This window comes from Toxorhynchites rutilus, chromosome 3 (genome assembly GCF_029784135.1).
Source record: "Toxorhynchites rutilus septentrionalis strain SRP chromosome 3, ASM2978413v1, whole genome shotgun sequence".
In the NCBI taxonomy this organism is placed as follows: Eukaryota; Metazoa; Arthropoda; class Insecta; order Diptera; family Culicidae; genus Toxorhynchites; species Toxorhynchites rutilus.
In genome coordinates this window covers 43,435,569-43,496,279 of record NC_073746.1, presented here as the reverse complement: position 1 = coordinate 43,496,279, position 60,711 = coordinate 43,435,569, and the positions used below count along the sequence as shown (strand labels likewise).

At 39.7% G+C, this 60,711-nt stretch overlaps 3 protein-coding genes across 4 annotated transcripts; 2 read left to right on the top strand and 1 right to left on the bottom strand.

The window, feature by feature from the left end:
* The first annotated feature begins 17,107 nt into the window (after positions 1-17,107).
* LOC129775608 (embryonic polarity protein dorsal-like) lies at positions 17,108-55,384 on the top strand. 2 transcript variants are annotated; one of them, XM_055780561.1, is made up of 8 exons: positions 17,108-17,936; positions 53,152-53,217; positions 53,273-53,692; positions 53,756-54,156; positions 54,217-54,295; positions 54,350-54,424; positions 54,535-54,597; positions 54,654-55,381. In XM_055780561.1, exons 1-8 carry the CDS (start codon positions 17,789-17,791, stop codon positions 55,193-55,195), a joined length of 1,794 nt encoding a protein of 597 aa, XP_055636536.1. In that variant the 5' UTR covers positions 17,108-17,788; the 3' UTR covers positions 55,196-55,381. The 2 variants fall into 2 exon arrangements, with proteins under 2 accessions (XP_055636536.1, XP_055636537.1); XM_055780562.1 differs by lacking the exon at positions 53,152-53,217 and having other exon boundaries at positions 54,654-55,384.
* LOC129775611 (uncharacterized) lies at positions 39,296-40,936 on the top strand. Its single transcript, XM_055780567.1, has 2 exons — positions 39,296-40,547; positions 40,610-40,936. The coding sequence occupies exons 1-2, from the start codon at positions 39,372-39,374 to the stop codon at positions 40,802-40,804; spliced, it is 1,371 nt and encodes a 456-aa protein (XP_055636542.1). The 5' UTR covers positions 39,296-39,371; the 3' UTR covers positions 40,805-40,936.
* On the bottom strand, positions 40,795-42,433 carry LOC129775610 (uncharacterized). Its single transcript, XM_055780566.1, has 2 exons — positions 41,086-42,433; positions 40,795-41,021 (listed from the first exon to the last, which is right to left on the bottom strand). Exons 1-2 carry the CDS (start codon positions 42,370-42,372, stop codon positions 40,860-40,862), a joined length of 1,449 nt encoding a protein of 482 aa, XP_055636541.1. The 5' UTR covers positions 42,373-42,433; the 3' UTR covers positions 40,795-40,859.
* Positions 55,385-60,711: the final 5,327 nt, after the last annotated feature.

Below are 60,711 nucleotides of genomic sequence, written 5' to 3'. Positions count from 1 at the left end.
CGGATGCTCGTGTCGATTCTGGTTCCATTCACGTTGACAGGTTCTAACTGTATCAATGAGTACTCGTTCGGTTCAATGATTGGGAGTTTGACTATAATGATTATGTGATTATTTTGTAGCGATACAACTGATCTTACGAATTTATAAATTTCATCTTCAAATTTAATGACAATATCTTGGCTTTCTAAAAATTTCAAAATATAATCTTTTTCAGCCATACTGAGAATGTTTTTGTTCAAGCTATTAGATTTTAAAAAGGCAATCTGTTCTTCGAGGTCTTCTAAGGTTTTTATCAGGATATCAGTATTCAAAATAAGATTTATGAGTTCCAAGTCTTTTCTAATTATCGTATCTTGAGATTGTACATGTTCCTTAATTGATCTTATGGTTTTTGAGACTTTATTAATAGTAGCTTGAAGTACATTGTTGATTTTTACTTGTTTTATTTGATTATCTATGATTTTGTTGCTATTAGTTTCAAGCATCTCTAAATTTTGATTGATTAAGTCGAGGTCTTCCTGGTCGGGGTTGCATGCTATAAATTTTATCACGTTTCCTAAAGCATTAATAAGTCCTCTTTTTGCACGTTTTGGGTAAAATCCTGTCCATTTTTCATAAGCCTTTTTAATTTTAAACTGGATTGTTTGTTGTAAGTGATCCGTTACATTAAGGTTATTTGCTAATTTTTCGATATAGTTTATATTTTGTCCTATTTCATCTAGGTTAATTTTGTGTATCATACGGTCGTATCCTAATTTTATCTTAACCGAGTCTAATTTTAAGGTCAAAAGTCCGTTATTTGTCGATACGTCGTGGTAAAATGTCGCTGAAGTCAGTGGAATGATCCTGAAACAGACCGAAAAGAAAAAGAAAAAAAAATCATTTTTTGATCCTATTTTTATGAATTTTTACTCCGTAAGTATCTTTAAATGTCAATTCGTTATCGTCCACGACTTTTGAAACCTTGAATGGGTCTTTGTCCTTTGTTATTCTCTGAATAACTTTTACGTATACATTTTCTCCTGGTTCTAAAGTTTTTGGCAAGGTTTTTACCTTGTTTTCATTTTCTATCTGCTTTCTGCGTTTTTCCATTAGGACCTTAATGGCAGACTGAATTTTACTGTAATTTTGAAAAATTTCTTCCGCGCTTGTTTCATTATGGTGGTTAAAGACTACTTGCTTTGGCTTAAAGCCGGTCGCTGAGTGAATTGTGTTATTATAAATATCCACAAGAATGTTAATTTTGTCGAAGAATTCCATGTCTTTGTATTTCGAATTTAAAGTTCTATATAGTTCAATGAGTGTAGAGTGGAATCGTTCCACTATTCCGTTTGAGTTACTTGAACTCGCAAAATGAATTTCAATATCCAAATCCTGCATGAATCCAATGAAGGCGAGCGATGTCAAGCTTGGTTCTTGATCGCAAGTTATCGATTTTGGTTTGCCGAAAATTCTGATGTGCTCTGTGATTGCCCTTTTAAGGTCTACGATAGTCCTTGTTTCAAGAGCGATCACGTTTGCAAATTTGGAAAAAGCGTCTACTATAGTTAGCATTTTTCTTCCACTCATAAAAAATATATCCATATGAATCCTTTCAAATGTATTTTCTGCGGGGTTAGTTTTTTGAACCAATTTCGGAGGTCTTCTGTCGTACTTACATTTTTTTGCAAGTAGGACAGTTATTTATATAAACTTTCAATTTTTTATCAATTTCGGGGAAGAAAAATTCTAACAGGATTTGAGCTTTATTCTCTTTGATCCCTCTATGGGCATAGTCGTGAGTTTTGCGCACGATTTAGTCCTGTTCCTCTGGTAGCCTTATGTCCTGGAGTAATACCTGTGAAATAAGGAGCTTGAAGATTTTGTTATGAGAAAAATGTTTGCGATATGTTTCCTGAATTAATTGTGTTAGCATTAAAGGGCAATAGATGCAATTTATACCGTTTGAATTAAGTTTTTCTTTAAAAATAGTTACTATGTCTTGCTCTGTGTAGTTTGGTTTTGAGATTATAAATCTGTGGTATTTTGTGAAGATTTGTTCGTGAGCTTCTATGTCTGTAGGAGAAATTTTAAATATGATCTGGTTTTTGAATGAATTTGTTGGTCTTTCTATTGTCCAAATATAATGATCGTCGCTGGTGTCTGCTGAATGTACTGTCATGCCGTCGGTGTCGGGTTCGTCTTGATTTTCCTGTATGTCATTGGAGTTTATTTCTGCTGGTTTTATTCTAGACAGGGCGTCGGCTACGACGTTTTCTCTGCCAGGTTTATAAATTATTTCAAAGTCAAATTCAGTTAAAACTAGTTTCCATCTAATAATTTTTTGGTTTGCACTTGTCATCGAATATATTAATGGTTGATGATCTGTGACAAGCTTAAATCTTCTTCCATACAAGTATGGTCTGAAGTGTTTAACAGCCCATATAATAGCTAATAATTCTTTTTCCGTTGTGCAATAATTTTCTTCCGATTTGTTTAAAGTTCTTGAAGCGTAGGCAATCGGGTGATCTTTCCCTATTTGTCCCTGTGATAATACAGCTCCCACTGCAAAGTCACTAGCATCTGTGGTAAGGATGAATTCTTTTGTAAAATCTGGGTACGCAAGTATTGGATCCATGGTCAGAAGTGCTTTGCATTTTTCAAAACATTGAATTTTATCTGGAGTAAATTCAAAGCAAGTATCATTTCGCAAGAGTTGCGTTAAAGGTTTGACCATTTTGGCAAAGTCTTTTATGAAACGGCGATAGTAACCTATTGTTCCGAGAAATTGTTTAAGTTCCTTCTCGTTTTTTGGTTTAGGCCAATTTTGAATAACCTCTATTTTGTCGCTGTTTGGCTTTACGCCATCTTTGGTCACGGTATGTCCAAGGAATTGAACTTCCCGTCTGAAAAAATAGCATTTATCTAGTTGTATCTTCAAACAAGCTTCCTTCAGCTTGCGAAGAATTTTACATATGTCTTTGACGTGCTCTTCAAACGAACTCGAAAAAATGATGATGTCGTCCATATAAACAAGACAACAAACACCAATGTGATCTCTAAGAACGGCATCCATAACCCTCTGAAAGGTCGCAGGGGCGTTCTTGAGTCCAAAAGGCATCCTTGTGAATTCGTATTTACCCGAGCTCACGGAGAACGCTGTTTTTTCGACGTCTTTTGCGTCTAGCTGAATCTGGTGAAATCCAGAAACTAGATCTAGTGTCGAGAAGTATGTCGCTCTTCCTAATTTATCCAAAATTTCTGTTATATCCGGTATAGGATATTTATCAGAGATGGTTTTCTCGTTAAGTTTTCTGTAATCTATAACGAGTCGAAACTTTTTCACACCTGATGGATCTGCTTTCTTAGGCACTATCCATACAGGTGATGTGTAGGGCGATATGGATTCTTGAATAATCCCGTTCTTCAACATTTTTCTTATTTGAGTTTGTACCTCTGTTTCAAATATTTGTGGATAACGGTATGACTTGGAATGAATCGGTATATTGTCCACAGTTCTAATTCGGTGTTTGATTTGTTGTGTAAAGGTTAATTTCTGGTCATCGGAATATAGAATTTCAGAATATTCGCCGATAATGTCATCCAAAGCTTTTCTTTCTTGTTGATTCAACGAATCATCTAAGATGCTGAATTTATTTCTAGGGCTTTCTATGGGTTTCTCGGCTGTGACAAATTCATTGTTATCAGATTCAAACTCATTCATGTTTATTTCGATTTGCGATTCCTCATGATTTTTTACTGCAACAAAAGCGGTATTATTACTACTGTGGTAGATCCCTGGTAGAATTGAAAAATTTCCCATATTTCTTTCGCTGCTTATGATGAAATCTCCGTCATTGGTGGTTCTGATTTTGATAAATTGTTCTTTTTTTTTCAGTTAAATTTATTATTTGTTTTTCGGGAAATCTTTTTTTCATTTGAAAAGTTTTCTTTCCTATTCTCAAGATATTTTTGCTTACATCGATTTTGGCATTTAGATCTCTCAACGACTCGTAACCGATGAGACCGTCAAAATAGCTATGAAATTTAAAAATGAAAAATTTTAATTTTTTGTTAATTCGAAACGGATCGAAGGATGCTGATTTGTCGATTGTGTGTGTTCCTTTTATGTTGGTTACCTTAGATAAGGGCTCTGATTTACAGTTTTCAACGTTTACGTGGGCTGGCGAAATGTAATTTTTGTTCGCTCCTGTGTCGATCAAAAATTTCATCTCTCCCTTTGAAGTTTGGATTGTAATATATGGCACGAAGTTGTTGTCGTTTTTCATATTTTTCTTTGTGCTTGTTCTACCACGTGAAAATTTAGCTCCTCGTCGACAAAATAATCGTCGTCCTCCGAGTTGAAGATTGACTCTTCGAGCTGTTGGGAGGTGTCGTGTTCATCCCCACAATTTTTGCCGTCGTCCCTTTTTTGTCTTTGCCCAGTTTCGTGGTTGTTAACCTCCGTCCGAGATTTTGCTGTTCTCATGGAAACATCGTCGTCTGGTAGCGGCTCTCTATTCTTAAATCTACCGGACCCATTTGACTTTGCAATTGGATAGGATGGTTTCGTATTCGAAGATCCACCGTTGTTGAAATTGTTTGGTTTTTGATTGAACGGGTTGAGGTTCAAGTTGGAATTTTTGTTGGTGCTATCGGATGGTTTAAAGTTGTTTGCTTTGGTCGTCTTTTGATCTATTGTTTGTTTGTTGAGTCTTTGTCTATATGCTGCATTAGAATATTGCATAGTTATGGAGTAAGCGTCCTCAAGGGATTGCGGTCTATAACTCCTAACGTGCATTGATAGCTCGTCATTTAGCCCGTCGATGAATCTTGTTAAAGCCATAAGACTTATTAAACTATTTATAGCTTTAGTGGATGATTTGTAGTCGTCCATCAAAGCTGCTGTCGCCTTAATTGACGTATCAATTTTCTTAACTTGGTTGTAAAACTCAGTTAGAGTCTTCTTTCCCTGGTTAACATAGAAAAGGGATTGAATATGAGATGTAAGATCTCTTCTGTCCCCATAAGAATTTAGGATTATTTCTTTGATTTGTTCCCACTGATTTGGGTTGCCAGCCGCTATTAATATTTCTTTGGCATCGCCAATAATTTTATTTTTAACAGCTCTCACTAATTGGCTGTAAATGGGTTCATTTTTGTATGACTGGAAGAGTGCGAGTGTATTCTCCGCATCTTCTAACCAAGCATGTGTTTCTTTTTTGTTACCCGCAAAAGTGGCCAGATTTTTAATCGGGTCTGGTGTTCGGAACTGTAAGAAGGGATCTTCTGATTTCGATCGCAATCTATGGAGTTCGTCAATCAAAGCGTTTTGATTGCTCGTTAATGTTTTTATATGACCCAACAAACTTTCAACTGTGACTTGTTGTGGGTTCTCCTGAGGTTCTTGTTCAATAATTATTCTCCCGTCCAGCTCTGGTGCTGGCATAAGGTCGGGTGAAATCATAAATTCGCGTTGATCCATTTTACCAATGATAATCTTGCTTATAATTTGCACATACAAGAATGCACTGCTATGATATTCGCTCACACTGCACTGCACCTCGCGGTTTGTGGCTGTTAGTTTCGCTCGCTTTTAAAATTGCTGAACGTTGTATTTTGTGCCGCTTGCCTCCGTGCTTTACTTTTGCTTGCGGGGCAGCTGATTTTTGTTGCGAGAGTTATGTTACTTTTTACACTTTAACACTCACTTAGGAAGAAATAGAAAAAAATACTTACAAGAGGATGATGGTGATCATCTCCTGGAGTTTCTAAGTTGATGATAAGGTTCGATGGTAGTTCCTCGCTTCTGGGCTACGCTAATCGGTGATATTCCCTCACCGGTGGTTTCCCGGTAGTCCAGATGTTTCCAATAAACGTTGCTCGGTCGTGCACTTTACTGCACTTTACTTCCACTTCACTATGACTGCGCCAGTTATGTAGCTTCCATACGGGAAAGCATAAAAAATAAATTTATTCACGATTTCACTTATCGCTATAACATCATACTTAGAACTAATTTATATTTTAGCATCGAACCCATTATAAAGACTACAGACTGCTGAGTCTGCGTTCATCCCGGTGGCTTGGTATTTATGCAAGGTGATACCTTGTTTTCCTTTCTGGCGAATTCTCGCGCGCATCTGGCACGCCAGGCTCGGTTGCATGTTACTATGGGCTCAAATGAATGTGTGGGAGGGACTTTTCATAACGTGCATATGTATGGAGAAAGGCCAGGACTCCGACCGTGAATAGATCTCCATCACTGGTGATTGTTGCGTGGACGTAGTTATTCTATAACAACACAAACATGGTCAATCGAGAGCCCTGAGTTCTGAACTCATGATCGATCGCTTAGTAAGCGTACGCGCAACTAATGTGGCTACGAAGACCCCCACACACTAACATATGCTTCGTTAGTGGTGGTCTAAAACTACAAAAAAATCAGCTAAAAAAGCCTGATAAACTGCAGCGTCTGGTATGCTAATGAATAATTGAAACAATGCCCAGTGCACCCTCCAAAGCCCTTATTGCTTTTTACTCCTTCTACCCCTACACCAATATGTACAACGGAAAAAGCGCTCTTAGGCAAAAACGTACAAACCATTTTCAAGAAGGAGATCTCAAGAAAAATCTTACAAATTTTGAAAGATTCTCAACTGAACACCATAGTAAGCATGAAATGGATGCAAACTAAGGCTAACTGCATTGTTCCCTACATAGTGATTAAATTCAATCGCAGCGTATGGCAAGAAGGTGCTCCTAAATCTCGTCCAAGATTACTCGAGTTTTATACCGATGGGTCCAAAGTTGATAAATCCGCAGGAGCAGGGACTACTGGACTAGGGACATGTCAATTCCAATGGGACAGTGACCTACAGTTTTTCAAGCAGAAATACATGTTATTCTAACATGTACAAATATTTATTTGGCTAGAAAATACAGTTATGCCAATATCTACATCATCACAGATAGCCAAGAAGCTCTCAATGAATTAAAAGCATACACAAGTTTGGGAATGTATACTATCCTTACAATAACTAGCTGTAACAAACGTTGTTTATATTTACTAGGTACTTGGTTACTACGGTGTACTACATGGACTGACAAGTCCCGGGATTCGTAATGAAAACAATCGTTTTTTGGGCAAAGTTTTATTCATTCCTCAACATAGATTCCTTAGAGGGCAATACACTTGGTATAACGACTTTCCAATATTTCGATTCCTCGTATGTAGTAAGAAACTACTGAGTCGTCAAAATATGCCTTAGTGTCACTCTGCAGACTGCCTATTGAACTCAGGAGTGCGGTAATGAATTCACGTTTCATCCATTGTCATATAAGTCCATTCGATTACGCTTCAACAACGTCAAACCGATTGTTAAATCATCAATGCGCCGCTGTATTCGATCGACGGCCAGCAAACGCGGCACCCATCGCGCGGATAGCTTTTTCATGTCCAAAATGTCGTGCAAAATGTATCTCACTCGTTCTTTCGAAATCGCTAGAGCCTCAGCTAACTCGTGTAACTTCACTTTATGACCGTTCAAAACGAGTCGATGCAGTTGTTTTACGATTTCTGGATAGCCTATTTTGGCCTTTCAGAGCCAGGCGCACAGGCGGTGTTTGTACGGCCCATTTTAAATTCACAAAACCACCGATAAAATGTTGTGCTCGAAGGAGCAGAAGTGGGATAACATTTCGTCAACAACTGTATTGATTGTTCAGAAGTTTTTCCCATCAAAAAACAATGTTTGATCAAAATACGACATTTCTCTTTTTCCATTTTTTATACGAATGCTCAGGTAGTGACACTTAAACAACTGTAGTTTGTGAACAAACAAACGAAATGTCATCAAAATTTTACCCATAAGCTACTCACAGATGAACCTCTCGAAATGAATCTAGTTCATTTTTAGTGGCACCATCTGTTGAAAAATCCCGGGACTTGCCATTCAGTCCATGTAGTACAAGATAATAAAAATGCCGATCTCTCCACAAGATTTGTTTTTTTTTTCACTAATTGCGTCCGGCCTGAACCATTTTGTGGATAATCTACATCCAGTCTAAAATGGGAGCTCAAAACCTGGAGGATATCAATGATGGAAGTCAACTGGAGGGCTCAATCAACACCAAGACAATCTCAAATAAGTTATTCATTACACCTTGTATCAGAATAAAACGCAGCGTACTCAGCTTGAATAAGGTAGATCGAACACTGTCGAGAAGGTGTCAGCTAAAAAAAATGATAAAACTGACAGACGATATCTGTCGTTTTAATAATGTGAAGCTGAACATTTACTGTGTGAATGTAGTGTATTGATTCAGTGAAGGCTGTGGATTCTTGGAAAAAGTGTGCTTACGCCTAACGTGATATTGAGCAAAAAAAAACTTCATGAAGGTTCATCCAAAGTCAGAGTGCGACTGTCACTTATTCCCGGAGTGATGGAACGAACTGACAGCACTGGAGTGCACCACAATAGATCGAACTAATAGTTGCAGTGGCTCAATGCTCCTACAGATGAGGAAGATCAGCGGGAAAATCTACCGGGGCGAGTTCCTCCAGAAGCGTCTGCTACTCTTCCTGTGGTCTCACGGAATCAAGACGCTGTTTTGGTCGGGTTTGTCATCCCACCACTACGCGGCTTTAGACTAACCATGTTGTTTTTGTACCGAAATAAGTCTACCCACCGTCCTCTGAGAACATTTTGTACCACCAACAAGCGTTGCTTCAGTTTATGTTTCAAGGCATTATATGTCACAGTCAACATTCTGGATGCGTCCGCTCCATAGTTTTGTTTTTCACACAAAATTTAATGCAGATTCTTTGATCCGTTTTTGGAATAGGCAAAATTTGAATACAAGACAGACATGCAAGCAAATTTGCAGCTAAAAACTAACTGAGCACTCAAGATGGCCTAACTTATCAGCATAAGTGTGAGGAACCAGAAATCAACGTAACGCCATTCAATAATTGTAAATCGAATATACGTAACCCACGGAAATCCAAAAGTCACGATACTTTTTGAACAGATCTCGATGCGTCTCGACTCCAATCACGAGTTGAGCAGGATTCTGCTTCAACCAGTGCTGAAAATATTCACGTTCACGACATTCAAATTCGGCGAATTTCTGCCTTCCTTGTATTGATAAACTACTGCTCAAGCGAGAGTCGATAAATATGAAACAACACTATAAATGAACCCCAGTGGAATGAACATCAACATCAGCTTACCATGAAGTTCATTTTTCATTTGCATCTTCCTTTTCGTCATGGTATTCGTAAGGTCGAAAATGAAGATCATTGCGTGTTAGTGAAAATCAAAGCATGAAATTCCATTCACAATTCCAGATAGACGCACCACGCTAGATATGGGGTACAGACTAGGGGGTCGTTGCTGATTAACGGTCAGCTGCATCCCAATAGGAAGTATCCCGTGTCGGGCACACGTACAGAACATCGAAGACTGCGACATACCAATTATGAGAACACTTGTAATACTAACCTCGAGTCAACCGCGAGTAATCGGTTACATATTACTAACATAGTCTAAGCAAACATTGTCAAAATATTGAACTCCCGGCCCCGTTAGGCTGACGCCATATGAGCCTTAATAAAATATATATTTTGGATAAAAAAAAAGCATGAAATTCAGCGTCACCAATTGAGAGTGAAATCGATTAATGGTAAAGGATGGCAATTCATCACACAAAATTCTTTTTTTTTTTGGCGACTTCAGCAATGGAATGTATAGAATAACTCTTGCTACGTTTTATGAATCTATTCACGAGGGCCCGGAAATGGCATACACCACAATTTATATATGCAATGGGTGACACGTTTTCAATAAAAATTCACTGCAAGCGATGAAGATCAACTTAACGTTCGTGATAATCACCTGAAATTATTGACAGTAATGAAAGTGCCTGAATGCAAGCTTTCCGAAATTAGTTCATGATGTTTTCGAATATACCAGACAAAGTTCGCGCGTCTCGACTCTTATGTTATGCTCATTATGACAGATATGGTGTTGAGTTTCAACAGAAGAGAATTCATCCGATACTGGGAAAAATCTAATTCCTTCATTCGTGAATAAATTTTGATAATTTGTGGCACTGGCTCCAACATACGACCATAATTGAAATGTTTCACTATGTATTATCTTAAAGACTAGAAAGACTTTTTATGGATATGAACAGCGATGTCAATTGTGATGACATGTTTCCTATTTTAGGAGAAAGAAACGAACTTAGACAAAACGAAAATTAATCATTTTAGAAACCTTCACAGTGCCGAAATCCTAAAGGGTTGAACGATCAAAAATTGGTCGACTAAAATTTTATGTATTTCTTTGAAGTGTACACCTATCATTTTGTTGTTCTTTGGAATTGTTTCCCTATTTAGTTCCTAAAATGGCGTCCAATCAAGAAGAGCAACGTTTGAAAATTTTGCTAATGCAACGCAATAATCCAAGCTTCTCGTACGCGAAGTTGGAAAAAATGGTCTTCAAGCAGCTTCCGGGACAAGAACGTTACACGACGTGGCGGATATCTTTAAGACCTTGGCAACATCTGAATTCCCCAAAAATATCTGTTTTGGCAGCGGCTGAAGAAATGTCAAGCGGAACATGAATAAAACGCAAACACGGTGGAAAACGAAAGAAAGTTAGAAACAAACCGGCCTTCTGTAGCGAGCAAAGTCGACGATGCTGCGGTAAAAACTTAACGGCGAGTATTATTGTAGGGTTGTTTGGATTTTGGAAACGTAAGGCTCTATGTTTTTTTCGGTACTATTAAAAGAAACATGGGATAATTTTTTTTCAACAAAAAATTGATCCATCTCATTTTTCGACCAAATTTTTTATTGTTTTATCTTTTATCAAGAATTTCTTGTAACCACGATGGCCAGACTCAACAACAATTCGGAGAACGATAAAATAATGACTATTCAAGCGTTTTTTGCTCCAATGCTCCTTCACACCGACCAAGATCGACCAGGGAAATAGTTGAGCTACTCAATTGGGATCAATTATCGCATATGGCTTACACATCAGACTTGACTCCCTCCGATTACCGTTTGTTTTCATCAATGGAACACGCACTCGCCGAGGAGCATTAAAATTCTCACGAAAATGTGCGCAAATGGAACGATATGGTTTGGCAAAGAACTTATAACATACACTCACCTGGTAATATTTTTTTTTATTTTTTATTTTATTTACACTTAAGCAACATAAGACTTGCTGTCTGTTTTGGTCACATACGAAAAAAAATAGGTACACATGAAGTGCGCCACGAATTATTGAGTCAAAAAAAAATCTAAACTAGTACAAAAACTACAAACTAGGAAATTTCGCGACACCTTTTGATGAATGCTGCCTTATTAAATATATTGGATATATCCTGGGCAAGTTCATTCCAGTGAACAACTCCTCTTACGAAAAATGATCTACCATATTGTGCAGCTTCGTATCGATGTATAATGAATTTACGTAATCGAGCGCTTTGGAATGGACACAGCTTGTTATATAAATTTTCTGGTTTGCGAGTAGTAATGAGCTGATGAATGAATATGGCTGCCCTAGTTTTTGGGAAATTGTAAAAAAAGGATCCTAACAAATTCTTCTGCAGACACGAGAAAATATGTCAAGTTTATATACAAAACGCACACACGAGCTCAAAGCAACTTTGATTTTATAAATTGCACCTGCTAGATAAACAAGTATGCGACATTGTGTCAAATGCTTTTGAATAGTCTAACAAAATCAAAACTACCGAATTATTTTTGTCTAACACAACAGCAATATCATCAATTTTAGGGAACCACGTTATAGAGGCGACTCTTCTGGCCTTCGAGCGATGAATATCATACTAACATTCCCCTGGGGACTGTAAGGACTTGGCTGGCGTCGTTATTGACTATTTAAAGCTCGAATCACCGAAACTTGCACAATGAGAATGGTTCGCTACTTCTAGGCGCCATTCAGTGTGTTGGACAGAAATTTCAATGTCGACCCCCAATAGCTAACATGGAACTCATCGTGTTAAGGGAGAGTGGGTGAGTTACAGTGGAACCTCGATTATCCGCGAGCGCGACAGCGAGTACCTTAGTAAATCCATAGGCCTTCCCGGAATTTGTCAGTGAGTGATTGGCTCATGCACTTTTATTTTGATCATGGCTTTCACATTTTCTGATTACTGGTGTACACAACCTTCTAGATGGATAGTTGAATGATTTCTGCATTTATAAAACATAGTTGTCATGCTAAAATATCTTTTTTTTCGTCCTTTATTACTATTATTTTTATCGTCCTGATTTTTTTTGTGAAATTTAAAAACATTAAAATTTAAAAATTTAAAAATTTCAAAAATTACAAATTTAAAAATTTAAAAATTTTAATATTTGAAAATTTAAAAACTCAAATTTAAGATTTTAGAATCACATCATTTACCGCAGTGAATCCTAATTTTTGTAAACTAACAACTATCCCTTCCATGATAAACGCTAGGGAACCACGCTATAGAGGCGACTCTTCTGGCCTTCGGGCGGCGAATATCATACTAACATTCCTTCCCTTCCCTGACTGTAAGGACGTGGCCGGCGTCGTCATTGACCATTCAAGGCTCGAATTACCGAAAATTGCACAACGAGAATGATTTGCTAGTCCCAAGCGTCATTCTGTGTGTTTTTCGTGCAATTTGGTTGGTTTAGGTCAATCACGGTGAGCAACTACGAATTGTACAGTCTACCCAAGCTCAAGCTCAAGCTCACAACAGCAATATCATCAATTACTTTTAGCATGGCTGTTTTGGTATTATAGCCAGCACGATAACCTGATTGATATGGTGAAGGTATGTTTTCATTATTGATATATGAGAAAATTTGCTTTTTGAAATTTCTTTCAAAGGCTTTTGATAACACACACAAAGGATTGAGATGGGACGTAGATTTGAAAGTGAGTTTGTATTTAATTTTTTTTTATTGGAATTATTTTTGCATATTTCCATCCATTTGAAATTTTACACCATCGCACTATGGAGTTGAATAGATGAGTTATTGATTGTAGCAATATTGGCAGAACTAGTTTTATAAATTTAATGGGAATCCCATCCAATCCTATGGCATTTGAATGAATTTTGTAAATTGCGTTTACTACATCATACTCGTGAATTATACTAAACACAAAAGTAGATCGAACACTGCCATCTACATAAAAATTAAAATTAGTGGTAGGGACGGAACTTGAAATATTTGTTGAAAAATACTCATTTATGTCATTGGTCGAAAAATCATCCACATACCTCTTTGTTGATTTAACACGTTCGACGTCCAAAGCGGCTTTTCTAAGTTTCTTGCGAAACCCAATTTGCGAATAAATTATTAAATGAAGATCAAACTTAGTTTGTAAACAACTTTTACACGATCTAGCAATAGAATCCCGAAAGAACATCATGATCATCAGAATTTTTTTACATGGAAATCTTTAGAACTACTTACTGTGATTGTGATTGTCTGAATTTTCACTTAAAATGGTTTTCTAGTGTAGCGGCCAAAATTTCAGACGGTTTTTCGAGGTCTGAACAAATAAAACAAAAAATATTTTCACTATCCATGATTCCATTATTTGTTTATTTACCTTTTAGCAATATAAGAAATATTCAAAATTAGAGTAGTTACAGCTGGTGAAGTCGAGGGTTTCGAAAAGAAGTTGTACCATGGCGTGCACGATTCCAGGCCTTCTGATTATCTGAAACAAAAAAAAAACGAACAAATTCTGAATCAGTCGAAAGTCGAAAAAAATATTTTGACAGCCGTTTCAAAAATCAAATTGGGTTTCAGCGGGTTTTTATGACGATTTCTTTGCTTAAAAAAATGTTAAATTAAAATATTATTTATTATTTATTAAAATTTGGAATAATTCGTACAACTTCTATGTAAGCGACATCGACAATTGCCTTACACAAAATTGCAGCCTAAGACAACTTGCAGATGATGGAGTGGTGTCTGTCGTAGGATCAAACGAATCCGACTTGCAAGGACCCTTACAAGATACTTTGAACAATTTTTCAACCTGGGCCATTGGGCTAGGGATCGAATTCTCCACGGAGAAAACAGAGATGGTGGTTTTTTCTAGGAAGCATAGACCAGCAAAACCAAAGCTTCAACTTTTAGGTAAACCGATCACTCATGCTATGTCATTCAAGTTTCTTGGGGTCTGGTTCGACTCCAAATGTACTTGGGGGGCCCATATTAGGTATCTGAGTAAAAAATGTCAACAAAGAATAAACTTTCTCCGTACAATTACCGGCACCTGGTGGGGAGCCCATCCCGAAGATCTTATAATGTTGTATCGAACAACTATTCTCTCAGTGATGGAGTATGGCAGTTTCTGTTTTCAATCAGCTGCCAAAACACATCTCATTAAACTCGAGCGAATTCAGTATCTTTGTCTCCGTATTGCGTTGGGATGTATGCCCTCAACGCATACCATGAGTCTCGAGGTTTTGGCAGGCGTACTCCCACTAAAAGATCGCTTCAATTTATTATCTCTTCGGTTCCTCATCCGGTGTAAGGTTATGAATCCATTGGTGATCGAGAATTTTGAGCAGCTGATCGAGCTGAATTTTCGCTCCGGATTCATGAGTTCATATCATGAATTCATTTCCATGCAGGTTGATCCTTCTTCGTATACTCCCAACCGTGTTTGTTTTCCTGACTACATCAATTCCTCTGTACATTTTGATCTGTTCATGAAGGAGAAAATCCATGGAATTCCAGATTATCATCAATCGGGGATCGTTCCTACGATCTTCAGTGCAAAGTATGGGCGTATCAATTGTGATAATATGTACTTTACTGATGGGTCCTCTATGAATGAGTCAATAGGATTTGGAGTGTTCAACGAATTTTTTAGCACCTCCCACAGTCTTCAGAATCCTTGGCAGCAATACACTGGGCGCTGGACAGCGTCGCCTCACGACCTGTTGAACACTATTACATTGAAACGGATAGTCTTAGCTCTGTCGAAGCTATCCGTTCAGTGAGGCCGGAAAAGCACTCGCCGTACTTCCTTGAGAGAATACGAGAAATTTTGAGTGCTTTATCCAGACGCTGTTATGTCATCACCTTTGTCTGGGTCCCTTCACATTGCTCGATTCCGGGTAATGAGAGGGCTGACTCATTAGCAAAGGTGGGTGCGATTGAAGGCGACATTTATCTGCGTCAAATCGCCTTCAATGAATTTTATTCTTTAGTCCGTAAAAATACCATCGCTAACTGACAACGCAGATGGAACGAAGATGAATTGGGCCGGTGGTTTCACTCAATTATCCCTAAGGTTAGCCTCAAACCGTGGTTCAAAAGTCTGGACTTGAGTCGGGACTTTATTCGGACCTTCTCCCGACTCAAGTCTAATCACTGTTCGTTAGACGCGCTACTTTTTCGTTTTAATCTTGCCAACAGCAATCTCTGTGTTTGTGGCCATCTTTACCACGACATCGAACACGTTGTTTGGTCGTGCGAGTTATATCTTGTCGCCAGATCGAATTTAGAAAACTCCCTTCGGGCTCGTGGAAAGCAGCTCAATGTGCCGGTGAGAGATGTGTTGGCTCGGTTAGACACTGATTACATGTCCCAAATATATGTTTTCCTTAAAGCTATCGATCATCGAGTGTGAGTGTTCATACATCCTTTTCCCCTACTTTTTGTCCTTCACGAGCTATCGGTTCCCATCCTACTAACATTAGAATAAGTTAAATTGTAAATACATATTAGATGTAAGGATAGTTTTAAGAATTAAGTGTGAAGTGTCAGTGCGAATGAGAATGTGAATGTGAATGTGAGTGTGAGTGTTAACACATCTCCTTACATCCCATCCTTTTCCTAATGAAAATGTGTCACCCTTCTAAACTCGAGTCGACCGCGAGTAATCGGTTTCCTATTTCATTAACCGTAGAATTAGGGAAACATGTTAATATATGCTAGAAGAAATATAGTCAGGAGTATGGCTCCTTTAAACTTATGTGACTGAGCCTGTAAAAATAAACGGATTAACAAAAAAAAATTGGAATAAATCCGTTCAGTATAACCTGGGATATCGTGTACGCCAGCTTGAAGAAAACTAGTTTAAAAAAAACGCGTTTGAAGTTTTGTATCATAGCCGCACTAGTTTAGATACTTGAATGTCCAAACTTCAGAAATATCAAGGGGTTTTGTATCAAGAATACACCCTTAATTTTACATACAATGAGGGTGTTTTTACATATTGTCCAATTGATTTTTTGTGTTTACATTCTGTACAATTGATATATAGTTTCAATCAGACGGTTCCTATGATTAATTCACGTAGGTTATCGCGGATAAGTCAACGAACGTTGAAGCCTGATTGCTTTCCCCCTTGTTATCATCAATGGTTAACGTCAGCATAACATATGCTCGCGTCAAACATAATGCAAACACAATTTCTCGAAAATAACTGAACACTGTCCCTCAGCAGGATGATAATCGGCGTCCCGTGATTATTCAAGAAGCCACAATAATTACCGGGAATCCCGTCTATCGATTGCAGGGATTGAACCTCATTTCACTTTTCCCGCGCGCTGACATAATCCGAAAACACAAATCAACACAACTACGTACATTGTCATCATCGTAAACAAACCGGGAGCAGACTCGAGCCATTCCATGCATCCTGGGAATTCCACACTCTCTATCGCACTGTCCCAATTCGAACACCAGCCTCCAGACTGATGAATCGAGCCTCTTCCCCCCAGACAAAAACCTGTCCGGTGGGGTCAAATTAATCGTCACTCACCTGGACCACTCTTACTCAGCTGAGAGAGAGAGAAGCGCCCCATGTGCGCGGTTAAACCCGAAACATGGGAATTTCCCCATTCATGAAAACCGCAACGGAACCGTGCTTTACTCGGTGTGTGATTGCAATAGCTGCTATAGCTTGCACTGGAAGATCTTTTCTATGGCCAGCAGCAATCAACGAGAGGTACCAACACTCCCGCGAAAAGCGTCAGTCCGATGGGCTGTATTAGTTGTTAGTTTAGTGGTGTGAATGCTACTAAGCTCTCGTCAGAGCAAAACCGCGGTTTGTTGTGTTTTGTTTTGCCATCAGTCTCCTCTGGTGGTGGTTTTAGTCGCAGCGATGTTTTAAATCGTCGTGTACTGTGAAACGATTGACATTGATCGGTTCTAGTCTCGGTGCAGCCAGTCAAGGTTTCCCATTTGTTGTGCCATCTCGTGAAATCAGTGACCAAAATCGGAGAAAGGCTTGTCTATTTTTCCTAGTCCAATAGCGTGGGGAAGAAGTGTTAACCCCAGAGCCTAAAAATAGAATCATGAAAATCGAATTGGTGAGGAAGAAGAATGCCTCGAAATCGTGCAAAAACTAAGTGCGAAAACATTAAGTGTCCACCCGTTCTTATTGCGTTCTGGTTGTTCCATTAGTAGACGGTAACATAGCGCCTGCGGCACACGTTCTTCCACACACCACTTGGTATAGATTCGAATTTACGAGCGAAAAACCAGTTTGAGGACAGCCAGCAGTAGCAGAAACCCAAGTCACATCTCTCACCCAGGCGCGCAGGATGGGAACTTGAAGCGATAACAACTTTTCGTTATTCGCAACTAAACCTTGATGATTAGTTCATCGCCGTATTTCTTCTGTGTTGACTGGTCACTCGCAGTGAATCTAAGTTAGTGTTTCTGTTTGAATTTTGTAAGTCGTGTTTGTATGCGGGAATCGTTCGAGCGCGTGCGGCAGCCAGGATGGAGTAAAGAGATCTGATTAGTTAGTTTATGTCACTAGTGGTTATTTCGAAGCATATTACAAGTGTATCCAGCAATCTTAATTTGTGTACAACGAGAGGAAGGAATAGACGGAAAAATCGATACTCTCACCCTGAAAGTGTAATCGAGAATAATCAAAACATGGATACAGGGGATGGTACGTAGCATTTCCTAATGTATTTCTTTTATCAGCTGCGAATAATCGGAATGTGAATCAATAATACAAATCACTTGTCAAACAAGTAAAGGGAGTTAATGATTTGAAATCTCCTTAAAAATGATGAATGGAAAGTTGAAATTAAACGCGATTTGTCGTTAAGTTTATTTACAGTGTTCATTTTTGTGATAGAAGAAAGTATCGGTTTTGAATTTTGCATTACAAAATGAATTTTCGAGTCACTGAAAATGTTTTCATCGATTTCATCGAAACACGTGCGTAGGAATGATGCAGTGCAGTGGGCGAAAGGTGGTAAAAGGTTTGCTTTACTCTGGTCAGCTGGAGCTAACATCGATAGATTGAAGGGAGTAATAACTGAAAATATTCGTCATTTCGAACAAATAGCTGCAAAATTTTCTGCTCTCATGGATCAATTGGTACCATTTGAGACATGTGTGGGGAGAACTCGCCGCTCTAATGATTTCAAAAGACCTGTGATTCTCTATATAACATTCCCGAAAAAGACTTAGTGTAAAAGACGAACGAGTACGAACTGCGTTTCAGGATCAGTTCCTAATCGAGTGGGGTGAGGGTTTCACGAGTACATTTAAAAATAATTATACTTAGTGTATCTAAAACATACAGAGGAACAATTTTATTTTGACGTAGGATTACGTCTTTCGGGAACATATTGGGGTACAAATTGAAAATCGAAAATCGAGCACATCGTGAAAATTGTCCAATTTCAAACGCTTATTGCTCTGCCATTTCATGATGGATTGATGAAATATTTGCGTCAATCGATTTCGGCACTCCATAACAATTTTTTATATTGAAGAAAATAATATATGTCATAAAACTAATTATCGAAAAATTTAAAAATCTCAACCGCTATCCTAACGGAAATACCCTCTTCTGATTGGTCGAAATTGACGACACATGCGGCTAGCCCCTAACAGAGTCATCAAAACCAAGCTGCCTGGGGGAAATCAACATTGCAAATACATGAAAGTAGGGGGAACTTCTGTTCCTACCGAAATGTATTCCCTAACAGAAACATCAAAACCAAGGTACCCGGGGGAAATCGGCACTGCAAATATTTGAAAGTCGGGGACATTTTTATTTTGCAAGCAAGGTGAGTGATACGATTGATTATATCAGATAAAATTCATATTTGGAACTTTAATGTTGGTTGCTTCGTGAAATTTCATATCAATGATCGATCGTTAATTGTAAGAAATTTAGCACAAGTGTAAGTGTAAAATTGTATATGGTAAAGGGTGTGTCACATCAAATTGCATCACGGAAAAAACGCTGTAGAAATTTAATTTTTAGGAATTATATCTTCAGCTTTCGCTTATAATCAGATAAGAGTGTATAGATCACGTTGGCCATGCTTCACTGTCAATTTTTCATAAATTTGGAAAAATGTCGTCGAACGAAAAAGAGCGTCGTGAATTAATCCTGTGCACTCATTTCGAGAATCCGGAGTTGTCACATCGGGATATCGGTAAGATGCTGGGAATCGTCCAATCCACGGTCAGCAGAGTACTAAAACGATACTTCGAGAACCTAACCATCGAACGGCAAAAATGGATGCTCCGTCAGTGAAAAAGATCACAAGCGCGTAGTTAAGCAGTTTAGACGTGATCCGAGAAGTTCGGTCCGGGATGTCATTCAGCCAATAAGCTGAATTTGTCAAGTTCATTCGTCCAGCGGACCAAGCAATGGGAGGGCCTGCGTACATACAAGGTTCAGAAGGCTCCTAACCGCGACGAAAGGCAAAACATGATGGGGAAGCCGCGATCCCGGAAGCTGTACACCGAAATGCTGACGAAGCCGCATTGCCTCTGGTAATGGACGACGAAACCTACATCAAAGCGGACTTTCGTCAGCTGCCGGGCCTGTTGTTTTTCTCCGCAGAGGACAAATTCAGCGTTCCGGAGGAGATTCGCAAGCAGAAACTATCCAAGTTTGCCAAAAAGTACATAGTGTGGCAAGCGATCTGCTCTTGCGGAAAGCGGAGCGCCCCCTTCGTGATGACCGGCACGGTAAACGGGCAGGTTTACCTTAAGGAGTGCCTACAGAAGCGCTTACTACCACTATTGAAGCAGCACGAGGATCGGAGCATCTTCTGGCCGGATCTCGCTTCGTTTAGCTTCACTATTGCATACAATTCGTACGACCACTTTTCTGCATCCAGTGTCACCGCCGCCTAAAGAAATATAAGAAAAAGTGATTGCTCTACATATAGTATTACGTGTTGTTAGTCGCATTGGGTTGAATAAACACTCAGAAAGTAAAAATTATAAAAGAAAATTTCCTTTTCCATTTCAAATATGTTTTCTCTATATTAAAGTAACATGGTTTTACTGATGAGAAAAATTGATAATTGTGTTCGGTATTGGTAATTATCTTATATTGCATTGGTGAGTTTTGACGTAGGACTACGTCTAACCGGAAGATATAGGGGGTGAAATGGAAATCTAGGCACTGAACAAGTAGGAAAAAATGCAAGATTTGGAACGCTTATAACTCGAGCATTTCTCAATAGATCGCAAAAGTTTTTGCATCAATTGATAGGAAATATATCTACGCATCTATCATAACGAATAACATTTCATTTTTCTTGAGATAAATAATTGAATAATTGTGAAATATCAAGCATTGTCAAAATGCACTATGTGCCCATTTTTTAATGGTCCATTTTGTGCTCCTCAAATCGTACCAACCAAAACGGGCAACCAGAGCAGCAGCGAAATAGAATGAAGCACGATTGGAAAGGAAAAAGAAAAAAAAATGAACGAAACATTGGTCGCAGTCTCACACATGCGTAATTCTCGAGCCATCCAGTCAGCTTAAAAATCCCCGCTCCGCTGCCGTAACGATCATTCTCATTCAGACCATACACCACATCGGTTCGCATCACAACACATCAACAAACTAACACAAGCAGCCATGTCTGGACATGGCAAAGGAGGAAAAGTGAAGGGAAAGGCAAAATACCGCTCGAACCATTTTGGACTGCAGTTTCCCGTAGGTGTATTCGCCAATTGCTCCGCAAGGGTAGCTAGGCCGAGCGCGTTGTTACCAGTGCACCAGTCCACCTAGCCGCCGTTATAGAGTTTCGGCTGCCGAAGTGATCGAGTTGGCTGGCAAAACTGCTTGCGCTTTGGTTCGGTGGGCATCAAGACAACAACAGGCAGACGCAAACGCAATCGCAAAACGGCAGCAGGTAGCAGAAAAAAAAGTTTGTTCTTCATACAAACTGCTTTGGTGGCAAATCCAGAACAAGGCGGCATCGAGGGCGTTCGAAATGGTTTTTTTCAAAACCACGAGTACTAAGTTTTCTAAATTGGAACCATTCCATAAAACAAGGCGCTTTTCAGGGCAATTAAACCTTCCAAAAAAGAGTTTAGGAAATACAGTTCAATGCTTTCTAAAACATTATCCAAAATAATAATAAAACACAAATTGATTTTTTCATAATTTGTTTGCCAGGATCTGATGAGTATGTGAATTTGGCAGTTGTTCTGAGCTTATTGATAGTTGGGGACTTTCCAGATTATTCAATTTTCACCAATTCTTAAATTGTTTCCAGATTGAAAGTACAGTAATTTACAATTAGTTCGACATTTAGCTAATTGGACGGACATGTAATGCGACTTATTTAGTTGGACATTTTTGTAAACATAGAGATCCAAATTATGACCCCACATTGAAAGTCGACACTGTACCACTGTCATCGCAAATGTTCAATTACAGGTTAAAATCGCCTCCAATGCGACACTGAGTGGCGCTTCGGCACGTCGCATTGAATGTAATTTACTGTACAACATGTCACAAAGCTGGATGGGAAGAAATTTTCCAACTGTGAAAGCTGTGGCGAGTGGCAACAAATCGCTAAACAGGAAGGTTTAGCCGAACAAGATGGGGATATCGAGTGACAACAAAACAATAAACTCTTTAGATTGAAGATAATTTTGTGATCCTGAAAAGGACCCTTTTTAGCCTGCATGTGAATCCAACGATCGAACAAATCGTAATGAATGTATTTTTTTGCCATCGCTCCCTTTTAACGCTCATTCGTTCGTCTCGTTGGACTCGCCCCTCTGGCTGAGTCTGCCGATTTGTCTCTATCCTGTGAGTGTGTACCGCTAGAGTATAAAACACGCGGACCCCAAAAAAATATCTTATTTTCTTTCAAACCGTAAACCCGTGTGGTTGTACGGCATCGGCATCGTGGACGTAACAAAGGAGGACAAGTTAAGGGAAAGGCAAAGTCTCACTCGAACCGTGCAGGTCTCCAGTTCCCTGTTGGTCGCATTCACTGATTGCTCCGCAAGGGTAACTAGGCCGAACGGATTGGTGCCGGAGCACCAGTATACCTAACAGCGATTATAGAGTTTCGGCCGTCAGAGTGCTCGAATTGGCTTGCAAAGCTGCTCACGACAATCAGAAAACCCGCATCAAGAACAGAGCAGCTTCGGTTCGGCGCTCATCAAGACAACAATTAGTTTCAGTGAGTGGCAAAGTGTTTCTCCGGCACGTCGCATTAAATGTAATTTACTGAACAATATGTCACAAGCTGGATGGGAAGAAATTTTCCAACTGTGAAAGCTGTGGCGAGTGGCAAACGCAATAGCTAAACAGAAAGGTTTAACCGAACAAGATGGGAATATCGAGTGATAACAAAAACACAACACCAAAGGTTCTTTTCAGAACCATCAACATATTCATAAAGGGTAAACAGTAAACTAATCCATTTTTCAGGTAGATAGGTAGGTATTCACGTAGAAGAAGAAAATAAAACAATATATTTAAAATATATATTTAACAAAAGCTGTCCCCTTTGTATAGTCCTACGTCACTCCGGTTATGTCCCCGACATTACCCACCCGTCTTTTTTATCTTTATTTCATGCATAAATAACACAGGAGGCATCTCGTCTAGGATCACAGAGGGCGGTTTTCATCATATCTCGTTCCACTTCGGTATCTTCTATCTGATACGCACCATTCAACGATTGTTTATCATCCTTCTGTCATCAACACTCGGTAAACACTGGTGGAGTAAACAAAAATACGCAACAACCGAACATAGTTGCCCTTTTCAGGACCACCAAATCATTATCAAAAAGATGATAACGATGTAATTCTTCAAACATAACCAAAATCAACATATAGCCTAACGGAATCCTACGTCAACTATGCGGACGTGTCTCGGACACAACCCTTCTGTGACATTTTTTTTTCCTTCATTTCATTTGAATCACGTTTGGTGTTCTCTTTTTTTTACTCTCTACCCTTAGGCCAACCGCAGCAAAACTATGCCCCTTATTCCCGTATACACTTCACGGTGAAAACGAAATTAACGACACGTCATTGAACTTCGTTTTACAAATAAGTGAAGTCAAAAATAATAATGGGTTACCAGCCTTTCAAGTGGAAATTATGAATGAAAATTAACTTCTCCATATGAAGGCTTGGTAACAAAGTGAAAAGTGCCCCCAAACCAAATCATCGGCTCTATGGAAATATTGTATAGAGCACCAATTAAGAAATTTTTGCTATATAGGATCTATTGTGAAAATGTACTTTTCAATTTTTTGCACGCCATTCTCAATAACTTCTAGATAAAAAATTGAAAAAATACTGAAAAAATCAAGAAATAGTACCAAATATTTTTTTCATTAAAAATTTAAATACTAATAAAAATCTTGAAATACAGGTCGGACTCGATTATCCGGAGTATTTTATTTTTGATTTTCGGAAATTTTGAATAGTTTGTATAATAAAGAAAACAGTAGATCATGAAAAATCCAAGAAGGCCACAGTTCCCAAATAAACAATTACTTTTTAATGGTTTCATTCAGCTTGCCCTGTTTGTATGTAGGGGAGCCGTGGGTAAGACGGACAGTGGGGGTATGATGGACAGGTAGTTGATTTGTATAGTTGCATTATGAATTTCAAATTTCTGTTGATGGGAAACCCTTCTACATATTAATCTATAATATTTAAACCATCCTATGACAATGAATACTGATCAAAGTGGAATAGAGAAACAAAAACCGAAAATCGAACATGTTTCCGCGTGTGGATGTAACTTTTGCGGCTTCGATATTAAGCATTTTGAGTGGTTTAATTGCAAAATTGAATGCACTGATGGTTATATTTCGGTTTGTGAGTTGACTGAGAAGCGATATTAGGTATGTACGAAAAAGTAAATTCATTCGTAAGTGGTAAATTTAAATTATTCAAATAATTGCACTGGGGGGTGAAATGGACAGTCACATCCAATGCATGAAGGAAAGTGAAGGGAAGAATATTGAACTCTTTTTTTATATTGCTTCCTCTTTTGTTCTATTTCAGTTACTGGACGCACAAACACTGAGAGAGAGCGAAATTATGTCCATTATACCCGCACCGATAAAAATGTCGTACTTTTCGGCTTGTTTTAATTTCAACAAAAAACATGGAAAAACACATTTTTATACAACATTTGACCAATTATTTAGAAAACCAGTATATTTTACTGTAAGAAATTGCTTTTAAATTTTTGAAAACATGAATTTCCTGAAAGATACAATTGAAGTTTTCCTTAACATGTCCGTCTTACCCCCATCTCCCCTATGTTTCAGTGTTTGTAGGATTGTCCCACATTAATTGAAATTTGACTCCGTTCCTGATCACTGATTGATCTGAAATATGGAACATACCCTGAATTCTACAGCCATTATAAAACTGCGTATTCCATGATCTTGAAAAATTCAATTTGGCCGCCACTAAAAAATGGCTGGATGACTTGACTTGGAGCATTCACTACATTATGAACAACATAAATTCGAAAAGGTTGCCGCCACAAAATGGTCGACTATGTATCTTTTGCAATCCCCTCAATATTGGTATCAAATGAAATGCTTTACCTAATAGAATTCAGTACATTATCAAAATATTCCGAACAAAGTTAGGTAAGAAACTAAAATTTTAAAAAAGTTCAATTATTTTATTGTAGGGAAGTATACTAATGATACAGATAATTTACTAAGAACTAGAAAATAAAATAATTAAAAATAAATCAAGTATATTCGGTTTAATGTACTTAAAGCTAGAAAATAATTGAACAAGTAGCTGTTTGTAGTTATCACATTCGTTCCTTCATTAATCAAGGGCAATAATGAAACTCAAATAAAATCGTGGGGTATATGATGAAACAACTAACTGTGGATAGTGAAAATTTCTTACCAAATTTTCATCGGAATATTTTCATGATGTACTGTATTCTATTAGTCAAATCATTTTATTTGATACCAATATTGAGGGGATTTCAAAAATACATAATCGACCATTTTATGGCGGCGACCTTTTCGAATTTATGTTGTTCATAATGTAGTGTGATATTTTCTATCAATATGGGGTTCTGAGAAAATATGTAATCCGCCATTTTGTAGCGGCCGCCATCTTGGATTTGTATTTTTCATAAATAACTGTATTCTACTAGTCAAGCCCTTTCATTTGATACCCATATTGATGGGGTTTTGGGAAAACCCATATTGATAGGATTTCAAGAAAATATGCCCATCATCCGCCATTCTGTACCGGTCGCCATCTTGGATTTTCATGTTCATGGAATACGCAGTTTTATAATGACACCAGAGATAAAGATGTTCCAAATTTCAGACCAAACGGTCAACAGGAGGGGGGTTAAATTTATATTAATGTGATACAGCGACACAGACAAAGTTACAATATTACAAAGTCACAAAAATACAAACGATTCCAAGCTAGATAAAACCGTTCAATAAATAAGTGCAAATCATAATTATATTACGTTTACCGAGAGAAAATTCGTTTTTTATGATTCGATTATCCGGAGTGAAAAAAAAAATCAATACTCCGGATAATCGAGTCCGGCCTGTATTAAAAAATAGGTTTTAGAGATTTATTACTACACTTTTTCAGAATTTGAACAGTGTTGCGCGGTACAAATAAAAAAAATCAGATTTAGATATTTTGATAGAATTTTAGGATTCAGTGGATCAATATATATTCAAATGTGATTTTTTAAAGAAAATTTCGAGAACTGAATAGTACGAAAATGTCTAATGATTTTTTTTTTTCAATTTCTTTTTTATTTTCTAATATGTTTCTTATTTTCCTAACATCTATAATCATGTGCTCGTAAAAAGTGCCCGAAACCTTTTCACCAGCTCTATGAGAAATCTTGTATAAGGTACCAAATTAGAAAATTAGAGAATTTTCCTGAATTCCTATATGGTTCACTACAAGAACTATGGTGAATTTCCGCCATTCTCAATAAGCTTGGAAATGAAAATTTTAAAAATACTCAGAGTGCGTCTACTATGGTGTACCGTGACGAATCATGAAGAAATTCTATCTAAAATTCAGCATAGTATTTCGAATTTTATATTTTTTCTAATTGCTAGATCCATTAAAACATAATTTTTATTTAAATATACGTGTTTTCGATGTGTGATTCCCTCTTAATGCCAAAAAAGAAGATGAAGAAGAAGATGTGTGTTTTTTTCAGAATTTTAGAGCATTTTAGAGCAATTTTAGAGTTTTCAAATTATGTTTTGAAACACAATATTGCTTTTCAATTTTCAACAATGGCAAACAATGTGAAACATCGAACATGGAAAAAATAGACTGAAATATTTAAATAATCCAATCATATACCAACAAGTTCGAAGAATAGACCGAAAATATATTTGAGGTATCCAATAGTTGTATATTTGCCTGTCGTGTTTCGTGTCGAATATATCTGCTCAGTAGTGGAAAGTCGGGAATGATGGACACCTCTGTATGATTGATAAATTAGATTTTTATTTTAAATTTTAATGATGTACAAACTTGCAACACAGTGTATCATTACATTTGACACTTACTGTGTACACCTAGCTAACTTTTTGTTGAAATTGTGAATAAAAACAAAAAAGTAATCTACAAAGAGCAGCTCGATGTTAATTATCGTCTGCAGAAAATAACGTTCCCGTTGTTATTGAGTAACTTTTTGGGGTATTTTTCGTTACGTGAATGTTCTACCGCCACTTCTCTTCCAGTTTATCGAATCAGCGGTGAAGTTTCCTCATTTTTACTTTAGAAATATTGAAGAAAATAAAATACTAATCATGTCGGGTAAGACGGACATTCCACCGATAGATTTTGTTTTGAAAACAATTTGATTAACGTTTGCATTTAAAAAAAATGAACTTTTTTCGGATGTTAATAAAAATAAAATAAAACAGATAATTGAGTTTAATAAATTTTTCCCATGGGAGGTAATTCTATTAGCTTACTTGCAAAAAAAATACTACGCCTTTGCGAGCAGCCTTCCGGCAGTTAACCGGAATATTCGCCATGGCGGACGAAAACATGCGTGTAGACATGGTTTTGAGTTCTTTCTTCGTTTTATTTATCAATTCCTTCTCAGTTTTCGCGACAAAATTGTTGGAATAGATTTTACGCTTCAGGTTTACCCAGAAATTCTCGATGGGACGCAGCTGGAGGACGTTGGGCGGGTTCGCCGACTTGGGTACCACATCGATATTCAGCCGCTCCAGCTCTTCTAACGACCGCTACGAGTAGTGGGCCGACGCCAGATCCGACCAGAACACCGCGTCTTCGCCCTTATGGTATTTTTTGATGAACGACGCAACTTCCGGCAGGCACTTCATACCAGGGCCAGAAATCTTCGAAGGTGAAAAATGAAGACCAACTCTACTCTCAGTAGCTTCGCTTCGACTAGAACTGCTTCGGCAGTCGCCGTTAACAAAAAGTGACTTGACTAGAAAATGAATTGACTAGCGTTGACTAGCGAGGATGACTGATGAACTAGTCCAGTCAGTGGTTATTTTAACTGACTCGACTACAGTATACAAATCTGCCTCTTCATTCATCTGTCTTTAATCTACATTTTCATTTCCTCCTGACACCAATTTTGTATCCGCGTACGCAATCTTATTGTACGTCCATATAAATAGGAACGAAAACTTGATTTCTGGTGCAAAAAATTAGTTACCCCATCAATGGACGGTTTATTGCCTATCCATCGTGAACTCAAACCAACGAACTTAGACATTTATCAAGCATGCTATTAAGGTCCTCGCGTTAGTGTTAGTAAATAGCGCACACAAACTGCACGCTATTTTCTACGTGTGAGTAATTTTCGTATACGATACAAAAAAAATCTAGCTCACCTGTAGCATTTGTCAAACCACGTTGAACTCAAACATCGATGCATGCAGTCTTCAGAATGCAACTCGGTGCTGATGTGCAACAAGATTTTTGTACCCAGTTGAGCTCCCACTCCTTGTGCACACACGCGCTCTGGCGAATGGGCACGCTCCGAAACACAGATGAAATGTTTGGTTGTCAGCGCCGTGGGCGCAAGCCCAGTTTTAAGCTGAGTTTTACGCCGAAATTCGCGCCGTGCTTACGCGCCGTGCTGCGCGCTTGAATCTGGATTGCTATCTCTGTTGAGATATTTTTCTTCACACAAGCGTATACGGTTCAAATGGGGTCGCGCTGTCGTTTTTATGGTTTACTTAGAACGAACGAAGACAAAACGGGCGCTAGAATTTGATGTGTATGTGTGTATGTGTGTATATAGAATGAGACGCGCATCACACAAGTGAGAAGAAGGGTCTGATTCTCGAAGACACTTCACGGTGGAAACGGAATGAAACGTATCCGCGATGACAACGGTACGGTGTCGACATCTGGATACGAGATTAGTTTCCCACTAAACTTATCATTATAATATCAAATTATCGTCAGATGAAATTTTTGTAAGAGATTTTTATATCACATGAAGAAAACAAAGTTTTCCACTCACGTTGAATACCAGTTTGATACGAAGAAGTTAATTTTCATTAATGATTTTTTATTTGAAAAGTGCTCATTCTGCCTGAAAACTCATTATTATCTTCGATACTTTACTAATTCGTAAAACGTAGTTCAATGGCGTGCCGTTTATTTCGTTTCCACCGTGAAGTGTATTCGAGAATCAGGGCCGAAATGTTTAGTATCTGAGTTCTGCGCCGGGTACATTTTGCGCTGCCGCACAATGCGTTAAATATATGGGGATGCGGGACAAAAATCAAAACAACCCTTATAGTCATTTTTTCGGATAGGTATAATGGAAAAAATGTTAGTTATGATGAAATCTACTATTTGCATTAAAGACTTATGTATTATACGTAATCGCAAAAGTGTCTTAAGCGCCAAATTAATAGTGTATAGTATATTAATAGTGACATAAAATTAAATTGTTCTCTGGAATGCTTCTCCTGTTTAGATAAAAGGCTAATAACACACAATCTTTTATATCTCATCCAACGACACAGTGACGTAAACGCCACCGTGGTGATTTTTTTAATACATTTTTTCGTCTATGTTGCTGATGCTTCATTTTTAACAATTAAATACATTTTACTCTTGGGCAATGTTTGATTTATATATTCTTACTCTTTGCATAAAAGATTAATGCTTTATACATTTTTGTTTGCATAAAAGACTAACGTTTTGTACATAATCGCAAAACTATCTTAAACGCCAAATTAATAATGTTATGAAGAAATAAAATGCTTTCCGGAATATTTCTCCTGTTTGGATAATACACAAATAATATAATCTTTTATTTTTCGACCGATGGCAAAGTTACGCAAACGCCACTTTGGTGATTTTTCAATTTTTAAATTTTTAAATGACGAAGTCACTCGACCATCCATGTCAATGTTTACTTTTGCTCCGGCCGCAGTTATCTTTCATGTTTTGCTTGTGTTTTCCGTGTTATTAATTATTGTTCATGATCGAATACATGTGATAAAGCAAATCGATCTTGCATTGTGGTGTTTTTTTTTTGTGTTCGAGCTTTGTGCACTAGTGTTTCTGTATTTTTCAATTTGCACATATCTGTCGTACCGATACTGCCACCTCTCGCTCCTACACGCTCGCTCTTACACGTCTGAAGCGCCATCTGGACGCAAACGTAGGAAGCTTGACCTCATTGTCCATCCTTGGGTTGCATAATCAAAGGCGCATACAGATTTCTGACATCACCGTCGTTTAGTGCGATTTCGACATTTAACTGAGACCATCATCCACCATCCCTCGGCGATATGGACACGTGCCAAGCCTGTTCACGATCCCTGAGTTCTGGAAAAGCGATTTCTTGCAGTGGATCATGTGGTTTTATTTTCCACCACACTTGTGTCGGACTAACGAAACTGCATTATTCAGCATGGTCGGCTAGAGTCGGGCTGCTGTGGTTCTGCGACTCCTGTCGGCTGAATTTCAACCCTGCTGTGCACAATCGAGAGAATACCATCATTAAAGCTCTAAGAGAACTGCTTATACGTACGGACTCGATGGATACACGCTTGGGCAACTATGGCGAAAATCTTCGAACGATCAACAAAACGCTATTTGAAACAAAACGGAAACCCAAACTCACCAATCAATCGTTAAATCAGTCGACTTTTCATCAAAACATTGATCAACTCACTCTCGACGACACTGTGGACAACATTGACCCCATCAATCACTCTAGATCTTGCGATGAAACATCATTCTTCGAAGTTTTGGACGAAGTGAACAGCTTAGTTACCCAACCTAACAAACTTGTTGTTGCAAACCGACGAGTGCAAATCCTACCAAACCGACAGACTAGATCCACTTCCCACTCTACGCCTGCTGCTCCAGTCGATAACTCGAGGCAGTCATCTATCCACAAGTCTCCGTCCCACGCCCGGGTACTTGTTAATGAACGCAAAGTCCCTAATCAGCCCATCGTACCTAATAATGAAAACCACTCCGGTAGTAATGGTATCCGGCCAAGTACGGGAACGTTGAGCGTCGCCAAAGTTGGCCAGACTATAACTGACACAGTGGCTTTTTACGTGACACCCTTTACTCCAGACCAAAAAGAAGAAAATATAAAACAGCATGTTCACGACATCGCAAATGTGGACTCCTCGTTCGTGAATGTAGTAAAACTGGTTCCGCGTGGAAAAAGCCTCGAGGATTTATCATTCGTTTCATTCAAAGTAACCGTCAGCAATGCCGTGTCCGACATGGTCGGTGATCCTTGGTAATGGCCCGACGGAGTTACTGTCCGTGTGTTCAATCACAATCAAAAAAACAGCTCTGCTCTGCCACATCCGAACTTGCCTTAGAATCAGAAACGAACGATCGATCACCCTGTCAACAAGCTTCATCAACATCTTGCACTGAGGGCAATCCGGGACGCATGCGAACAGGTTCTATGGGTAGCCCTTATCCTTTCGGCACAGTCGAGCCAAATCTCATCAGTTCCAGCTGCAGTCGTCCCGGTCCTGTGTTCGATTCCGGAGAGGGGGCTGCCCAACCTTTTCAGTCGGGCAAGTACACTTACAATACGAACTCGACGCTTTCTGACCAATCCTCGGCTTCCAGCAACTTACTGCGAAAAGATCGCTGGCATCGTCGCACACAATTCAATGGAATTCAGCATTCGCCGGGACGCATATCAAAAAGCACTACGGAAGCCCCTTCTACGCCCAGAACAGTCGCGACCGTTCAACCGACCACTTTGTCGCAACCAAATAAATCCAGTTCCAGCCGTCGCAGTCGTCCCGGTCCTGTGTCTGTGGCTACAGAACGGGGCTTCCAGCCTGCTATGCCAGGCAAGTACATATCGTTCGCCCAATCATCGCTTCCTGATACTCGACCCGTTTTCAGCTGCACCTCCGTCGACAGTTCCACACTCGCCAATGAACCTGCGAGCGGAACGCCAGAGTCTATCGCCTAGCATCTTCGATTTCTGCCAGCAGCCACCACTGCAACTGCAACGGAGTCTCCATCCTGTCCATCTACTACCAGAATGTTAGAGGACTACGCACTAAAACGAACGATCTCAAACTTGCTTTATCGAGTTGTGACTATGACGTGGTCGTGCTCACCGAAACATGGCTTCGCCCGGATATATGCGACGTCGAGCTGACGTCAGATTACTCAGTGTTTCGTTGCGATCGTAATGAGTCCACTAGCGATCTTCAGAGGGGCGGTGGAGTGCTTATCGCAGTTAGAGCCAGTATTTGCTGCAGTGCAGTCTCCTTGGTGAATTGTGAGCAAATAGAGCAAGTTGCTATATGCTTAGTGCTTCCACATCGATCCATATACGTCGTCGGTATCTACTTACGACTTAACTCTGATCCAAGATTATATTCCACTCACGCTTCGGCCGTTCAGAGCATTTGTGATCGATCATCTGAAAATGATATCGTTCTACTATTGGGCGACTATAACCTCCCTTATTTGCGTTGTCATTTTGACGAAGATATCAATGGACTTTTGCCGGTAAACGCATCTAGTGAACATGAAGTTACAATTACGGAATCCATTCTTTCTTGTGGTTTGGTACAAGTGAACTCTCTCACAAATTGCAATGGTAGGCTCCTTGATTTGGCGTTCGTTGATTCACCGGACGATCTCGAGATTTTCGCACCTCCACTTCCTCTCCTGAATATCGACGTTCATCACGTACCATTCGTCTCGCAAGTAGATACCCATTGCTGCATTCACGATCAGGTAGATTTGCATCCCGCAGCTTTCAATTTTGACTTTCGGAGGTGTGATTTCTCATCTCTGAATGTTGAACTCTCGTCAGTAAACTGGCAGAATTATTTCCAAGGTGACTCTGTCGATGAGAACGTACTGCTGTTCTATGATAAATTACTCGCAATCTTGCACGCTAATGTTCCCCGTCGTCGCCGTGCTATCAGCTCTACCTACAGGAAGCCTTGGTGGAATGCCGAGCTGCGTAACCTGCGAAACAGACTCCGCAAAGCCCGCAAACATTTCTTCGAATCTAAAACAGATTCAAATAGAAATCTTCTACGGCAAGCTGAAGTCAGCTATAAGGAACGTCTTGTCTCTGCCCACTACGATTATGTGATCAGGTCACAGTCATCACTGAAGAAAAATCCTTCGACATTTTGGAAATTTGTAAAACTACAACGAACCAATAATCGTGTGCCCAACAACGTAAGCTACAACTCATCTACGGCTACCTCTGCCGAAGAAGCAGCAAATCTGTTTTCAAACTACTTTCAAAGTGTGTTCAGCTCTACCTCGCTTCAAATTCATCAAAGTAGTTTCCAAGATGTGCCTTTCTATAATGTTCATCTGCCCCTCATCGATTTCTCTAGGGCAGAAGTGCGGAATGTATTAGAAGATCTTGACGTGTCAAAAGGAGCAGGAGTCGATGGTTTACCACCACTTTTATTCAAAAACTGTGTTACATCTCTAGTGGAGCCTTTGACACTACTGTTTAATCGATCCGTGCAAGAGAAAACGTTTCCGGCTATGTGGAAAACTGCTTCTATGATCCCCATTCATAAAGCTGGAAGCTTGCAACGAGTCGAGAACTACCGCGGCATCTCGATACTCTGTTGCTTAGGAAAAGTTCTAGAATCCCTTATTCATAAAGTTTTACTGGCTGCAGCAACACCGTCGATTTCTGAATACCAGCATGGATTTGTTCCTCGTCGCTCCACAACATCCAACTTGATGTGCTACTCAAGCAGCTTGTTCCAGAAAATGGAACGTCGGAATCAAGTCGATTCTATTTATGTCGACTTCTCGAAGGCCTTTGACACTGTACCGCATGCCTTCGCAGTGGAGAAGCTGAAGTACATGGGCTTTCCAAACTGGATCACGGACTGGTTATCATCTCATCTGACGGGCCGGAAGGCGTTCGTACAACTCAACTCTGCACGATCGGAATTATTTGAAATAGCGTCCGGTGTTCCACAGGGAAGCGTACTGGGTCCTCTTATCTTTGTTCTCTTTATAAATGATCTATGCCCCCGATTGTCATCCAGGAAGCTATTATATGCAGACGACCTAAAAATATTCAGAGTAATCAAGTCAACACTGGATTGTACTGCGCTACAAACGGATATTAACATCACTTCGCAATGGTGCTCCGATAATGGTATGCATTTCTACATCACTAAATGCAAGGTAATCACGTTCACCCGTGGTATGTCGCCGATCAATCACGTCTACTCAATTAACACAACTCCTCTAGAACGTGTTCAGTCCATCCGCGATCTGGGCGTTGTCAGTGACTCCAAGCTGACGTTCAACGAACATATCGCCACCATAACAGCCAAAGCGTTTTCTGTTCTCGGATTCATCCGCCGAAACGCATCGCAGTTTACCGACATCTATGCCCTGAAAGCGCTTTTCTGTACGTTAGTGCGCAGTACTCTGGAATATGCCTCGCCGATCTGGTCACCCTATCACGTTGCTCAAGTGATCAGCATTGAACGTGTACAGAGGCAATTCGTGCGCTTCGCCCTCCGTAACCTTCCCTGGAACGACCCGGCTAATCTCCCTGATTATGCGGCTCGCTGCCAACTTATAGACCTTCAGTTACTATCAGCACGAAGAACCCAGACACAACGGCTGTTCATATTCGACCTTTTGAAAAACAACATCGATTGTCCAGACCTACTTAAAAAAGTTTCGTTTTACGTTCCTCAACGTCAACTTAGACAATTGCCTTTAATTATCGTTCCTAGACATAGAACAAGTTATGGGTTCAACAGCCCATTCAGCAGCTGCCTAAGGGCGTTCAACAATGTTAGTGACAGTTTCGACTTTAATATGGCTAAAAATGATTTTAAAAACCGAATAATGAACGTAGTTTAAGTTTAAGATCTGTGCGACTAGGTTGAAGATTAATAATAATAATAATAATAATAATATATTTTCTATTCTAGGGTCACATTTAATTTTTACATTCCATACATGTATTGTATAGCAGGAGAAACTCTACAATATTTATTATTTATTTATTATTTTGGAATTTTCCTTAAAGGTATTTTTTTTTCTCTATTTTGTAATATTTGTTAGTTTATGAATAAGTACACCTCTTTTAATTAATGTGATGAGAAAGCTTATGTCTTATTTCTTTTCTTACGTATTTCGATTATTTTGTAAATTATTCAGTTTAATTAAAAAGACAAATCTCCATTTCTGACTGAATGCCAAGAATAGCTTGTGAATCTTCCTTCGTGAACACAAATTTAAGCGGTCTACAGTACGATGTTGAACATGGCCGAGGATTCATCCAGATGATAGCGTTATTTGCGGAGTCGATCAGTTTTAAGGGAACCAGTGCAACCACTAACAAACTTCGTCTGAACTTCCTGCTTCCGTAAACTTTTGCTTGAATGCACTATGCCCTGAACTGCCGTCAAAACCCCATTTACAGACGAGATTGACTGAAGTTGAAGTCATTAGCGAAATATCTTTGATGATGCTAGCGGAGGTGCAATTCTCGGTCGCAAAGATCAATTTAGGAGTTATTTTTGCTTTTTCTTGTTTCAATGCATAAAGACTTGGTAGAAAATTTGGATGTATTTCATTCAAAGTACTTCGAAGTACATTGTACTTTCTTTCAGAGAGATCTAAATCAACATATAGAGCCAGTGCTTGTGCCACCGTCAGTGTTTTCTCCTAATTTCCACTCGAACAGTTTGATACATTGGCAGCGAATACAAGCTCTTCAGGTACATTGTTGTTAACAAGATCTTCAACACGTCGCCTTTTTGTCTTTTTCGAACATTCGTTGAACGATTTCTGAGGTCTTCCTTTACCAATTTGAGGAACAGACTGCAAATCGAAATTTAGTTTTACCTTTCTGATATGCCGGAAGTTTAACTGGTTTTGACAACCAGTCAGAATTTTGCTTTACGAATTTTGAATATGATCTGCAGCATTTCGACCATCTCTGATTAATTTTGTAGCAATAAACTTTGCATAATTTCAAAAGCTCTTATTTAAATTCTTTAGAGAAATCATTTGTATCATGAAAACTCAACAAAAAGTAGAACAAATGATATTTTCTTTGGGAGGGGTCAACTGGGAGCCATTGTTCGGAAATTTGCTTATTCTTGATTGTAGAAACGTAAACTGTGGTCAGAAGAGCAGACTTGACCAACAAGAATCACTTGCAGAATATCAAGGGTATAATGACTGAAAAGTTGAGGGGTGTTTTGGAGCGGAACTCCGCGGAACTTTTTTTGCCGAAGGATTTGAAATTTTAGTATATTTTTTCTTAAGGAACGAAGCTACCTTAACAAAGAAGCGTTTATTTTCACAGTGATTGCAGCATGTCCCAATGATAGTTAAGGAAACGGATTATACTTACGTGTTGCTACCGTCGCCATTTAGAGTTTAACTTTAAAAGGTTTCCAACGTAAACAAAAAAATGGGTGGGTTATATCTATGATATAACCGCAAGGTTGTCGTGGGACTATCTTAGCTTAGTAACCATTTGTATGTATTGATTGCAGTTTGCATGTATTTGCAATGGCGATTTCCCCAGACACCTTGGTTTAGAAGTCTTTATAGGTAATCAGATTTCAGTCGGAACAAAAATACTCCCGACCTGCATGAATTTGCAATCCCAATTTCCCTGGACACCTTGTTTCTGAAGCCTGTGTTGGGGAAACATATTTTAGTCGGAACAAATTGCCCTCGACTTGCATGTATTAGCAATGCCAATTTTCCCTCGCTCCATGGATTTGAAGTCTGTGGTAGGGAAACACATTTCAGTCGGAACAAAAATGCCCCCGAATTGCATGTATTTGCAATGCTAACTTTCCCACGCTCCTTGGACTTGAAGTCTGCGTTAGGGAAACGCATTTCGGTGGGAACAAAAGCTGCCCCTACTTTCATGTATTTTCAATTCCGATTTCCCCAACGCTGCTTGGTTTTGAAGTCTGTGTTGGGGAAACCGTAAATCGGGCCAATCAAAACGAGGCAGTTAGGGCGTTTAGATAACGCTTAACATTTTACAGTTATTCAATTATTTATCTAATGAAAAATGACATTTTATTAATTGCGATAGATGCGTAGAAATATTCCCTATCAATTGATGCAAACATCTTTCCGATCCAGTAGAAAATGTTCAAGTTATAAGCATTCGAAATCTTGCATTTTTTCCTGCATGTTCAGTGTTTATGTTTTCATTTTACCCCCCATATATTCCGGTTAGACGTAGTCCCACGTCAAAACTCAATGTAAAACTGTGATGAATCACTGAAAATTATTTTGCCACGTACTTAGAAGAAACTTCTTGACTGCACATGCTTGTTTTGACAAATTTTGTGGGCTAACTAGGCTACTGAGATCGTTTCAGCATGCCTGAAACATGTATAAAACACACCGCCTACTTAGTTTGGGTGAATATAAAAGTGAATTTTTCGACGCCGCACTGTGTGTCGTGCTTATGAATTTTGTGCGCTTCGCACCAAGAGAGAATACGAGTGTTCTTTGAGCGCGCGCTGATGAAAATTCGACTCAAGCGCAGCGCTGCGTTTGATTTCTGAAGACTGGATGCATGTATAATGATACATGGGAGAGAGAGAGAGAGAGAGAGAGAGAGAGAGAGTTTTTTAAAGAAAATGCTTCATTTATCATCTAAATTTATATGATCGCCTTCAAAATAGGCTCTTCCTGAAGCAATACACTTTTTTCCGACGAACAAATCCAGTCATCGAAACACTTTTTATAGACGTATTCAGGTATTGCCTTCGATGAGAACTAACGAGGGAGTTTCTGTCGGGCCAAAATTGTGTAATGTGCATTTGGCAATGAGTTTCGTAAAATTAAGAACAGTGCATAAAGTGCAATTTTACTATTTTACTCTACACCAACTCTTATTCCATCAAAAATGTACCTTTTCATAGATGTTAACAATAGACTGTGGTATTTAGATGATGTATAATTTGAAATGATCCATGTTTTCGAATGCCAAACGAACAAGCAAGCGGCCGATAAATACTTCCACGTGCAACGCGAATAATAATGAGCTAAACCTGTTCAGTGAATCTTGAAGTAATATAATTAACACATCGATGGTGCCTCCACTGCCGAGTGGTTAACGCCACACATATCGTCATCTCAGTTTCGCGCTCGATTTCTATTCCAGGCGGATGTCCACCATTTTCATAAAAAGAAAGTTCTTCTGACTTCCACTGACACACATATTCTCGAATTTGCAAGTAATACTGCTTCGAGACAGCAGAGTTCCTTCGGGATTGTTAGTGCCATCTAAATGGAATAACGATTAACACACCGCTCGTTCAATCTTACAGAACGATAAATAAGAATTTAGTCATCCGCTAAAGCCTAGTAACGCAGAATATTTACCGGAAACCACAAATTAATATAAGCTTATTTACCGTGCCAAAGCATTACTAGTTCATGCGAGAATACCTTAAAAAATTCCTTCACTCTCGCGCGGTCATTCATTCCTAACGTGATCAATCACAAAATCACACTTGCACTACTGAGTGCGGTTTGAATAATAATCATGAGCCGGCGGTGATTTTCTGCGTGTCGCCCAGAAAACTGTTCCACAGAGATCCCCGCTCAACCCCAAACCAATTAACCTTCGCTCGCTTTTCGTGACGATTGGAATCTGGAATTTGAAACACTTTACTTTCAATCAATTATCCGAGATGGGTGGCAACACTCGCATTGATCACACCACTACAGCTGGGATGAAGTGACGTTTCCTGTGCTCGCGCGTACGCTTTGCATATGCGCATTACCGGATAAATGCACTCCATCCCCTCCTCGCCTCCCCGGTACCTGTTACCTGGTCTGCGAACTCCAGTGGGCTACTCCACCCGGTTGACTCTCAATTAAAAACAATTAAACGATGTGGCTAAAATCGGGTGACCTTGGGATGGAACAGCTCTCGCCCTTAAACCCTCGCCGCCACTTTTATTTTTCTGGTACTATGCACTATTGTTTTCCCGGGTGCAAGCACGCGATCAATTTCTAGCAGAAATGCTGCAGTTCGCACAAACAAACCGATTGTGGATGCTGCTATGATGCGCTGCAGCTGATGAGATGATCTAAATTGGGTGAGGGTGGTGAATAATAGATGTTCTTTGTTGGTTTCCTACGGGTGCTGGTATATTTTGATGACCACGCGCTGTTTATTACTATTTTGATTGATGGGCAATATTAAAGTCGCCATCAGTTAGTGTCAATTCAGCTGGGTGCCGCGATTATATTTTGGCCAACGCATGTCGGTATCCACCCTATGGTAGCGCTGCATCTATTCGCCACCGGTTTGCGCTGTGTGTTATATAAATTACACCAGCGATACTAAATATTCGATTCGCTGGACGGGACTTTGGGAAACATCAATCGCGAGTGTTGATGCAATGATTAGTGAATTTACCCCCGTTCCACCCTTTCCGTCTCGTCCACAATGCGGCTTTGATGGGGCTGCTATTTTGTACAATGACCGAGATTAGCACGGGTCAGCTTCCTCGCCGCATCAGTACGGAACTGCAGTCTAACGCGAGAACATCAGTTGCGATCACCCGAGCGTGAAGAAATGAAATCCATGTCAGTGGTTTATCTGGTGTTGTTCTCGGTGACGTTAATCGCTGCGCTTTCGGGCAAGGTCAAGGCTGAAAATGTGCTTGCGGAGGACGAAGAGATTTTGAACGGAACTGTGGCAATCTTCAATGACATTTCGTCGGCGCAAGCCTCAATAGAGTCTCTGATAGGCGAAATGCCTACAACTGACTATCTGAAGCTGGGAGCTCAGGGTCTCGTTGAGTACGTTTCCAATCTAACCGGGAAGTTCACACCAGTTTTTGAGAATTTCGACCAAAAGGATCTGGAACCGATTCAACAGAGCCTGATCGAAGCCATTCGGTATCTAAACGGGTACGAAGTTGTGAACAGTATTTCGCTGCTGCAAAATGTGGATTACAATCTCTACAACCACAATCTGTTCCGGTCGATCAACAGCGATCTGAGAATCGCTTCGATCAGCTTATCGGAGGCAATGTTCGACGATCGTGATGTCACCGGAGCGCTCGATGATCTGCTGGCAACGACAGATAAATTGGTGGAAAACGTTGCCCGTGTATCGGATGCGATTCAACGAGGCGAAGCGTGGACAGCGGAAACGGCTTCACGTGCAATGGCAGCGCAGCGTGGTTTCAACGAGTCCATCGATAATTACCTAAACGTTTCCGTGACTCAAATTGAAGATGTCACCGAGTCGCTTAACAATCTGCGCACCTTCGAAGAGGAACTGTACCAGAAAATGAAAGAGAAGATACAATTCTTCCCCAAATCCACCACGAACTACTTCATCGCACTGAAGAAATCCCTCGAAAACTTGATCCAGAAGGTGCAGCTCAATTTCGAGAACATGCGCCTCTACAAACATCGGGAGATCGAACAGTGGAAGACTCGCTCGTCCATTTCCGCGCCGATCGGTTACATGACGCAGGTAGCGGTCCAGGTGTCCGCCGATCCTATGCTCGCGAATGCCTGCACCGAGGCGTACATCGAGAAGCTACTGGCGTTCCCTAACTTCACGCTGGCACACGTGAGCTCATGCTTGGCCGAACAAACCGCAAACGAGGAGAAAACGTTCGAACTCATCGCAAACGTCATCGAGAGTTACGCTATGGCTGCCATCAACACGTCATATGCTGCGTTCGACATCTGCTTCCGGTACGCGCCGAAGAAGATTGGGTATTGTTTGGAGCTGGTGAGGCAAACGGGCAAACCATAAACAGTGAAGCATATTGTGAAGCTTATCTTAATTTCCAGAACGGCTATGAGAACACTTGGGCAAACGGTAGGATCTTCATGGCGTCCCGGCAAATCGAATCGTTTATCGACTGTGAGATCCAGAACAACTTCAACGGATGTGTCGCCCAATTCGGATACTTCCTGAATTATCACAACCTGCAGGAGATGTGCTTCTACAACAAGAAAAGGAACCGTCCCCGAACTCGATGGTGAATTATTACTTTATTTCTGCTTAACTTTTTCGCTTATCCTAAAGTCCAATAAAGTATTAAACCTTGCTGAAACAATTCGCCCCGAGTCCCAAGTTCTGGACGAAGTTCATCAATCGCTCATTGCAAAGCAACAGTTCCGGTTCAGTTTTGATGAAGAGGTTGAACATTCCGAAGTCCACAACTTGGAATTGTGGGGTGAAATCGATTTTGTGAACGAACTGCAACGAAAAACATCATTATCGTCAACCCCCTTTCCAGCTTTCCCTATCCCGAGATACTCACCGCATCCAAGCACCTACTCATCGCACTGAAGGGATAACTGAAGCAAATCTCACCGTTCGCGTATACGATTGTAACGTGGGGCTGCAAAACATTGCCCACAATCGACACCACTTGGTTCGCTCCGTTTCGTTCCAGCGTGACCTGATTATTGACGCATCTGCTCAGCTGAGTGTGCACCTGAGCGGGCAGATCGATCAGCCGATTTCGGAAATTCAATACACAGGTGTCCGACTTACTCCAACTCATCAAAGTCCTCGTCACCAGCTCAGCCTCGTGTTCTAGATACGTTTGGGGTGGATTAATATCGCCAAAAAGTGTGCTCATCTGCAAGTAATAATCTTCCACGAATCTTTTCTGCGTGGTTATCCTTCTGGTCATTGCTTCGATCGATTGGTTCAGCAGTATACGCTTTGACATGACCGGTTCGCTCGGTACCTGTGGCCAGCGGAAGAAAAACGCATCGTCCATTGTTGCCACGTGTTTGGCAAACCGTTCCACGGCGGCGGTAATCGAGTTGAGGGATGTGTTCGAGTTGGCGATGTAGGAGTTCACAGTTGTACGCGCGGATAGTCTGTTTGTTTGTAGCCGGCTGTTGAATGTAGAACGGAAGTTGTTGGCGAGATTGATGGCTGTATACTGAAGACTAGCAACGATTGATAGATCAGTAGCTTGTGGGCATCGACGGGATGCTACGGCTTCTAGTTTCTGCAGCGTTCCGTTCTTCGACAGTTCAGCAACAAATTGTTGAGGTATCAATTTCCCTTGCAAGGAATCAATAGCTAGACAAATATTCTTCAGAGTGAGTTCCAACTCAAGAGCATCCGAGACGAATTGCTCATTCCATTCTTTGTAATAGACATGCGTGTAGTTGTCGTAACTGGTGTCAAAATTCTCTTTTATACACGTAATGTACGTAGTGGAGTTCGCCAGTAATGGCTTCAAGTCGGCCACCAGCTTGTTAAGTTTGGAGCAAATTATCGCCGGATTGGTAGTGCGATCGTTAACCGCACGACCAAGTTCCAAGTAGATGTCTCCCTCCAGCTTGGTGACGTTGGAAATGTACAGCGCAAGGCAGGTTGCTCCTTCTTTCAAACTGACCGAATTTACCGGCGGACTACGAACATACGAAGAAAGTGCGTTTCGCGCACTCACAAGACTGTTAGCCACGCATAGTGCATCGCGATTCAGCCACGCACTCTGCGGTATACTAACGTCATTCCCGAAGAATGGTTCACTTCCGGCAATGGCGATTGTTGAAATCACCAGTAATACTTTGAAGACCACCATGATAACACGCGCCCACTGTCACGGTTGCACTCACTGATTCCGATTGCCACCGGGATGTGCCGTCTTATATGGTGGCTGGTTATCACAGTGAATCGCGATGCGCGTTATCTTTACGATATGGGGTTTGGGCAGAAATCCCCGCCGCAGAAATGGTCCACCCCGAGACGCGTTGTAAGTGGGAAACGGTGTAAAACGAGAGCAGTGCAAATGTTTGGCCAGCATTTCCAGGAATCACGCAGATTCTTGGGATTCTTGCCATAAACGATGCGATGGGGGTTATCAACAAGATTGTGCGATAATATGCCAGGCAACGAGACGCATTTTGGGCAGTTTTGGCACAACTGAAGGTCATGCAAATCTTTGTCGTCCTCATATGCATCTGAATTAATTGTAAATTTCATCTTGTTCAAAATTTCTCTAGGTTCCGGGAAAAGCAAATAAGTGTTATCATCCAACGGAATTTTTAAATTTGTTTCAATGTATTGTCCACTTGAAATCCATGTGGACTTTATATCTTGGGAATGGAATAACATACAAAAAAGGTTAGGCAATAATAAAAATTTGACAAGTTTGTTCCATATTCTGGTTATCTGTACAAAGCCCCGAGCCATATAACCATTCATCCTGAGCTTCATTAATATTTTCCTATTGGGCGGAATTGATTCCAATTGAAGTGGCAACTCGTCAAATCAGAGCAAAACTTCACAGGTTTCTTGTGTATTTTTTGATAGGCAGCTCGGCAGACCTCCCCATATCGGCGTTCATAGACTCGGTGTTCGAGAACACGTTCACGTTCTCTACGAGCGTCGTCCGTAGATGACTACTGGTTAAATAAGAGGATTGTACTTGGTACACTTCGTACACGTGCAAAATTGTTTGGATTTGTATGGAATTTTTGAATGATTTGTAAATTAAGGGATATTTATTCCTACATAATTTTATGTATTTTATATGCTAGAATTTTAGAATATATACAACATTCACAGCATTTTCATTTTTTAAGATGCTGGATCTACTGGCTCATTGGCGGGTTTCTGCAAACGTTTGATAGATATTTTCTTAGTCTTCTCCTCTTTAACCGTTTGAGTGCGGAACAAAATATGCCAAGATGCGAATAAGCTTTAGTATATTTATAAAAGCTTTTGCTTTTCAAGTTCCTTTTTTGTCGTAGAACTACGTCTTACATTGAGGATGCCAAATCAGAAAACAGGTCACGTTTTTATGAAATAAAGTTAACGTTTATAACTATTTTTGCTTTGAACGGGTTTTCAGGACTTACATACCAATCGATTCGGAAATTCTCTAAGATTTGTTTGATATGCTATACATTACTATCACATAGTCTGTATATGGTTTAAATTGATGAAAATTGGAAGCAATCTCAAAATCCCATACATTTGTTCTGTCCATTTGTGTGATTTCCCGAACAGAGCTGTCAACAACGAGCAACGAAGGGGAAATAGTATGATTTAAAGTCTCCGTGAACAAAGTGAAAGAAGAAGAACGAAGGGGAATATTTGCCTACAGTATAAACAATGGATCTCGCTGAGGCAAACTTTCATTCTTCCTAAGGACACCGACTGGACAACACCGTTGCTGGGCGAGCTGGACGGCGAGGGATCGAGTGCCTTTCTTAAAGCAATTTGGGTGGACGCGACCAAGTTACTCACTCGCTGATGTCTCTGGCATCTCTGGCATTGCAATCATTGCATCAAACTGATGCCATTGCATTAATTTTTTGAGCTACACAATTGTGTGGGGAATCATCAAGTTTGGCTATCGTCGGCTCACCAAGAAAATACTTGTTCTGGAATTATGCCTGTGATTTGGTTTCGCATGGCGGTAGCAAAACTCTTTCCATCAAGGCCAGCAGCTAAGCTAAAACAGCTAACAGCTAATATAGACAGGCAATATTAATAGAAAATGCTGTTGTGAAGAGCGCAACACAGAGATAAGTGTGTGTGTATATCTAGATGCTTCAAGCCATCGATATATGGATATTTGTGTGCGTACATGCGTGCTTCATAACGTAAAAATAGTGCATCCTCGCTACGCTGAAACCCCATTTGTATCTGCTAATGATAAATGATAAATTTAATCAAGGAGGGGAGATAGTGGGAGCGGAATATTTGCGCTAGGGTATTAGTAATGAATCTCTGCTGAGGCAAATATTCAGCAATGCTACTCTTTTCGAGGTTGTTGAGACTAACAGAAAGAAATTATTTCGTTCATTTATCTTGAGCATGAGAAAGTAATGCAACTTTTTTCGAGGCCAGTCAATATTAACAGAAGCGTTTCTTGAGAATAGCGCAAAATGATGAGAAGTGTTTATACTTCTAGTAGCTTTGAGCCACCAATGTATGGCTCTGAATACATGCTATAACAAACGCTTGTTTGGCGCTTGATTTACGTTGTACGAACTATTCCTAGGTGTGCGATTCCACTGAGGCAATACTAAATAACAGGTAGCATGATATTTGATACTTGCGAATATTGTCCTTGTTGTTGTTTCCATACGGTGCCAAAGATATATGGATATAGTTATAAGCTGTGGAATAATGGTACTGGTGCAACAAGTATATAATCGACTGCAGCCGAGTCTATGTCAATTTCGAAAAAGGCCACCGGAATAGCGTTCGAGGTAAATCTTCAATGCATTGACATGAAACAAATTGTGACATACGATAGGACTAGGGTATTAATCTGCGAGGGCGAGAATGAATCATCAATCAATTATCAACAACTGATTCTACAATTTAAAATACCATTTTTTCATTTAAAATACCATTCTACTAGACAGTTTTTTTCTAAAATTTCACAGCATTATAAAATAATATCCGAAGTTATAAACAAGCGACTTGAATAACATAACAGCGTAGTTCTACGTCAACAATGCGGTCGTGTCTTGGACAAAACCTCCTATATTTTTTTTACATCGAAAAATAGGAGAGCAATAAGCGATAGAATCTAGACTTTATCAATCTGTACCCCCAATAAGTTCCCGAAAGTCAAAATCCTATGTTGAAAGGTACTTCCCGCAGCAACAAGAGATTCTAATATACGTGCGCAACCGTACGAAATATTCGATCAATTCTGCCGAAATATCAGGGCATTCAAGTCTCAACGCACGGTTTATTTTTGCAACTGTTTCTTTTTCTTCAGAAATCTTGTCCTTATGATAACTTTTGAAAAATTTCTCGAATAACCTGGGAACAGTTGAAACAATAATGAATTGAAATAATTGTGATTACGATTGTTGTAAATGTTTACCTCCAGTCTACAGCCGCTTTCACCCATTCGATGATAATGGAAGAACGGAACTAGCAAAATCAGATTCTTGGAAGTGCTTAGAACAGACGCGCATATTGCTGGTATTAACTTTTATATCCTGTCCCAGAAACTTGAGCCAACGCTTCTTTATTTTCTCATTTGTTGGGAATCGATGGAATGAGATTAATTCCCATGATTTTGATTCCGTTTTTTTCTTTCTCGAATGCTTGCTGTTACACTTCGGAACATAACACTTTTTTGTGAGATTTAATTCACGCACTTTCTGAAAATAACCCGATGATCACCTTTCAGGTTATTTTGTCTCCGAGTTCAAGTTCGCGTGAAAAAACAGTCGAAAAAACGGATTTAAATTAACAAAATTTACTAATTTGTTTGAGATTCCGAACAAAACACCGCAATTCTGCTCGTTTTTATCTGTGTGAGTAATTTTCGTGTACGATACAAAAAATATGGCTCACCTGTAGAACATGTCAAACCAAGTTGATCCGCGATGACGCCAACACGGTGTGACATCTAGATACGACATTAGCTTTTAACAGGCAAAATAGTCTTTACAAGATTAGCCGTATTTCTAAATTGCTAAGATTTCAATGAACATTTTTACTTTGCGTAATTAAATTACTTGAAGCACTTGAAGCATGTTGTTCTGACCTAACTTAAGCCAAAACTGGTTTGGTTTGGGGTGTCGATGGAAATACTCATCTCGATTTTTCATACGGGACTCCGTGCGAAATGTTGATTTGCACGATAACATACCCTACGCAAAATATTAGCTCAATCTTACTTCATTTACTAGTTTCGCAGACGTCAGAATTTGAGTTTTTTGAAAACCGAAAAATCACCCAAGGGGAGAGACATGGAATCGGGGTTTTCCAAAAAAATTAATGTGAATGTAAAAAATGTTGATGCCAAATGTATTATAGTTGCATGAAACGTTGAGATGAACTGTTATCTCAGAAATAAATTGTACTTGTTGAGTTTCAGACGGAAAAACGACTTAGTACCAAAAAGTAAATTTTCGACCAAATTTTCCGAGCTAACAGTAAATCTCGACGTTTCATGCAATTTTAGGCCACACGATATATTTGAAAACCCCGAAACCCATCTTTGGGATACGTATAAGGGATACAGGGGCGAATCGAGGCGAACCTCTTTAACAAAAACATATAAAGCATATACCCGGCAAACTTCGTCCCGCCCAAAATTTATTTTTCGTTATCACATCCACGTTTTCTTACTAAGCGCTGTTCATGAGTCCAATCGCAGAACTATTTATTGATTTATCTTCTGATCTACCCTTCAAAATTACCTTTTACTATAAAATTCCTGGTACTTCTACCAAAACTCGACATTATAATATCAGATTATTTTCAGACACAATTCTCGTTCAAGATTTTTCAACCACTTACATAACATTACAATAACATCTTGCTCCGTTACGTTACATGCCAAATTTGGTTTTATTGGCTTGATTAATTCTCGAGTAATGCAGAAATTTGTGTTTCATTTGTATGGCAGAACCAGCCACCCCCTTCCCCTTCAGAGAGGGGGGAGGAGTATCTAACCACCATAGATTCATTTATTGCACCCTAAAACCTCCACATGCCACATTTCATTTCATTTGTTCGATTAATTCTCGAGTAATGCAGAAATTTGTGTGATATTTTCAATTGTCATGTTTGGTAGGAATATTTTTTGTTGAAATATGTGTAATATTTTTAAGGGACCCCCTCTCCATTCCAAGGGAGGGAGGGCTGTCATACCATCATAGAAACATTTCTCATACTCAAAAACCCTCACATCCCAAATTGTTCTTGATAGTTCTCGAGTTATGCAGAAGTTTGTGTTTGTGTAACCCCTGTAACTTGTGTTTCATTTGTATGGTAGCCCCCCCTTAGAGAGGGGCTGGAGTTTTTAGCCAGCATAGAAACATTTATTGTACCCTAAAATCTCCATATGCCTAATTTGGTTTTATTTGTTTGAATAATTCTCGAGTAATGCAGAAATTTGTGTTTCATTTGTATGGCAGCTCCCTCTTAGAGAGGGGGATGGAGAGTCAAACCACCATAGAATAATTGATTGCACCCTAAAACCTCCATATGCCAAATTTCGTTTCATTTGCTTGATTAATTCTCGAGTTATGTAGAAATTTGTGTTTCATTTGTATGGCAGCCCCCCCTTAGAGAGAGGGGAAGGGTCTCAAACTATCACAAAAACCTTCCCCGGCCCCAAAAACCCCTACGTACCAATTTTTATGTTGATCGGTTCAGTAGTTTCCGAGTCCATAAGAATCAGACAGACAGATAGACAGATAGACAGACAGACAGAAATCCATTTTTATATATATATGAAGGGAGAGACAATGAAAAGTGGCTTGCGATTTTTTTCCATAGTTCAATTAGTCATAACTCTTTAAAAATTCTACTTTCCTTAATCGAATGGATTGCATTTAGCGGGGAAATTCGTCTAGTTTTCTTAATCTCTTACATAAAATCTTTGCGGTGACTAGAGTATACCGGAGATGTTTCAGATTTCAGAAGCCTGTATTTTTATAATACATGATAACACATCAATGAAAGCCTCATATCAACTGTTCCGCTATGTACGATCCAACTGTAAACACTCGAACAACATAAATATTCTTACGCCGAAAAGGCGAAAATTTGTGTAATTTACACCATGTTATCGATAAGATAAAAATGTAAACGAATAAACTTGACCCTGTTAAAGTGCTAAATGAGCCTAAATAAATTGAACAGATGTGATCAAAAAAGTTGTTACTACTGCCAGTGCACAATGGTCCAGGAGATGCATTTAAGTGGAAATTAGCATTTAGAGCTCGACAGTTATTCTCTAGACAAAAACTGTCTTAGACAAAGTTGTGCGCTCGATTTTATGTTGTCAAAAATAGGGTGACCAAAATTGTCGATGAAATAAAAAATCTAACTTTCTTATCTTTATAGATAGAGATAAACATAGTTCGACAATGCTGTAGCTCTAATTAATTGAGACATCTTGGTAGAACAAAGTTTTTCTCTATCTCTTGAAATAACCGATATCGCGCTTTTTTTTAAGTTACGTTAGGGTCGCCGTGAAAAAAACTTTTTTTTTGCTCTACAAACAAAGTTTATTGGCGGCATTTGCAGAAAAACTCACTCAAATTTCACTCTACATAATGTATGATTTTCAAAATTATGTTATTTTTTGTGTTTGAGTAAATTAAAATTGAAATCATGAGTTTTTGTATAAAAAAAACTTCAATAACTTTGAGTAGGATTAAGATATAGACATGTTCTGCATCGCAAAATGTTGGTATCAATAAGTTCTAAAAGTCGTACGAAGACAGTTTTGATGTAGAATTTTAAATATAAAAGTTAAAGCAGAAAAAACACATTTTTTCATGGTCACCCTAATGCAACTTTGAAAAAAGCGTTAAATCGATTATTTTAAAAAATAGAGAAAGCTTTGTTCTACAAAGTTGTTTAAAATAATTGGGACTACAACATTGCTGAACATTGAATAAACATACTCTATCTATAAAGATAAGAAAATTAGATTTTTCATTACATCGACAATTTTGGTCGCCCTATTTTTGATAACATAAAAATGAGCGCTCCATCATATGTAATAAATTTGTCTAAGACAGTTTTTGTCTAAACAATAAATATCTCCCACAAAGTTGTTTTTAGCGCCTTCTATCTGAGTTGCATTAGGGTAACTATGAAAAAACCGTGGTTTTTTACTCTAACTTTTATATTTCAAGTTCTACATCAAAATGATCTTCGTTCGACTTTTAGAGCTTATCAATACCAACATTTTGCGATGCAGAACATGTCAATATCTTTATCCTGCTCAAAGTTATAGATGGGTCTTCATCAAAAAACTCATGATTTCAATTTTAATTTACTCAAACAAAAAAAATAACATAGTTTAGAAATCAGATATGAGGGGCTTAGAATGGAAGGGGTGTAAGTGATTTGATCGATTTCTCTACATCGACTTTCTCTCAGCTTAACTTAGCTGCAAATACATTCCCAGCTTTATTTGACAATGCGGAAGATAGGTCAGAACCTCATCTATCGGATTCTATAGCAAACTCAAATTAGAACGTTTTTGCAGTTGAGTTATTAACTGAAGAAAAAGTTGATGAAGAGAAATCGATCAAGTCACTTACACCCCTTGCATTCTAAGCCCCTCATATTATATGGAGTGAAATCTGTTCTTTCAAATTCCGTCAAAAAACATTTTTTATATTTGCCCCAGAAAGAATGACAAACAAATGAAAAGAGCATGTTTTTTGGGAAGAAATATCAATAACTTTAAGTAAAGTTGAGATATTGACAAGTTCTGCATCGAAAAATGTTTGTATTAGTAAGCTCTAAAGGTCATTTGGAGACAATTTGCATGTAAAATTTGAAATATAAAAGTTAGAGCAAAACACAATTTTTTTCATGGAGACCCTTACGTAACTTAGAAAAAAGGCGGTTATTTCAAGAGATAGAGAAAAACTTTGTTCTATAAGGATGTCTCAAATAATTAGAGCTACAACATTGTCGAACTATGTTTACCTCTAATCTTTATAAGAAAGTTAGATTTTTTATTTCGTCGACAATTTTGGTCACCCTATTTTTGACAACATAAAAATGAGCGCTCTATCATGTGTAACAACTTTGTCTAAGACAGTTTTTGTCTAGAAAATAACTGTCAAGCTCTAAATGCTAATTTCCACTTAAATGTATCTCATGGACCATTGTGCAGTGGTGTTAATATAAATTTTGAGTGGGATCGGTCATCAAGTTTGTCTACAGCGTCTTTAAGAACAATTTAAAAAAAAATGTTGATCGAAGATTTTTTATACATGCAAACCTTTTTTTGTGCGGGGGATAGGGACCGCACAAAAAAGTCGCATAAAAAATCGTGCAAAACTTTACCAGCAGCTTTAAAAAATCGTGTTCGGTACACATTTTGAAAAAAACTTTTTTTGTGTGGTAAATAGGGACCGCATAAAAAAAGTTTCCCCAAGAAAATAATTCAAATCCAAGCCATTAACCGTTCAATTTCCTTATGTTTCCCTGCTTCGCGATGGGACAGTTTGCCTCTTCGGTTGCACGTGGCTGTTTTGTGCTTTTAGTTGCATGTCGAAACGTGTCGCTGCTTGAAATCATGTCATGCAAAAACTTAAAAAAACTTAGAGCATTTGATGAGAGGTATGATTTCAGAAGTGGATAATTGAGACCCAAATAAGCTTTTTTCGCACTGAAATGCATATAAACCATCGAAAAAACTAAATGAAAAAAAAATCGTCAATTATGCTTCTTTTCATACACCTAGTTGAAAATGGAAATGTAATAGAATTCGGGTGCCTTGGGTTACAATCACTACAAGAAAAAGTAAAAAAAAAATATGAAAAGTAGTATTAACAGAAAGCAACGTACTATAATTGTGCACATCGAAGCTACTTCCTTGCCCACCCAATCTAACGGATAACTACCGATTAAATCTGAATCTTATCGGATTATACTACCTACGATAAATAACCGGTTCCCTGATACCACATGCAACCGACCCACCATGCAATGCAATAAACCACCATATTAACGTTTATTATTGTTATTGCCGAATCCGTACGTGAATCATGATACCAGCAGTACCATTGCATACAGACAAAACACTGCAAATGAATAGAATTGAGTAATAAAAATGAACTTACGCCTAACAATGGACCAACCAGAGGGCACGATGGAAATGATGAATCAGGAACTCATGGCCGACTGAGATGCACACAGTAGCCGATTAGATATGAGCAATGTGCTTTCACCGGGTCATTATCACATGCTAACCGTGACTTCGGTTCACTTGCTAGAGGAAAATTAGACGCGTCGCACTCGATATCGCTATGGTTTCCTCTGGGACATGAAGATCAAGGGTAAATTGGAAGTATGGTATGTTTGATGCGACTTACTAGTAGATAGCGCAGCAATAGTCTAGTGCAAATACTCTGCTATCGTCGCAGAATTAGTCCAAACATTTTCTTTCTTTATTATCTACTAATAAAACCGATAAGGCGGGGATTCGGTTTTAACTGGGCCTCTATCATCTTCCACTGTTTTAATTCAGTTTTCAACCGTATGGCTTTGTATACATTGTGTAATAGAAATGAATGAAATTTTTGTTTTCGGTGTGAACTGTAGCAGAAATACCGAAATGTTCAGTGCAAACAATATTAGGTTGGGGAAAAAGTTATCCATTATTTTCTCGTTGGCTGGCTTTAGTGATCGATATCTCGCGTAATATCGATCATACAATTTCAAGTTTAGGCTCGTTGTAAAGGTGACATTTCACACTAAAAGAAATTCTTTTATTGTTTTTGTTTGTTTCATTCAGTTGTGAGTTATAGGGTGTTAACAATGGAGGTCACATGGAGAAAATACGGTACATTTCACACTTTTTATTTTATAAATGCGAAAAAAAATTGTCGCTAAAATTGTGATTGATGTTTATGGTGCCGATACAGCGACAGTAAAATACGTGCAATTCAAATTATCATCTTTTTTTTTTTATTTAAAAAATTTTTTTTTAAATTTTTTTTTAAATTTTCATTTCATTGCAATACACTAAACTACGATCTCTACTGTCAACAAATGGACGGTTTGAGGCTAGCGATTGAACAGAAACGTTCAGAATTGGCCAATAGAAACGGTGTTGTGTTCCATCAGAACAATGCAAGGCCACACAATTCCGAGAGCTTGATTGGGTGGTTTTAATGCATCCACCATATAGTTCGGATCTGGCATTATCTCCTTTTTCTCGCATTGGAAAATTTTCAGAGTGATGAGACATTGGGATGAAGAGATGATTGTAAAAATTTATAGCTATGATTTTTCGCTAATAAGGGCCAACTCCTCTATGATAGAGACATTATGAAGCTACCTTTAGAATAGCAACCAAACGGTGTATATTTGTCCCAAATCGAACAATCCGAAGCATTTTAAAAATAGTTTTGAATTTCACCCAAAAATTCCTTTTTCCTCAACCTAATATGATTTCTTCTTTTTATTGGGTCATTTAAAATGTCGCAATTATTTGTCACTATATCGGGCAACACTCCTCCAATTGTGCTACAGAAAAGCTTGCCAGACAGATGACATTTTCGGTTACATTTTCAACGCAAACGATTGACGCCTTGGAATACAACATTCGTCACGTTATTACTGACGGTCACCATTGATGCTAAAAGCAGTCGAAAATTGCACCTCCCGATTGGTTTTCCTCCGAGCCAGTCAGGGGAACCGGAAGCCGGAAATCGTATTCAAAATGACACTGACAATTATTCTCGTTTATATGAATTTTATTTCAATTTGAAATCGTATAACTGTTCAGAACACCCATTATATTCTAAATTTAATTTGACTTACACCCAGATGCTAGTGATTTATTATACTGCATTCATCATTATTATCATTGATCCACACGTTGTTTTGATTCCAGATGACCCAAACGATTTCAATCTTCCGAGGGATATTTTGGAAGATAACAACTTGTTGGATTTGATAAGTGAGAGGTTGTTGTCCAGCTTTGAAAATCATGCTTATCTCGATTCTTCTTCCAGACGAAGTACTCATCGATGACAGGCCCCCGCCCGCATCTCCACAGAGACCACACGTGGTCATAACCGAGCAGCCCCATCCCAAGCTGAACCGATTTCGATACGAGTGTGAAGGGCGCTTGGCCGGTTCGATTGTGGGCGTTCACACCACACGCGAGCAGAAAACCCATCCCAGCATCGAAGTTCGTGGCTTCAAGGGCCGAGCCGTCGTCGTAGTGTCCTGCGTTACCAAGGATCGTCCATATCGGCCACATCCACATGGGCTAGTGGGGAAGGAACGCTGCAACCAGGGAATCTGTACGATAGAGATCAACAGCAATACCATGAGCCACACGTTTCACCTGGGGGTGCAATGTGTGCGCAAGAAAGATATCGCGGAAGCACTCCGAATTCGAGCGGAAAAACGGATTGATCCTTTCAGAAGTGAGTTTCTAAGAATTCGAATGTAACCTGACAACACTGATTTTTTTCTTCTTTGTATTACAGCTGGATTCAATCACGCCACCCAGCCCGCTTCCCTTGATCTCAGTGCCGTCCGGTTGTGCTTTCAGGTATTTCTGGAAGGCCCACGGAGTGGTCGTTTCACAGTACCACTAGCGCCAGTAGTGTCGGAAATTTTCAACGATAAAAAATCTAGCACAATGTCCGAGCTTGTGATTTGCAGATTAAGCGACTGCACCGCACCGGTTACTGGGGGAAAGAAGATAATCCTTCTCTGTGAGAAAGTAGTGAAAGAGGATATTACGGTCCGATTTTACGAGGAACAGAATGGCGCTGTACTGTGGGAAGGTACAGGAGAATTTCAACAAACCAGTGTGCACAAACAATACGCCATCTGTTTTCTAACACCTCGATACCGTTCGGTCGATGTCGAACACTCGGTGATGGTGAGTCTTGAATGCATTGATGTAGAATTGTCGTCGAATAACTTGGTGCTACTTTCCTAGGTGAACATACAGCTGTTGAGACCATCCGATGGGGCAACAAGTGAGCCACGCCAATTTGAGTTTGTGCCTGCAGATTTAGGTATGTTGGAACCAATTCATCCTTTTAAGCTCTGTTAACATCTGCTCGTTTTAGGTAATTGGAAACATAAACGTAAACGCACGATGTTCAACAGCTGGAATGTACTTGGGCCCACACCAGATGTAGCTCGTAAGTGTTTTATTGTTTCGTTAACCTTACCTACGGCAACCTGCCAGTCTGAGTAATTGATATATTACAGTAAAATCCTAACATTCCTATCTCAAAATTTTCACTTCTAGAAGACACATACTGCAACCTCACGCAAAACACACCGCTAGAGACTATCAAAATGGAACCGGCAGGTAAATGTAGATCGCCCATTGAGTCACAACTATTAACGTTCTAAATCGCTCTCCAGGTTCGCCATCCAATCCTTTCTTCGGTTTCACGTTGAGCACACCATCTCCAACATCGCTCGGCGGTATGAACCCCGCGGAATCCGTTTCTCCCTACTTAAGGGAGGCGGCTGCGATCAGTACTGCACCGACCGACTACTTCCACCAGGAAACACAGCCATACCAGCTCCATTTCGACGCAGCATCCCTTGGGAATGATATATTACAAGAATCGCAACTTCTCGACTTTATGATACCTAATCACCATCAGCAGCATCTGACAATCCAGCCAGGGCCCAGCGGATCAGCGGTGGCCATGGATAATTCTCGGCAGAAGTGTACGACTCCGCCAGAGTACAATCTGAGCAGTCTCTTAGACATGAACCATCAGCAGCTTTTGTCAATCCAGCCGGGACCCAGCGGATCAGTGGTGGACATGGATAATACTCCGCAGGAGGCTATGGTTGGGACAGATTACAATCTGAACAATTTCCTAGACGTGAATATTGATTCGTCTGAAATCAGATCGATCATAAACAATTTTACCGAAAACACGCCAGACTGAGGACGCATATGTTAAAGCAGGGCTAACTGTTTCTGTTGGAATATTTGCGTGTTACCGTAGTTAAGTTTATCATAAGGACCATTTTCAATAAAACTTGTTGTAAAAATTGGAACCGGATCCGATTCAAATTAGTTCAATTGAAATCTTTGTTCCCCCTCAGACTCACTATTACTCCAAAACATTCTCGGCCTTCTTCCAAGCACACCAAGCACACATTGAATAAAAATCATTACTTGATGTTATTCCAATACCTCGAACTCGTAGTTGGTGACCCTCACTTTCTGAAATTTTCCTAGCATTTCCACTCAAACTTTATTCATAACTAGCTGACCCGACGAACTTCGTCCCGCTCAAAATAGATTTTTTGATTTGAATACTTTCAAACATCCACGTTTTCTTACTAAGTGAACGTTAGTGAGTCCAATCACTGAACTCTTCATTGATTGATAACCTGTTGAAGCGATTATAGAATTTTGAAGATTCTTTTTGAGCATCCCTAATTTGTCCAAATTTGCCAATGTAGTTAGTATTGAGGACAGAATAAAGCCAGTTGAAATAGAGAACTCGACCGCGTCGGCTTACCTTTTACAATCCCGAATAATTCTCTAAATCCCCAAGTTACACCCATTCTGGAACTTGATCGCCGTTTAACACGGAAAAGAAATCCCTTCGATACCGGTAAACACTGTGAAACCCCAACATTGGTCCTTCGAACGGGATCGAAGGACACTCCCAATCAAGTTTCCAGAAATTGCGAGTGAAATCGTATCCTATACGTAAAATCGGCAATCCAAGCCGTGAACAAAGTGACGCCATTACATTCCTTTGTGAGTTCTGAATTGATCCGACGACTATCAAGTTTATTTGTGAAAACGAACTGCATCTACGTGTTCTTCTGGAAGAATCCTTGAATCCATTCGCATTGGAAAACAACGAAATACGTGAGAGTTAGTGCAATATGACGGATAAAAAAGTAGAGAAGGAATAAGCGCAGTAAGTTATGAACCGAAGAGCGCTATACGTCCATCGCGATTCCGTAGAAAGTTTTATGGTACATTATGATCATGTACGCGACGAATACCAGTTACCCGTTCGATTGGAGTCACTGAACAGAGCATACAACGAATTCCTAGAAGTCCAAGGAAAAATTGAAAGGCTAGATGATCCAAAGCTGTTTGACACACACCTTGAAGAGCGTGCTGAATTCGAAGCGCGTTATTGTGTAGCGAAAGGTTTCCTTTTGGCAAAACAGGCCGTAAATGCAAACCAAAGTAATCTCGATACATCTGTGAACAACAATACCCACACGTCATCATCAATTTTTCATTTGAGGTTACCCAAAATCAATCTGCCTAAGTTCGATGGAGAATTTTCAAAATGGTTGTCGTTTCGTGACACGTATTCATCGATGGTGCATTCTAATAGTACTATTCCACCAATTGCCAAACTTCAATATCTTCTTCTATCACTTGAAGGTGAAGCGCGTAAACCATTCGAAAGCATTGATATCGAAGGCGAGAATTACCTCTCCGTCTGGGACGCGTTATTAAAGCGCGATGATAACCGCAGATTCCTGAAAAAACAACTGTTTCGTTCGCTCTATGATTTAATCCCATTGAAGAAAGAAAATGCTCAAGAATTACATGAACTCATCGATGAGTTTCAACGATATGTGAAAGCCTTAGCCAAACTCGATGAGCCGGTCGATTGCTGGGATACTCCCCTCGTGAACATCTTATCTTACAAACTCGATCCAACAAGTTTACGTGCCTGGGAAGAAAAAACAAGCTCACAAGAAGACGTTAAGTATGAAGAATTAATAGAGTTTTTATATCAACGAGTTCGCATTCTGAAAACCGTCGCATCAGATCTTGTTCACCGATCACAACCGGTTCAGGCAAAAGTGGCCGGCAGTAGATTTTTCCCATCCAAATTCGCTGCCAACGCATCCACGTCCGGGAAATATAATATTCCATCTTGCGTCGTATGTTCCGAAAGACACTTCTTGTTTCTGTGTCCAACGTTTTCGAAAATGTCGATTACACAGCGAAGAGAGCTGGTTACCCAAAAAAGGTTATGCTGGAACTGTTTTCGAACCGGCCATAATGCCAGGAATTGCGAATCGAAGTTCACATGCCGCATTTGTCGAGATCGACATCACACAATGCTGCATGAATCAACAAAGGTTGTGATAAATTCTGTCACTCCAGCTGTATCATCAGACTCAAGAGAAGATCCAAATATATACTCATTGTCGAATGTGGGATATCAAGAACCGTCAACATCAAAAATCAGCATGTCAGTCCAATCGAGTACAAACACAATATTATTAGAAACCGTCGCTTTAGAAATCGTTGATGATCACGGGTGTGTCACATCAAATTGCATCACGGAAAAAACGCTGTAGAAATTTAATTTTTAGGAATTATATCTTCAGCTTTCGCTTATAATCAGATAAGAGTGTATAGATCACGTTGGCCATGCTTCACTGTCAATTTTTCGTAAATTTGGAAAAATGTCGTCGAACGAAAAAGAGCGTCGTGAATTAATCCTGTGCACTCATTTCGAGAATCCGGAGTTGTCACATCGGGACATCGGTAAGATGCTGGGAATCGTCCAATCCACGGTCAGCAGAGTACTAAAACGATACTTCGAGAACCTAACCATCGACCGGAAGGTGAAGAACGGCAAAAATGGATGCTCCGTCAGTGAAAAAGATCACAAGCGCGTAGTTAAGCAGTTTAGACGTGATCCGAGAAGTTCGGTCCGGGATGTCGCCAATAAGCTGAATTTGTCAAGTTCATTCGTCCAGCGGACCAAGCAGCGGGAGGGCCTGCTTACATACAAGGTTCAGAAGGCTCCTAACCGCGACGAAAGGCAAAACATGGTGGGGAAGACGCGAGCCCGGAAGCTGCACACCGAAATGCTGACGAAGCCGCATTGCCTGGTAATGGACGACGAATCCTACGTCAAAGCGGACTTTCGTCAGCTGCCGGGCCTGTTGTTCTTCTCCGCAGAGGACAAATTCAGCGTTCCGGAGGAGATTCGCAAGCAGAAATTATCCAAGTTTGCCAAAAAGTACATGGTGTGGCAAGCGATCTGCTCTTGCGGAAAGCGGGGCGCCCCCTTCGTGATGACCGACACGGTAAACGGGCAGGTTTACCTTAAGGAGTGCCTACAGAAGCGCTTACTACCCCTATTGAAGCAGCACGAGGGCCCGACCATCTTTTGGCCGGATCTCGCTTCGTGCCACTATTCAAAGGACGTGTTGGAGTGGTACGAAGCCAACGGGGTCACCGTCGTGCCAAAGGAAATGAACCCGCCCAACGCGCCGGAGCTTCGCCCAATAGAGAAATATTGGGCGATTATGAAGCAGGCCCTCCGGAAGAACCCAAAAGTTGTCAAATCGGAGGCGGACTTCAAGAGAAAATGGATTTCTGTTAAAAAAAAAATACAACCTGACGTTGTACAGAATCTTATGGACGGGGTAAAGAGGAAGGTGCGAGCATAGGGCTTGGGCTCGAAGTATGAATAAAAAGAAAATGCCAAAAGTTGTTTAATAGTTTTTATTTTACTGTCTAAAATTTTCAAAAGGATCGGTCTACTGGGCGAATTTCTACAGCGTTTTTTTCCGTGATGCAATTTGATGTGACACACCCTTTATTCCAAGCGAGGGGACTGTTAGACTCAGGCTCAATGTCGAACTTCATTTCTCGCAATCTTGCTAACCATCTCACGAACCCACAAACTAAAGCTGATGTAAGCATCGCTGGAATAGGACAGTCGCTGAAGAAATTGAAACGCACTTTAACCGCAACTGTTCGATCGAGAATAAATCCGTTTTAGTACTAAACTGGAGTTCCTGATAATACAAGAGCCAACTGCAGATTTACCCACTGTTCCCGTTCAAACTTCATCGTGGCAACTTCCAGCGATAGAATTCGCTGATCCTAAATTCAATGTACCAGGCAGAGTAGATATTATTATCGGCGGTGAAGCATACTGGGAGTTACACACCGGTAATAAAATTCATCTAGGGCAAGACTTGCCACAGGCAGTGGAGACGCCATTTGGCTGGACTATATGTGGACCCACATCAAAATTTCCATCTGTTTTCCAAACATGTTATCATGTCTCCACAATGGACGAGCGTCTGGAGAATGTTCTCCAAAAATTTTGGGAATTGGAAGCCATCCCAACAGACTCAAATTATTCTACCGCGGAAAAATATTGTGAAGAGTTTTACGCCAATACTACTACACGTGATTCCTCTGGCCGATATGTAGTGCGTCTTCCAAGAAAGGTCAACCCCGAGATAATCCTCGGTGAATCCAGATCCGTAGCTGAACGTCGAATGGAACGAGATGTCAAGTTGAAGATAGATTATGTCCAATTCATGGAGGAATACGAAACCCTCGGTCATATGAAGCAAATAATTCAACCTGTCGATTACGCTGGAAATCATTGCCTCACCATCCCGTATTTAAATTATCCAGCAGCACCAGAAAGACAAGGGTGGTCTTCGACGCATCATGCAAGACGATGTCTGGGTACTCGCTAAACGATGCCCTCATGGTCGGTCCAGCCCTTCAACAAGATTTATTGTCCATTGTGATGCGGTTTCGCATGCATCTCATAGCTTTGGTTGCGGATATACAAAAAATGTTTAGGCAATTTTAGTGCATCCAGAAGACCAACCCTTACAGCGAGTACTATGGCGTTCGAATCCATCCAATCCAATCGCTACTTACGAACTCCAGACGGTGACATACGGGACAGCGTCCGCCCCCTACCTAGCCATTAAAACACTACAAGAAGCAGCAAGAGAAGCGAATGAATCCATCGCAGAAGACTTTTAAGTGGACGATCTACTAACTGGAGCTAGAGAAGTCCAGTCCAGCATCCAGTTGATGAACGACATTTCAACGACTCTGGAATCTGCAGGATTCCAATTGAAGAAGTGGGCATCAAATTCAGTGGAGGTGATGCAAAATATTCCACCCGAAGATTTAGCAATACAAGAGTTATATAATTTACACGATGATCAATCTGTCAGCACACTGGGTCTCGCGTGGGAACCCAAAACGGACTATTTTCATTTCAAGGTGCAGCTGCCTCTGCCAGCTGTCATTCTAACCAAACGCAAGGTGTTATCCTATGTAGCACAGATATTTGATCCTATGGGCCTCATCGGGCCGGTAGTGTTGAGAGCTAAATTGTTTATGCAGCGTATATGGTCGCTTAAAACAACTAAAGATCAAACATGGGATGATCCTCTACCAACCAAACTACAAATCGAATGGAAGCAATTCCATACAATGATTGATCTACTGAGTCAAGTTAGAGTACCACGTTTCGTGTCACTTTTCGATGCAGTAAGCATTGAATTCCATTTTTTTGCTGATGCATCCGAGAAGGCCTACGGCACATGCTGTTATGTCCGAGCTAAATCGACAACCCAGATTTCCGTAAAGCTGCTAGTATCAAAGTCTCGAGTTTCTCCTATTTCATCAAGC

Excerpts from the sequence above, each read along its gene's own strand:
- LOC129775611 (XM_055780567.1), top strand. The coding sequence starts at position 39,372 with ATGAAATCCATGTCAGTGGTTTATCTGGTGTTGTTCTCGGTGACGTTA. Across the intron at positions 40,548-40,609 it reads TTGGGTATTGTTTGGAGCTG|AACGGCTATGAGAACACTTG; the intron begins GTGAGGCAAACG and ends CTTAATTTCCAG.
- LOC129775610 (XM_055780566.1), bottom strand. The coding sequence starts at position 42,372 with ATGGTGGTCTTCAAAGTATTACTGGTGATTTCAACAATCGCCATTGCC. Across the intron at positions 41,022-41,085 it reads TGAGTAGGTGCTTGGATGCG|TTCGTTCACAAAATCGATTT; the intron begins GTGAGTATCTCG and ends TTTTCGTTGCAG.
- LOC129775608 (XM_055780561.1), top strand. The coding sequence starts at position 17,789 with ATGTCACTAGTGGTTATTTCGAAGCATATTACAAGTGTATCCAGCAAT. Across the intron at positions 54,157-54,216 it reads ATGTCGAACACTCGGTGATG|GTGAACATACAGCTGTTGAG; the intron begins GTGAGTCTTGAA and ends CTACTTTCCTAG. Across the intron at positions 54,425-54,534 it reads GCCCACACCAGATGTAGCTC|AAGACACATACTGCAACCTC; the intron begins GTAAGTGTTTTA and ends TTTCACTTCTAG.